At 33.9% G+C, this 72,089-nt stretch overlaps 2 protein-coding genes, 1 long non-coding RNA gene and 1 pseudogene across 3 annotated transcripts; 2 read left to right on the top strand and 2 right to left on the bottom strand.

The window, feature by feature from the left end:
• Positions 1-8,217: 8,217 nt before the first annotated feature.
• On the top strand, positions 8,218-9,024 carry LOC145821385 (uncharacterized). The gene has a single exon (XM_082917895.1). The coding sequence runs from the start codon at positions 8,218-8,220 to the stop codon at positions 9,022-9,024; it is 807 nt and encodes a 268-aa protein (XP_082774021.1).
• A 21,544-nt stretch (positions 9,025-30,568) lies between these two features.
• On the bottom strand, positions 30,569-31,954 carry LOC145822408 (uncharacterized). Its single transcript, XR_014363636.1, has 2 exons — positions 31,846-31,954; positions 30,569-30,736 (listed from the first exon to the last, which is right to left on the bottom strand). It is a non-coding gene; the product is annotated as an uncharacterized LOC145822408 (long non-coding RNA).
• Positions 31,955-36,174: 4,220 nt separating this feature from the next.
• Positions 36,175-38,998, bottom strand: LOC114287392 (uncharacterized). The gene is made up of 4 exons (XM_082919345.1): positions 37,680-38,998; positions 37,117-37,597; positions 36,741-36,946; positions 36,175-36,540 (listed from the first exon to the last, which is right to left on the bottom strand). The coding sequence occupies exons 1-4, from the start codon at positions 37,976-37,978 to the stop codon at positions 36,474-36,476; spliced, it is 1,053 nt and encodes a 350-aa protein (XP_082775471.1). The 5' UTR covers positions 37,979-38,998; the 3' UTR covers positions 36,175-36,473.
• Positions 38,999-56,164: 17,166 nt separating this feature from the next.
• LOC114274861 (small ribosomal subunit protein eS19x-like) lies at positions 56,165-60,360 on the top strand (annotated as a pseudogene).
• Positions 60,361-72,089: the final 11,729 nt, after the last annotated feature.

Below are 72,089 nucleotides of genomic sequence, written 5' to 3'. Positions count from 1 at the left end.
CCTCTTCTGGGTGGTGAAAGAGGTCTTCTCGCCCTCGGCTAGCTTTGAAATTGGCAAGGTGACCTCAGTATCAATCTGAGTTACCGTTGCCTTGGGTTGGCCTTTCTTTAGCCTCTTTGGCTTTGGCTTTGGCTGAGACTAGGATGGTGAAGATTGTACGGTAACAATGTTGGGGATGTCAGCCAAAAGGTCTTCCGCAACAACCTTCTTGCGCCCCCATCTCGTCAGAGGTTGCAGTGACTGTAACTTCCGTACCGAAATGAATTGCTGGTAGAGCTGTTAGCACTTCGGTGTCTTCGGCTTCGAGTCCTGTCTGCTGGTGCTTACAGTAGAGCTCGACGTCAGCGCTGTCGTTGAGAAGGTGAAATCAGCTGTGGAGCTGAGGTTGATGGCTATTCTGCTAGATTAGAGGTGGATTCCTAATCTGGCCGAGGTAAAAAGGTTGTTGCAGAAGTTGTAGCAGAAGGGGGGGACTTGCTCTTTTTGGGGACGTCGGGCAAAGTCGATCTGTAGGTTGGGATGAAAATCAGCAGCAGAGGAGCCTTGCGCTGGTTAACAAGCAAGTCCAGCAGCTTCTTGAAGTCCTTGCTGGGGTAGAAGTTTTTACGGAAGTCCTTCGGGGGCTGAGGAAGAGAGGCAAAGACAAAACGAATGGACGTGAGCATATACAAGAATATCAAAGTAAGAAAGACTTAAAAGTAAGAAAATGTGACACTTGGCTCTTACCATCTCCCTCTCTGAAAACTGTTCGGCTTAGGGAATAAAGGTGAAGGTCATCATCTGGTTGAAACTCCCAGTTGTTTGAGACGATGAAGTAATCGTCTCTAGCACCCTTGTTTGAGTTTGGGAGGTCAGCAACGAGTTTGTATTCCATCGACCTCAGCTTAAGGTAGTAGATATAACCGTGTTTTGACTTAAGACCACACATGGTGTAGCAGTACTAGATATCAGCAAGGGTAACCCTAGCATTCTCTCTCTTAGCTAAGGCAATTATACCATTGATAACTCGATTAGAGTTAATGGCTAGCTGCATTGGGTTCAGTTTATAATAATTAAGAACTTCTCGGAAGAGAATATTAAGAGGAAGCCTAAGACCACACTCTAAAAAGGCAACCACTGGGAAGGGCATGGAGTCGTCCTTGGGCATGATGGAGTCTTCCTGCCCTGCCAACCCAAGATGAACGTCGGTAGGGATGGTAAACTCCTACCTAAAGTATTCTAACTTAGTTAGGGTGTTTACCCTCCACCTGAACATACCCATGATATCAGCTAGAAGGACGAGGTGTCGGATTTCAGAAGGAAGTGTTCTTTTTCTAAGGTTTAAAGGACCTCGGAAAAACCTAAACGTATGTTGGGGCAAGGGTATTTGAAGATCTAAATGGAATTTTGTCACGACCCAAACCCGGCCCTATGGGTTTAGCACCGTAACCGGCCAGTAATCCGAGATTACCGAAGGCCTGCAGAACAGTAATCCAGTAAAACAGAGTACAGGGCCTGGCGGAAGCCAATACAATAAATAAACAATGCCCAATGAGCTGTGACAGTCTGTATGCCAAAAGGATTTTTCATGCATTCATATAATCACAACAGTACAGGCTATACAAGCATTTACAGACATTCAGTACAGGGATCTAATCCCTTGATAACAGTACAGTACAGTAATACAAACAGTAACAGGGACTAGCGGGGGAAAAGACACCCCAAGCCATAGCATGGCGAACTCGGAACCTCGCAGTGAGGTACGGTAGTTGGCTTGACAAAACTGGAAAACCCTGACGCCTCTAGCTTTGATCCGGTGCCTGTACACCTACATATATATATGAGCAGTGAGCTAAAGCCCAGTGAATAACATAAAGCGTAAAGGGGTTTAGAATGAATGTCCTTACAGTAATGAAAACAGTTCATTTCAATCAGTATTTCAGTTGCTCAGTACAGTAAACAGTCATATGTGGTACATCCATTAGCATATCAGTAACAGTAGGTCTTAAAAGACCGAACAGTAATGATAGCCATCAGTCAGTAAACAGTAGTGGCTCCACGAGGGAACCGACAGAGATCTCTGTAACAGTAACAGTAAACAGTAGGTGCTAAGGATGCCACAGTACAGTTCAGAAATAAAGGACATACATTCATTCAGTAATACCAGTTCAGTAAACAGTTCAATTCAGTATTCAAAGATAATCAGTTGAACATATCTTTACACAATTGTTACTCATAGAGTTCGGGCTACGGTGTGCTAGAGCGTGTCTCCCCAGTCGCCAACCCTACACAGTTCACAGGTTGAACACACACTAAGCTACACAGTTGGGAAATATCATAATTTAATCTCTAATTGCCTCGGTGTGTTCTACATCTATATCCTCAACAAGATGTCTTAAACTAGGTCTAAGAATGCCTAGAATGAGATGAGGATGCAAAGATGCACTTTTAAAAGGAGTTTCAGATTTTTCAGAAAACAGAGTCCCGCTCGAGCGTATAATTACCCGCTCGAGCGTTCTGCAAAACAGTCAAAAGTGCTGGATAGGTGAAATCTCCGCTCGACGGACGCTCGACGCCCGCTCGAGCTTGAGACACGTGATTCCGCTCGAGCGCCCAATCCTCTGCTCGAGCGGACTGTAAAACAGTGCAGAGATACTAGATGCTCGGATTCCACGCTCGAGCGTCTCTATCTCCGCTCGAGCGCGAGTGCGAAATCTGGAAATCCCAGATTGCACCTCCAAGCTCAAACTCAAGTTCAAAAGCATCAAAACCGATCCTCTTGGGCTAATTTCTGGAAAAACACTTGTAAACACATAGAATAACATGGTTCAAAGCTCGATTTGAGAAACCAAAGCCCAAGGGTGTTTAATTCAAACCCAATTTCAAACCAATTTCGAGAATACGATGAACATGCAACCATGCATGAATTCAAATCATTTCAAAGCTTCAAAACATGCTCTAGTGAGCCAATTGATCCAAAAACAAGTTGAAAACATGGACCAATACAAAGTTATGGACATGCATGCACCCTTTTACCATGAAACCAACTCTCAACTTAACAATTCAAACATGCAAGCATGAATTATGCTCTATATCAACATGCATGAACTAAAACATGACTTAGCTCTACAATTTAACATGGACCATGCAAGAATTAGTTCAAATACAAGAATAAGAAGATGAAATCCTTACCTAGGTTCCTTGAATGCAAGTCTAGAGGTTCAATTATGCACTTAAGCTTTCAATTCCTCCAATTCCAAGCAATTCTAAAGATGAATCAAGTTGGATCACTCTTTTCCTCTTACTCTCTCTCTCTAGTCGGCAATGACAAGGGAAATGGCTGAGGAGATGGTTTTTGATTCAAGTGTAATGAGTTCAAAGGTGTATGAGGTAGTGGGCACTTAAGGCTAGTTTGGTAAATAAGGCCAACTTAAGCAATTGATCAAGATTTAATCTAATTTAATCACACCTAATCAGTTTTCAGATAAATTTACCATAAAATCACATTAATTATGATGATCATAAAACATCAATCAGTTCCGGCTTCGGCCGCCAATAAGGCCTTCAATTAGCAGTTTAAACAGAACACGTGAACAGATCAAAGAAACAATCAAACAGATAGAATACCAATTAACACACATACTCAGTCAATTCAGTTCCAATTTTCAGTCAGTCAGTTCAGTACTTTAACCAGTCCAATTATCAGTCATAATTAGTTCAGTTTAACGGTAATCACTGTTTATCGGTACTCAATCAGTCATTAATCGGTAAACAATATGAGGGTTGTTACAAATTTGTTTCAATTTTTCCTAGAATTTGGAGTTCTAAAGCAAATCCCAATCCTAGAGTTACTAAAACAGGAGGGTGAAAGGCAAGAATCTAAAAAAAAAAACAGCAAGAAAACAGAAATAAGAACATGATTCAGACTCAAGAAAACGAGCAAGAACTCAAAGAACATTATGTAAAGTTTGTGCAGGTGTGCAAGGCCAAGAACAGTGACAAAGTGAAGCGAGTGTGTATGCAATTTGTACATAAAGGTCAAGAATTAAGAACTAATTGGACAAACACAAAATTGCAAGACAAAACATGCTCAAACATGCGAATGATGAAGTTTAAAATCACCGACAGACACTAAAGAACATGAATGTGTTTGTCATGGCAAGTAAGCAGAGGCAATAGAGTATGAAAAACTAAAGAGGGGGAAAATTGTAACTCACCGAAAAAAATGGCCGGTGTGAAGTACACCGATGTCAGACAGTGGCAGTGAGCAAAGAAATGCAGCAGAAGCCTCGCCGAAGGAGGAGAGTGAAAGTGGTTACAGAAAGCTTCGTAAAAGCAACAATGGAGGATTTGGGAGTAGAGAGAGAACTTGAACGAAAACGAAGATGCAAAAATGAAAAGACGGAGAGAGAGATGATTTTGATCAAACACGCAGAATGACGGCAAAATGGCAATTAGTGTGCCTAGGACGACGTGCTTGTCAGACGGCACACATAAATGTGATGCGATTTAATGGCGTGTGTCAGGCACGGCTCAGTAGGGGAAAGACGCATAGCAAAAACGGTTGAAATACTGTGTGTGACAGTTCATACGCGTATTGAAACTCTTAGAGTTCTTGATTTAATAGAGCAGGATCTCGGCTAGGGGGACGATCTCGCTTGAGAAACTTAAACAAACTTGGTTATTGATTCTAAAGCATTGATGAAAACAGACCAAGTCTTGGTCGTATTTAGCCGACGAATGATGACCTCGGTAATGAGTGATAGAGCAAGTTTAGCCGACGTGCTATAGGTTCAAATGATATAGGTTCTATCACCTCAGGATGCTGAGGTAATAGAACCTAGGGGGCAGTTGTGGGGACATATTTTTTGGATAGTAACACGTGGCCAAGGTAGCACCGAAGTGCTAGCTGAGGTGCCATGTATCCTTGACTTCACGCCGAGGTAATCCCGGCTAGACCGAGGTTATCTGCGGAGATACCGGAATCCAAGATGAGTGGATAAGTTACAAGAGTCCTAAAATGAGGGAGGACTTCAACCTGGATAAGGATAAAGCTCTTAGGAAGTTTATCTTTATCTATTTCAGAGTCCTGGAGAGGCATTGAGCCAAAGTCCATTGAAGCTAGGCTTCCACAGGGATCAACTTAGTGTTGGTTATAAAAGTAAGGCGCCCTCGTGGGTGTAAAGTACGCTTTTTGTATTCTGAATAGTGTAATAACCCCGATCCGTAATTAGCCACTAATCCGTAATTAATGATGCTAATGAGAGGATTAAAATAAATTATGTGTTTATTCTGTATTTTGCATGATATTTGGCTTTCTATTTGTTGCCTGTAGAAATACCTGTTTAGATTTTCCACTTTAATATGTAAATTGAAAGCCTTATCGGCATCCGAAACCGAAATTAATTACATCAATATGTTATTTGGAATTTTTAGAACCTTGTGGCAAATTCTATTAAAAATTGATTTAGAACAATTAATTAGGTCGTGTTTGGTTAGCCTAATGTCCCAATTAATGCATTATATCATCATAACTATATATGTATCACATTTAGCTCTTTTGAGCTCATTTCCCTTCATTTCCCTTGTGTGGAAAAATCTAAGATTTCATCTTGAGAGAGAGAATGCAATTCTAGAGAGAGGGAAAGAGAGATTAAAGAAGAAGTTAAAGATTTTACTAGAGTTCATCAATTTTGTGCAAGGGCTAGACTAATTCAAGACTATAGATATGAATTCAACTCCTAAATTTATGAATCTAAGTTATTAACATGTAGATTGTGAGTTTAAATGTGTATATTGAGCCTAGGATGAAGATTTGAGTTACCATTCATACATGCATACATGAATTCATGGAGTTTTGACATGTTAAGTTTGATTTTAGGCATCTATGTTGTTATCATGAGTTATTTGGCACATGCATGTGTAATTCATCATATTTTAAAGCTTAAATCCATGTTTTGAAAAGGATTTCCCTCATGCAAGGAGCCTTTGAGCTCAATTTACTAGTTTCATGAAGTTTGAAGAAAAGATTTTACATGCATGTTTGTTTCTTGAATTTCAAGTTGAAATTGTGAGTTTTTAACAAACCCTTGGGCCATGATTTTATGAAATGATCCTAAATTCTTCATGTTTTACAAGTTTACTATGTTATCTCAAGTTTTGGGGCCCAAGAGATGTGTTTTGGATAGTTGAATTCGAGTTTTGAGCTTGGTGATCAAATCTGGAAATTCTAGAATTTGCATCTACGCTTGAGCGTGGAAGTTTACGCTGGAGCGACCACTCTGAGTGCGTGTACTCCGCTCGAGCGACCAAAAGTCCGCTCGAGCGTGAATTGCAAGCTCCAAGAAGTTTCATGTCGTTTACAGATCGCTCGAGCGAAGGAATGTACGCTCGAGCGACCATTCTCATTTTGCATGTCCGCTCGAGCGTGGAAGTTGTAGCTCGAGCGTAGATTGAGACCAACCAGTACTTTTTCCCAAGTTTGCAGATCGCTCGAGCGAAGGAATATGCGCTTGAGCGACCCCTCTCATTTTGCATGTCCGCTCGAGCGAGGAAGTCTACACTCGAGCGGGGACCTTATTTTCAGAAATTTTGCCTAAGTGTTCCAACTCATGTTTTGGCATCCTCATTGCATCTTAGGCATTCATAAGCCTTAATTAAGCTTTGATAATGAGGTTATGGATTAGAAACACACTAAGAAAAGAATGTACCAAGTTCCGAGACTGCAAGTGTGTGTGTGTGTTTTAATCAATGTACTAAGTATGAACAAGAACCAACGTAATGAAAGTTAAGCTGTGTTGGCCATGTGAACGTGTAATAATGAGATATGTTGTGTTATGTACTTTTGTGATTGTAGGTCAACGTCTGAAGATTGATTAACCGTTTGCGAGAACCACTGTGAGTAACGTTATCGTAAAGATACATTTATATGAAATTATGTTCCAAATGACATGTGATAAGCTATGATTTCTGTTATGATATCTGTTTTACGTGAACGAACATCCCCAGTTTGAAATCTATTATGGTATCCATAGATAGTCCCAAGTCATGGGGGACGGCATGAAAATGCGGGTCTATGACATACAAGTTTATGAGATCTCGTTAGCCACTTCATTGTGGTGATATGTGTTTAATCGGTATCCGAAACCAGTTACTCTAGTCGGAAGACGTTCTGTGATGTGTTCTATGGGATGTACCATTATTATGTTCTGATATGAGAATGATTATGTTATGATTCGTTTTCTGTTTATGATATGTTCGGATTTCGTTCACTAACCCCTTTACCTTAATGTTATTCACTAGGCTTTAGCCCACTGTTTGTATATATATATGTATAGGTGAGCATTCCAGAGTTCAAGTCAGGAGACTTTTTGTCTAGATCTGTGTTCGGTTGTCAGCCAGCCATTGTGCCTCACGTGGAGGTTCCCGAAGTGTCCTGTGTTCAAGTTCTGTTGGTCATGTATATCTATTTGACTTGATGTAATTTTGTTGGCTGTACTTTAGTACTTTAATGTGTGTGGGTATAATGTATGATTGACTTTTGACTATGTATATAAAGTTTTAAATATTCTGTTTCATATAAGTCAGCACAGCTCATTGGACAACTATATTTATGTACTTACTTCCGCTAGCCCCTTTATTATATGCTTATCTGTTCAGAGGCCTTCGGTAATCTAAGGATTACTTGCCGGTTACGATACTAAACCTATAGGGACGGGTTTGGGTCGTGACAGAGTAGTATCAGAGCACGAGTTATACTGCACACACGTGTCCATATGAGCTATAGGATGTCCTAGAAATGAAATAAGGACATTGCATTACCATGTTTAAGTGTGTGAACTATTATGAACACATCCTTATTGAAAATGAATTGAAATGAAACTTTGTGCATGATCGAAGAAGTTAAGTGGAATAACATGTAATGTTAATTTCAATATCAAATGTGGAATCTTGTGAACGTGAACGTATGAAAGTAAGGATCATATGACTGTATCTGAATTGCGATGAAAGTATAAACGCGTCTGATATGAAATGAAATGTGAGAACAGTGAAAACTTTCCTTATATTAATAAGTAACTTGTTTGTGTGTAGCCAATGGAAAGGATAAGGAATATAGACGAATCTGAATCTTCTGACGCTAGAATTAGCCGGTTAGAAAGAATGGTCGAAGCCTTAACCGAAAATCTGAAACAACAGTAATAAGGGCAAATACACGTACCTGAACCAACTAATTATGATATGATAACACTGACACTGAAATACAATAAGATGAAACCACCGGAATTTCAGAGGGATATTGAACCGTTGAAAGCTGAGGCTCGGGTCTTAGAAACTGAGAAAATATTTGAGGTATTTTCGTGTACTGAGGCACAGAAAGTTTTGTTGGCAACATTCACGCTTAAAGAGGAGGCTAGGAGATGGTGGATGTTAGTACGAACTGATAATGAGGGTGTGACATGGAATAGATTTAAAGAAATTTTCTTCGAAAAATATTTTCCTCAATGCATCCAAGATAGGAAGGTATCCGAATTTGAACAACTAAAACAAGGAAAAATGACTGTGGCTGAATATGAAACAAAATTTACTGAGTTAGCCCGTTATGCACCTCACATGATAGACACTGACTACAAAAAGGCTAGGAAATTTAATGGTGGGCTTGACTTTGATGTGTTTGATCGAGTTGGCGTCTTAAAATTGCCAAAATACGTGGATGTTCTTGATAGAGCTTTAATGTCCGAGGAAAACATAGCAGCCTTGAAAATATCAAAACCAACATCACCAACTGAATCAGAAAGAATAAAACAGAAAAAACAGAAAGTCGAAATGACTAGTACTTCGACAACTTCTGCGAATGAAAAATCTAGGGTGAAAACTGTGAACAAAGAAAGTCGGGGGAGCAATGTGATCAACAATATACCTATCTCTAGAGAATGTGGGAAACAACATTGGGGCATTTGTCGCCGCTTGTCAGGAGCCTGTTTTAGATGTGGACAGAAAGGACACTTAGCTAAATCTTGCTCACGAGCTCATCCGAACAACACCTAGAAGCAAGGAAGGGTTTACATCCTAGTTCCAGAAAATGCTTGGAATACTGAAACAACTGACGCAGGTATTACCTTAACTATGTGCAATTGTCTATGTGGGAATTTGTGTGGGAAACGTTCGTTTCTTAACTTAATATAGATTGTGGGAATGTTGACTGAACCGATTGAATTATTAGAATTATGAACCCTAGTTATTGACTATCTCGAAGACTTACTAACTTTATATGAGATGCTCGAAACCCTATAATGAATCACCTAAGTTTTGGGAATTATTAGGACTTATGAACAATGAGAAATTGCTGGGTTAAAGCTTCGTACCGTATTGCAAAACTTTAATATGAACTGTTAGGTGCGACCTTTTGAATTATGCTAGAACTATTGGGCATGGGAACACATTATGATTGATTTTAACTTGGGAAAATCTGTATGACCATGACTTGAACTGAACCGTTATCTATTGATTGACATCATCGAATGATTAGACCTATGATCACGAATTGTATGTATGAATCAGTCGCGTAGGGAATTTCTGAAATTAAGAACCTATGTCAGTTTGAAAGAATGAACTTCTGCTTGTGAATCTGCGAACGAATGCCTAAATAATAACTGATTTTAGACTCGTACCTGCATGCATGTTTTCATGCTTGTAATACTATTAGAATTGATGGGGTTGAACTATGGTTAATGAATACTTTGAGACCTACTGTTTGATGTGAACTATATGTGCGACACTGTGGACCTTTGCTAACAATTACCTATGCTATGGAAATATTTGGACTTATGTATATGCATACCTATGCTTGTGGATGCTATTAGACTCCGGATATGTACATATATGACTATACCTTTGCTCAGAATGATTGATGTGATTATTTGTTGATACCTTGACCGTTGGGATTATGACTCTGGGAAATTGTTATATTGACTGTGACGCTTACTTCTTGATATGAACAATTATATACCTGTGCACCCACATGTGAACTTACTTGGAGAATTTAACATTGTATATGACCTGAACTCTTCGGTATGAACTATTGTGATACATAAACCTGATGTGATTTGAGAACCGAGGAATTTAGAACAACTGTAGAACTACTGACTATGCACCTAAGCGAATGGAGTATGAACTATAGAACAAATGTGCTTCGTTTGGAAATAATAAGGCTAGAACCTTTACCTGATCTCATCTGATAGAACTGTGGTTTGATGAGACCTTTGTTTGACTGATGGAACTTATGTTTGATGACTCGCGCTTTGAACTTTTACTCGATGTGACTGGGTAGAACTTTATCTGACATGACCGGGTAGAACTTTCATTGATTTGATCTGAGAAGACCCTTATTGAAAGTCGTTATCTGATTTGATTACCTTATAGGGGATTGTGAATTGTTTATGATTGAATAACAGAGCCATATGGCTAAGGGAACTAATCGATGAGAACTTGAATCAATCTCGAACACTTAGGAAGAATGTGAACCGTCAACAGCGGACTGTGTGATTATAAATGACTTTTACCATGCGCCTATAACTGATTAGAAACACATGAACGGGATTGTGGAATTTGGTAACTTATGCTTGGAGATTATGGGAATACTGTATATATGACATGTGATCAATTGCCCGATATTACTGTTACTACCTCGAATTTGTTTGACGAAGAGAATGATTGCTTCTGTGTTACTGTACTTCAAAACTAATGGAATCTATTGATAACAGACTAGTTTGATGGAAGCTTTGATTACCTAGAAGTATATATAATCAGTATGTTCTGTGAATTACTGCTTCTATATTGACACGTAGTACGATTGAATATGTGGGAGCCGAGGCTAATAAACGGTATACGAATGACTACATCTAAATTTTGGTTACTGCCGTGAGATCGATATATGAATTTCCTGGTATACTTGACAACTTCCGAATGACTTCGAATGACAATGGTAAATTGCCGAATTGAAAACCAAATTGAACAAGACCGGATGAATGACCCGAAAGTGAATAAATCAAATCTTTATGACTTAACGGAGGAAATTACTTATGAAAATGAGACCAGTGCGAATCTATAACCCCGATAAGTACTCGATATAAGTAATATGAGTAATAATACAGTAAAGTTGTGTGCAACTGTATTTATGTTCTGTATCACGAAATAAGTTTTGTTTTCTGAAATGCTATATGCTGTATATGAATGATTGTTCTATCTCTGATATGTATTCGTGACTCTTGGTATTGTGTGATATCTGTTGGCTGTTACCTGGTATCGAAAGTTCCTTTGTGGAATTTATATCTGCCTGCACTCTGTTACCCGTACCGGAGGCCCTGTCACGGGGGCTCAGCTTCTGTTCTGTTCTATTATCCGGATTCAGAGGTTCCTTTATGGAACTGGTTATTTATAACCATCACGTGTCTGTATCTGTTCTGTATCTGCTATATCTGTATCCGTTCTGTATCTGCTACGTCTGCATCTGTTCTGTATCTGCTCTGTTATCTGATCAATGCACCACGTATGTTTAAGTAAGAATTGTGACATCTGTGTATGATCTGGGCAAGAATATGGAAATGAACATGTGTCTGAATCTATTCTGGACTAAAACCTGAGTGTGTATAAGACTCTGTTTCAATAGGAACCCTAATCTCTGTACATGGTTATGTTCTGTTTTGTAAAGAGTTGAAATTATATTTCTGTTGAACATCGTTTTCTTTAAGATAATTTGAGTTTAGAGGACCAAACTTCTTAAGGTGGGGAGACTGTAATAACCCCGATCCGTAATTAGCCACTAATCCGTAATTAATGATGCTAATGAGAGGGTTAAAATAAATTATGTGTTTATTCTGTATTTTGCATGATATTTGGCTTTCTATCTGTTGCCTATATAAATACCTGTTTGGATTTTCTGCTTTAATATGTAAATTGAAAGCCTTATCGGCATCCGAAACCGAAATTGATTACATCAATATGTTATTTGGAATTTTTAGAACCTTGTGGCAAATTTTATTAAAAATTGATTTAGAACGATTAATTAGGTCGTGTTTGGTTAGCCTAATGTCCCAATTAATGCATTATATCATCATAACTATATATGCATCACATTTAGCTCTTTTGAGCTCATTTCCCTTGAGTGGAAAAATCTGAGATTTCATCTTGAGAGAGAGAATGCAATTCTAGAGAGAGGGAATGTGAGATTAAAGAAGAAGTTGAAGATTTTACTAGAGTTCATCAATTTTGTGCAAGAGCTAGACTAATTCAAGACTATAGGTATGAATTCAACTCCTAAATTTATGAATCTAAGTTATTAACATGTAGATTGTGAGTTTAAATGTGTATATTGAGCCTAGGATGAAGATTTGAGTTACCATTCATACATGCATGCATGAATACATGGAGTTTTGACATGTTAAGTTTGATTTAGGGCATTTATGTTGTTATCATGAGTTATTTGGCACATGCATGTGTAATTCATCATATTTTAAAGCTTAAATCCATGTTTTGAAAAGGATTTCCCTCATGCATGGAGTCTTTGAGCTCAATTTACTAGTTTCATGAAGTTTAAAGAAAAGATTTTACATGCATGTTTGTTTCTTGAATTTCAAGTTGAAATTGTGAGTTTTTAACAAACCCTTGGGCCATGATTTTATGAAATGATCCTAAATTCTTCATGTTTTACAAGTTTACTATGTTATCTCAAGTTTTAGGGCCTAAGAGATGTGTTTTGGATGGTTGAATTCGAGTTTTGAGCTTAATGATCAAATCTGGAAATTCCAGAATTTTCATCCACGCTCGAGTGTCGGAGTTTACGCTCGAGCAACCACTCTGAGTGCGTGCACTCCTCTCGAGCGACCAAAAGTCCGCTCGAGCGTGAATTGCAAGCTCCAAGAAGTTTCATGTCGTTTACAGATCGCTCGAGCGAAGGAATGTGTGCTCAAGCGACCATCCTCATTTTGCATGTCCACTCGAGCATGGAAGTTGTAGCTCGAGCGTAGATTGAGACCAACCAGTACTTTTTTCCAAGTTTATAGATCGCTCGAGCGAAGGAATGTGCGCTCGAGCGACCCCTCTCATTTGCATGTCCGCTCGAGCGAGAAAGTCTACACTCGAGCGGGGACCTTATTTTCAGAAATTTTGCCTAAGTGTTCCAACTCATGTTTTGGCATCCTCATTGGATCTTAGGCATTCATAAGCCTTAATTAAGCTTTGATAATGAGGTTATGGATTAGAAACACACTAAGAAAAGAATGTACCAAGTTCCGAGACTGCAAGTGTGTGTGTGTTTTAATCAATGTACTAAGTATGAACAAGAACCAACGTAATGAAAGTTAAGCTGTGTTGGCCATGTGAACGTGTAATAATGAGATATGTTGTGTTATGTACTTTTGTGATTGTAGGTCAACGTCTGAAGATTGATTAACCGTTTGCGAGAACCACTGTGAGTAACATTATCGTAAAGATGCATTTATATGAAATTATGTTTCAAATGACACGTGATAAGCTATGATTTCTGTTATGATATCTGTTTTATGTGAACGAACATCCCCAGTTTGAAATCTATTATGGCATCCATAGATAGTCCCAAGTCATGGGGGACGGCATGAAAATGCGGGTCTATGACATACAAGTTTATGAGATCTCGTTAGCCACTTCATTGTGGTGATATGTGTTTAATCGGTATTCGAAACCGGTTACTCTAGTCGGAAGACGTTCTGTGATGTGTTTTATGGGATGTACCATTATTATGTTCTGATATGAGAATGATTATGCTATGATCCGTTTTCTGTTTATGATATGTTCGGATTTCGTACACTAACCCCTTTACCTTAATGTTATTCACTGGGTTTTAGCTCACTGTTTGTATGTATATATATATATATGTATAGGTGAGCATTCCAGAGTTCAAGTCAGGAGAATTTTTGTTTGGATCTGTGTTCGGTTGTCAGCCAGCCATTGTGCCTCACGTGGAGGTTCCCAAAGTGTCCTGTGTTCAAGTTCTGTTGGTCCTGTATATCTATTTGACTTGATGTCATTCTGTCGGCTGTACTTTAGTACTTTAATGTGTGTGGGTATAATGTATGATTGACTTTTGACTTTGTATATAAAGTTTTAACTATTCTGTTTCATATAAGTCAGCACAGCTCATTGGACAACTTTATTTATGTACTTGCTTCTGCTAGCTCCCTTATTATATGCTTATCTGTTTAGAGGCCTTCGTTAATCCAAGGATTACTGGCCGGTTACGATGCTAAACCTATAGGGGCGGGTTTGGGTCGTGACAAATAGTGAGTTAAGCACTTTTGATATCTTTGAGAGATAACTGACTTGATCGTCGAAGTGTCCCTGGGTGAACGAACCACCGCCGGAGTCTTTTTTCTTTCTGTTACAGATCGTTCGGGCGCAATCTATTCTGCCGGTGTTCTCCAGCTGAGTACATATTTGGCAGTGTAGTCAGAAAACAGCACACACTTGATGTAAAATTTTGAATAACTTTTAAATTTTTATGTCCGGATCGAGGGCATTACTAGTAAGTATCTAAAGATGTGATCTGCATACAATGGCCCCGTTTGGTACAGCTTATAAGCAACTTAAATAAGCTTTTGGCTTAAAATAAGTCATTTTGAAGTGTTTGGTTGAGCTTATGAGAGATAGATTATAACTTAAATTAATTGATTTTGAGTTAAAAGTTACAAGCTGCCTCAGGGGTGCTTTTTTTTTTTTTTTGAGCTTATGCGCGCAGCTAGTTATAGAAAAGCAAAATGACTTAAATGCCCCCTTAAAAAATTCAGAAATTACCAAAATACCACTATATAAACTTGACATTCAAACATTGTTCACGTTTAGAGAGAGAGAGAGAGCGTGAGAGGCGATTTTCGATGACTATTTCTGGCTAAGATTTTGAGTTGTTCTCTCTCTATCTCTCTGTCTCTTTCTCTCTCCGGCGTTGGTTCGTCGGGATCGCGATCTGTCTCTCTCGCGTCATTGCGATCTGTCTTTGAACCATCACGATCTCTCTCTCTCTGTCTCCTGTTGTTGGTCTCTCTCTCTGTGTGCCTCCGTCGTCGTCCCCCATCCTCCTTCGTGATCAATCGTGCAACGCGATCTGAAACCCTAGCGCCAGTTCATCGTAGTTGTGCCTACCGGAGCTAGGGTTTCAAATTTTTTGTGTGTATGTGTGCGTGCGCGTGCGTGGAGGTTTTTAGTATTTTTTTAATCAAATAATAATAATAATAATAATAATAATAATAATAATAATAATAATAACTAAGCATTTTAGCTATGAATGAAATAAATTTTATATTAATTGAAAAAATGAAAATAAGACATTAATTGACACTAATTAATTAATTGAAAAAATGAAATAATTTTATACTAATTGATTTATAATGAAAATTTGGAAATAATAAGTTATAATGAAAAAATGAAATAATTTTATATTAATTGATTTATAATGAAAAATTGAAAATAATAATCCATATGAAAATATGAAAATATGCCATTAATTGACACTAATTAATTTATAATGAAAAAATAAAATAATTTTATACTAATTGATTTATAATGAAAAAATGGAAATAATAATTTAAAATGAAATAATGAATTAATTTTATACTAATTGATTTATAATGAAAAAATGAAAAAAATAATTTATGTAATACTAATTATATTAACTTTTATTAATGAAATAATTTTTTAAAATTAAAACTGAAAAAAAAAAAGACAAAATAATCATATTTATATTATATAAGGATAAAAATGACAATTACACATCAAAAAATTATTTTACAGATTATCAACCAAACATTACTCTACTACTTAAATTTATAATCTCACACCAAATAGGTTAAGAACTTATATTTACAACTATAAATTATAATCTATTAAATTATATTTTATAATCACTTTTCTACGTCTCTATCAAACAGACCGATACACCATTAATATACTCTCTTGAAGCTCACTTTTACTTAGGTCATTCATCTACGATCAAAATCAGGGTTTGCTCATGGATGAAGAAGTTGATCGGATTAGCGCTCTACCTCTCTTTTTTTTTTTTTTTTGGGCCAATGAAGTTCGCGATTCACACAGACATTTTGTCGAACAGTTGGCGTCACCTCTGGTAAGTCAACCCCATTCTCGATTTCTAATACTTTCCTTCTTCACCCTTTGAATTCCTAGCCAATTTTACCTGTGTAGACCCCGAACCCTTCGTCGACTATGGCTTTGTAAATCGCTGCCTTAACCTTCATAAATCCCTCACAAATCGAAAACTCACCATCATCACTAGTGTTGGTGGGTATTGCCCTAACCCCAATTTTGAAAACTGGGTTGATTTCGCCACTTCAAAGCACGTTAAATTCCTCGAGTTCTATAAATTGCCTGATTTGTTTTTTCTTGAGAATAAGAACACTGTTGGCGTTGACCGTTGTTAAAGTGGCGATTTATGTGCTTGAAAAAACTTAGCCACGTTGCATGCGACAGTTTTAGTGTAGAAATTAAAAAGTTATTTAAAAAATTAAAAAGTCTATAATTTATATTAAAAAGTTAAATATTTTTTTTCTTTTTATTTTATATATATTTTTTCATAAAAAATAAAAAAAAAATCATTTAAAACATATTAAATTTTTTTACCTTATATTTTAGTCAAAAAATTAAAATATTATTAAAATAATATGTTACGAAACGATAGTTTAGTCTTTTTAATCAGGGACGAATCCAGGATTATGACTTTGGGAGAGCCAAAGTACGTTTAACCTCTAACCAATAAAATTTGAAGTTCAATACCAATTTCTACTAACATGAAAAAAATCAATAATGTTATGATAAAATATTGAGTTATATATTCCTTGTCAACATACTTGAGTACCAAAAGATGATCATGCAATTGAGAATATTTTTTGCCTATATTCACTTACAAAAAGTAGTAACTATTTCTACATGCATTTATTTACTAAAATTAGACATTTTCAATTAAGCTCGATACTCTTTCATAATATCAAAAATATGAATGATAGAGTCTACATCAAACCCTCGAGCAATGTATTTTTCAATGTACGTAATCAAGTAACTAGCCAGAAAATCATCTTCCATCTTATTGCACAATTTAGACTTAACGAGTTTCATAGTTGAAATGCATGTTCCGATATAGCAGTTGAAACAAGTAAAGTCAACACAAGACGGATCAACCTATCAATAAGAGGATAACTTGTCGACTTTTTTGTTTTTGCCAACATTTGACACAACTCAAAAATGGTTGACAGTTTCTGAAACTCGGAAAGTATGGAAATATCAAGCTTATAGTTTTCCAACTGATACTTCAAATGCAATTTTTCTTGCTCGGAGAAATCCATAGGATAAAATTTATTTGCAAGTTTGCAAATATCCTAAATTTTAAATGATCTATAACCATCCCTTGGATCCAAAGCTGAGCTAAGAACAAGCAATTCCATTACATCTTCCTTAAACCTATTATTTAATTCTTGTAACTGAGAATCAACTGTAACCATAAAAATATTAACTTGAAAATGATGTTCCACGGTGAGCTGATCTCTTTCAGAATGAGACTGACCTCGGCCTCCTTTATAAGGACAACTCATATCAGGAATTTGTATACCATGATCATTAGAAAATAATTTATTTTTCTTAAACAATGGAACCCATCCATCTTCTCTAAATTTTTGAATAAGTATCTTCGTTGTAGACACCAAATCATAGTATTAAAAAAAAAATCACAATATTTAGTTAATGATTGTACCAATAACAATTATCAGATTTCCATCGCACCAATAACAAATTAAAAGCAAAATAATCACATTATTTGGTCTAAAATCACAATCAATCATAGATTAATAATATTCAATCTAAAAGCAGAATAATCACATCACATTGAAGCTGAAGGGATATCATATATCAGATAACTTATCAGATTCATAACTCTTCATTTGTGAATATCAAATAACTTATGCCCCTACAGATTATTTTATCTGATATCCTTCCAGATTCATAACTTATTTTTTTGTCAAACAACAGTGCAATTCCTCACTCTTCGTTTGTGAATATCAGATAATTTCGTCTGAAGGGATATCCACGGTTCCACCATCCACGCCAACAGCTTCGACGAAGCCTCCACCGGACTACCGACAACAAAGCTTCTCCGTATCCCTCGTCGCTTTGCTCCTCTCTCTTTCACAGAATCACAGCAAGTCTCTCAGATCAGATCAGTTGTTTTCTTTTCTTTTTTTTAATCTTAGTGCTTTGTTTAAAGCTTCTCCAGCAAGCCTTATAGCTTATATATATGTAAACGTTTCATATTTTACACTTTGACCCACTAAAGTTTCTAAAATTTTGGTTTCATCTTGACCTAATTTAAAAAATACATATACGTGAAATTTGAAATAGATTATTATATATGTTAACTAATTCAAAAAAAAAAATTCCAATTAGTATAAAAAACTGAAGAGGCTACTCTATATAATTTTGAAATTATCTAAAAAAAATTTGAGAGTGCGAACTGATGGTCCCCCCCCCCCTTTTAATTCTTGTGTTACTTTTTTAATTCTTGTGTTACTTGCTTCTTCAGAGTTTGCCTTTGCATTATTGCCCCAAGATCCATCCTTGTTTTTAATTCTTGTGTTACTTGCTTCTTCAGAGTTTGCCTTTGCGTTATTGCCTTGGGCTTGTCAAGCGTAAGGTTTCCGATTTAACTCTTATAAAGTTTGAACTTTATTAAGGATCCCCCCCAAAAAAAAGCGAAATCATTACAAGTGGAGGCGTCCAATTTAGTGAGAATGAATATCCTCCGCCAATTTCACCTTTTAAGTCACCTTTTAAGTCACCTTTGTGGGTCACCTTTTAAGTCCCAGTTTGTAAATTTGAGAAAAAAACGTAAATTCAAAAAATAAGTTTACGTTGGTGTTTAAACAGAAATTTAAAAAGTTTACTAAAAAAAAATTTCAATTAATTTTTTTTTAATGATTTTTTTTCCAACTAATGCTAACCAAGGGGGCAATTGGTAATCTACTGTAAACCTTAGAGAGGGGATTGTAATTTCTAAAATGTGAGGGGTGTCAATGTAATTTACCTAGTGAGGGCAAAATTGGTATTTAAAAAAATTAAATTGCTAAAGGGGGGCATCTGTAATGAAACTTTAAATCTCAAGGAAGGTGATGTAATTTCCAAAAGGTGAAAGGGAAACTGTAATAAATATAAACCCTAGGGGGTGTCAGTATAATTTACCCAAAAATTAAAATGATTAGATATTAGGGTAAATCCCAAATCAATGTTTGTTGCACCATTTGGTCCTGCAGTTAATTTTATAAACTAGTAGGTTCTATCGAAATGGTAAAGACGTTTGGGCCCATGATGTTAGCGCGTGTCTTGCAAATTGTAAGGGGTAATTGTGGGGTTTTGATGATGTTAAATTTACCAAATTGACTATAAAGCGTATTGTAGTGTTTTTTTGGCTTCCCTCTTTCTCGATCAAAACATATTAGAGGAATATAGATAGTTTTGTACTGCTCCCCATGCTAGGGGAATGATGATCATCCCAATATTTTAAAATCCCTTGTTGGCAACGTTAATCAGTCGAGAATATTACCAAAATTTCTATTCGTGGCCTCCGCCCAAATCGTAGAAACACTTGGAAATGAAATTCTGTGACTTGGTCATGAGAGAGAGAGAGAGAGAGAGAGAGAGAGAGAGAGAGAGAGAGAGAGTGACTGTGTGTTTAGGCAAAAACTCTATTTTGAAAGAGAATTAGGTAAAAGGGGTACCAATATGGAGGGAGGAGTGATTTGCGGCGTCATTCCTAATTTCCATAATTTGAATATAGGTAAAATATTTATATAAAAAATTAAGATGGTTAGATATTAATTGTTATATATTTAAATTAAATTTATATTATAAAAATAGATAATTATTTTTAAAATTATATTTGTCGTCTATTTGTTTTGAAACAAATATGCTTTAAATATATAGCTACTGAAAAGTTTGGTCGTCAAAAATTTATTTTCAGCGATTAAAAAATATTTTAGTCGCTGTATAGTTAGTTTTGGCTACTAAAACAATTTAGTCGCAGAATAAAAAATAAAAAATTACTTTTTATCTTTGGCGACCAAAAGTTTGGTCAACAAAAATTTATTTTCAGCGACTAAAAAAAATTTTAGTAGCCAAAAAACTAAAATTTTTGGAGGGAGACATTTTAAATTTTGAAGGGATTTATAAAACTAATTGGTGACCAAAATGTTTAGTCGTGAATTGTGTAAAATGACCAATAACCATATATATATATATATATATATATATATTGTTTCCAAACCAAACCCTAAACAGACCAACGCCTCTCTCTCTCTCTCTTCAGCGTCTCTCTCCCTCTTCTTATTTTCTACTCCTCTTCTCTCCCTCTCTATCGCTAGAGATGGCCATGGGGTTAATGGGATGGATATTAATTCCCCATCCCCCATTCTCCTAAAATAATTTTTCCCTATTCCCCATTCCCTATGAATACTAACCTCTCCATCTCCTAATGGGTTTGGATTTTCCCTAACCCAACATGACCTTTTTTTTTTTCCAAGGTTCAGAACCAAAGCTAAATATATTATTTTATTTTATTTGGCTCAACAAAATCAAATACACATTAATTAATTAAAAATTTTGTTTTAAATAATCAAATATATAATTTTGAGACAATCAAATAAGCTCACAAGAATATGAGATAAAATTGTTTTCATATATTTATATAACAAAATCAATCTGGGTTAAAGGCATTCTAATAAAAGTAATGTTGTAATTTGGAGATGCGTCAGCCCATCTTCTCTCTTTTTCTCTTCTCTTCTCTCTCCAGTCTCCAATAACCATGTATATGTAGGTGTGTTCCTCTTTGTGTTCGCATTGAGTTGCTTTTCTTTAATCCATTTGGTTGTATTGGGGGGATAATGGGCACCCAGATCATGTGCTAGACAATTAGACAGCTATTAGAGTATCTCTAACGCTTACTCAAAAAAAAAAATTAATATTAAATTTGAATAAAAAATTAATGAAAAGTTTCATATGATACTATGTGTTCCAATGCTAATTTTTTAATTTTTATCAAATAACTGGTTGACCAGAAGGTCATTTGACTTATGTAAATTTTCATCAAACAATCAGTTGATTGGGAGGACAATCAGCTGGTCATCCGGTGTACGGTGAAGCCTCTGCAAAAGTAACGGCTATCTGTAAAAATTTGATGAACGATGAAGCCTCCCTCAATTTGATGAATTTTTTTATTTTCCTTTCATTTGATATGGGTTTGATGCCATGGTTGGAGCAACAAAAGTGTGCGTATTTTAACAAAATTAAATTTGATGGAAAATCTAAGTAAAAGTTTGAGATGCTCTTATCGGAGTAGAAAAAAAATAAATATATGCATTTATACTTAGGTCTTGTTAAGGAAATGCTTTTTTAGTAATTTTGTTAAATGTTGATCATCCCAATATTTTGAAATCCCTTGCTGGCAACATTAATCAGTCGAGAACATTACCAAAATTTATGTTCGTGGCCTCTACGCAAATCGTAGAAACACTTGGAAATGAAATTATGTGACTTGGTCATGAGAGAGAGAGAGAGAGAGAGAGAGAGAGAGAGACTATGAGTTTAGGCAAAAACTCTGTTTTGAAAGAGAATTAGGTAAAAGGGGTACCAATATGGAGGGAGGAGTGATCCGCGGTGTCATTTCTAATTTCCATAATTTGAATATAGGTAAAATCATATTATTATTATATAATATAAGTAAAAGTGTTGTAGCCTCTTTGAAGTTGAAAGTCTCACTCTAATTTTCTCAATTTTTCTGAATTTTATAACACTTAAAATACACGTCATTCTATGATTAGCTCAAAATATAATTTATAGGATAAATTATGCAAATAGTCCCTGTAATTTACACGATATGTCAATTTGGTCCATATAGTTTTAATTTGCTCGATTTTGCCCCTTAATTTAACGGATTTTGTTATTTTAGTCCAATGAATAACGGTTGTTAAGTTAATTTAACGGAAGGTCAAACAATGTGTCAATTTGGTTCCTACACTTTACATGATGTGTCAATTTGGTCACTGTAGTTTTAATTTTCTCAATTTCGACAGGGACTAAATTGACACATTGTGAAAAATACATTGACCAAATTGACATATTATTTGACTTTCTAGCTAAATTAACTTAACAGCCATTATTTATTGGACTAAAATGACAAAATCCGTTAAATTAAGGGGCAAAATCGAGCAAATTGAAACTACATGGACCAAATTGACACATCGTGTAAACTACTGGGACTATTTACATAATTTTTCCTAATTTATACTAATTAAGGCAATTTTTAAATCCTCTAAATCATTACCAAAATTTATTAGTAATGCTTCCTTAAATTTTCTTCTTGTCGATGAAAAAAGATTTGCATCATTGTTGTTTAAAAATGATTCAGATTCTCCTACTGATCTAACAGCAACACTCTAGCTTCAAAGCCTTTATTTGATCAGTGCTCCCAGCTCAATCAATCACCCATGAAAATTTCACACAAAAACTAATCAAATTAAGTGCACCACCACAAGTCCATGACCCTATTTCCTCATTTTACCTAGAATATTCTCAAACATACCATATTGCCATTGCCACCAATCTCACTTCAAAAGTTCCAAACTTGAACTCTAAATAATCAAACTGTTGAATATTCATTATTACATTGCTGTTGAATTTCCAGAAATTTCTTTAAGACAAAAATCAACAAAAATAAATTCGAGATTGTGCCTTCATCAATAAAATTGATTACATAATTAATCAAACACAATGCCTAATGGAAACAAACCTGCTGGAAAAAGAATTAGAGTAACAAACCTACTGGAAATATACTTGCTTCAACCAAAAAAAATTAATACTCAAGAAAGAGAATTAGACACCTCAAAAAAATACTACCAAATTCAGAAGAAACTTAGAAAAATATACTTGGTTTAAAGATAGAAATACCCAAAAAAAATATACTTGCTGGAAATATAGAAGAAGATTCTTCACCTGAACAGTATACCAGATTCTTTTGGTTTACTCTCTTGTTGAAAATATACCAGATTCTTCCTTTAGATTCGTCATTTGCAGTGGCTCCATTCAGTCGTCGTTGCCACTATTGATGAAGATTGGGATGATGGAGAGAGAGAGGGAGGAAGAGAGAAGACGAAGAGAGTAATAGGGGGTTCGGGGTTGGGTCTCCGGCAAGAGTTGGGCTCCGATAGGAATTGAAGAAGAGCACAAGAATAGGCTCCAATGGAGAGAGAGAGAGAGAGAGAGACAGAGAGAGACAGGGCCTGTGCTCAAATTGTAAAATTTGGAAGAGAGACAGATTTTGAGATGAGAGGAGTAGGTGTGAGAGAAATTTTGGAACTTACATTTTGAACCATCAGATCTTGATGTTAATTGATCTCAACCATTGAAATGTTCAAATAAGACAAATGAGAGTAAGATATTTTTAGCCATTGGATTTAATCCATCTAACAGTCCATATGTTGACACATATGCATTTTGAACCATTGAATTCAAACCAAGCCTTCCATTGTTATATAGATTGTTCAGATAATTTTTAATATAACTGTTTTATAACTTAAAAAATAATAATAATAATGTTTGGATAAAAATGAAGTTAAAGAACAGAGGTTATTTTTTAGTTTACGTAATTGCCTGTACTTTTCTTTTTGAGAGAGAGAGAGATTGGGTTGGTAATACAAAATCTAATTAGAATGTCGAATGGATGATGAATTTCACTTACTCGTTCATTTGAGATACGTACAGAGATCGCATGAATTATAATTTTATTTGCATTTGCAATACATTTCATTTGAATTTGGAATAATTTAAGCTTAATTTCAAATTTAACTTTCCAATTTCTCTTCTCTTTCAACCCTCCAATGGGTTAATCAATTAGGGGTGCAACTCGGGCGGGTTCGGTCTGGTTGGGGGTCTACCCAAGCCCGACCCGAATTGTATTTGGCAGTGCCCAAGCCCGCCCAAGCCCGACCATGAATCCGAGCATTGCTGCCCAAGCCCGGCCCAAGCTTTGTATTTTGAACTCGGGTTAGCCCAAATTGCCCGAATTGCCCGAGTCCAGAAACCTGTAGGTAGATCTAAGGGTAGACATAAAAGATGCTAATCTAATGGTAGAAGACTAACCAAAAATAAATAAAAAATAAAAATTAAGACTAACTCTTTTACTAGAAGACTAACCAAAAAAAAAATAAAAAATAAGACTAACTCTTTTACTTAATTTATATATATATTATATAATTTATATAATATATTAAATTCAATTCGGGCTCGGGTTGCTCGGGTTGGCCATTGGTTTTGCCCAAGCCCGGCCCAAATTGCAATTCGGGCATCAAAAATCTGCCCAAGCCCGTCCAGATTACAAGATGTAGTTGCCCAAGCCCTAAAAAAACTCGGGCTGGGCTCGGGTTACTCGGGTTGAGCCCACCCGAGTTGCACCCCTATAATCAATAGAGCAGTTGTCAACACATTAGTAACGGAGCACATGTACTGTAATGAACATTTCAAACTAAAGTGAACATTAACGTTTAGGTCATAGGCAACATGTCTTCAGCTAAAATAAATCAATAGCTCTATCTATTTTAATTCTATCCATTAATCACCAAACCAGATGTGTTATATTGTACATGTACTTGAATTCAAGGACACTGGAAACAGGAATGCAATAAAAATGATAAACAGAAATGGGATTTCAATTCCAACCCTTCATTACTGTCGACCGCACTGTCTTCCTGGCAAATCATCATAGCATGAAAGAGAACAGACCTCTATTTTAATCTGTTAAAGGGTCTGCAACGATGAAGCGAAAGAGAAAAACCTTCTTCTTTCACCAACATTTCTTCCCTGGCAATCTCGAAGCTTGAGCTTACCTTTGGGACCTAACGAAAGAACTAAAAATATTTGACAGACGTAGAGATATTTACTAGCTACAAGTATAAATTACATGATGTGCTGCAATGGTCATCTACTACTTCTCTGAGTTGAATCTGTTCCAAGCTTCCTAAACACACACAAAACAAAAACAATAAATAGAAAAGTATTGCAACGATTATCAAGAACTGTTAGTTACTTCAAACCAAACTTGAGTAATTTGTTTGGATGTAATTTGACTTAAATGACGCTCATGGCAAAGATCAGTCCATTACATTGGGGGTTAAAGAGGGACAAAGTTACTGTAACATTAAAGGTCCATCTCATACTGTCATAACTGAAGCTTGAACTTGGCTAGTACTCTTTTCGTTCCATTTTATTTATTTATTTTTTTTGTGGGGTAATCAGATGTTAATAAGTGAATAATGATTAATTAACCAACGAATCATTTTTACTATTCAAATTTTGATGCCAAAACTGGGATAGTAGTAAGTATGGAGAAGTAGTAAGTACAATTATAGTATAATCTCAATTACCAACGTATTCATGTAGTTAAATAAACTATAATTTTAATCATAGATGTATAGTACAAAGTTTAAGACATACTATTGAGGTGTACCAAAATGCCAATACAAGAAAACTATATCAAGCTCAACAGTAACATTTTTGTAGTAGTAACTTGGGAACAAGCATCCATTTATCAAGCTTTAGAGAGAGAGAGAGAGAGAGAGAGAGATTATTATATGCTCACTTTCACCTATATGTAGCATGGAGAAAGGCTTTATTTCATAGTTTTTTAGAACATAGTCATTGATCAAATTGGTAAAAGAAAGCGAAGCCAGTAAAATACCTTCAGAAGATCAAAAACCTTTTCACATATATACTTTTGCTGAACACTTGCACCACGTTGTTGTAATTTGTCAGGGTGAACACATAGAGTGGCTTTCCTGTAAGCTTTCTTAACAGCCGCAGAAGTTATAACTTCAGCCAAGGGAATTCGCTGCCAACCACTATCAGGCCCAAGGATCTGTGGATGATGAAAATGTAATTTAGAGCACAAGTAAATGGAAAATTACAGAAAAAGGAATCAGTCAGTGTAACCAAGCAAGGATGAGGATCAATATTGTAATACTGAACTATGTCGATCTCGATCATCTATTGAACTACACATATGAACGAGGAAGAGAAATGAAAGACTCTGACTGCATCTATTAACAAATAATAATTGATATATTGATGCAGAATATGGACCTTAGTCAGGCCACATCTCCATGTATTAGTTTTCAAGGGCAGGATATTCAAAAAATATTCTGTGCCAGCAGCAAAATCCTCACTCTGGCCAATAGTTCAATGCAGATGAAGTAGCATGAGAAAGAGTAATTTCATTTCGTTCTATGCCTTCTTCATACTAACATACACTACAAGCAATTACAGCTTTGGCGACTAATTTTGCCGACTAAACTCAATTTAGTCGCCAAAGGTGTATGCATTAGCTACTAAAAATTTTTTGGTCGCCAATGGTACACACGTTACCTACCAAACATTATTTGGTCGCCAAATAAAGATGTATTAGCTACCAACAGGTCAAGTTGGGGTTGGTTTCGAACTCGAGATAGGACCCAATTTTACGCGGGCTTAATGTACAGTATTTGACTTGGGCTTGGGCTTGGGCTCGGGTTAAATAGGGTGAACATGGGCCTGATGGCCCATTCAATCTTTCCAATACAGTCCAATATTGTTAGGATTTAAAAAAAATATTTAATCTATAAAATCGGACTAAATTGAATTTTTTTGTTTATTTAGGAATGGTTTGTGATAATCTAAATAAGTGCACTTTTATAAAATATGGGTTGTGTTTGAAGTGATGTGACTTAAATAAGATGATGTGACTTAGGGGTGATTTGGGATGATCTAAATAAGTGTACTTTTTAACTTTTTACGAAAAGATGTGCAGAAAAGTAGAGAGATGATGTGATGAAAAAAAGATGAAAAGATAAAAAGTGTGTACTTATTAGTACACCCCAAATAAGGCTTTAAATAGGAAAGTGACTTTTTGACTTTTTAACTTTTTAAAATTATGACAAATAAAGCCTAATATTTAAACTAGACTTGGAGTAAGGAGTTTTAACTCAACTCGTCTTGACCAGTCATTTATAATAAAAATAAAAATATTGAATCATTTGTTAAAGGAAGAATTACATTTTGGTGTAAACAAATTTTTTTTTTACACAAACATGAAAGATTGCATGAATGATTATTCGGTAGTTTTAAAATATGGTCATGTAGTGCTCCATGGTAATATGATCGGTAGAGAAAGTGGAGTATTAATTATTTGTGTTGGGTGATTAAGGAACATGAGAGACATAATAAATGGTGATTGGTGAGGGAGCATGCCATGTGATATTCTGGAATTATTATGAGTGCTGCTATTAACACTCTATCAATTATTTTAGATCCTCTATTTTTTTGTTTTTATTTTTTTTATTACAATAATAACCTCAAATGAAATTACTCAAAAGGATATCAATAATTTTGAAACATTCCATCTCACAATTAAGTCCACACACCTACTACATCATGAGATAGAGTTTATGAAAGTGATCACCTCCATCACCACTCATCTATCTTTCTCAAATCTCACTTTCAAAACCTGCCTACCCTTAAAACCTTGAAACCCTTTGATGGCAATATTCCAGTAGCAACCATTCGATTACATACACTTCTTCGACAATGACAATGAATAGAAGTTTTTTCGACAATTACAACTCTATGAGACAAGAGGAATGCAACAATATAAGCTCATAGTGGAAGTTCATAACTTTGATGGTGTTATTAGCTAAGAGGATATTGATCTTGTAAAAGTAAGTTTCTTAAAAAACATGACAAAAATAATAACAAATGTTTGTCATTTTTTTAAATCTGAACTCCCAAACATATGACTAAAATTAAAAAACATAGGGCCAAATATTGTTTATTTGTTCAGGAACAGATAATCGAACATTATTTTCTCGCTGTAAGGTCATGAACAAATGTATTGAGATGAAGTAGTAATCATCTAATAGAAGTATATAACTTTAAATTGACAACGTTAGAAAATACTCCAAGGAAAAGAACAGTACTTACAAATACAGTGAGGTCATGGATGAGTGACAGAAAACTAATCAAAGAAGTATGAAAGTGGATTGTGTTGTGTATATGAAAAGAGGTAATAGACAAAAAAAAAAAATTCAAGTAGAATGACAAAAAGTTGTGATCAAGCAAAAAAAAAAACTTCTTAATCACTGTGACAAGTGTTCACAAGTGGAAAACAAATTTTTTTCACTGATTTTTGAAAGGTTCCACCATCGTAGGTTTTGGGAGATAGGTTTTTTTTGGGTGTGGGAGCGTGTATTTAAATGGGTGTAATGTTTTAGCGTGTATTTAAATGGGTGTAATGTTTTTAAAAAAATAATTTTGATATTATTTAAGAGGAGAAAAGAAAATTTTAGAATTTATTAGTGGGAGTCAAAAAAAAAATAAGTGGTCCAAAATAATTGATGAAATATTAATAACAACACTCATTATTATATAATTTTTCACTTAGACCCTATAACCTTTTAGTTATACCCCCTTTATAAAATCACTTGAAAAATATGTAGGCTGTGTTTGGAGAAGCTCTCTAAACACATTTCCACTCATTGATATCAGTGTGATATTTGTTTTGAGTTTTTAAATTATAATTTCACACCCACTTTTGAAAACTCCTTTCTAGGCGGGAAAATTTGGCTAACCTACTACTAGTTGTCAAAGAAAATAGACAGTATATTACTACTATCTGTCAAATAGCATATAATCACTATTTGTTTTTCCAACCAGAATATTATTTTGTAAATCCACAGAAAATAATTTTCTTAAAAGAAGAAAGAGAAAAGGAAACAAACGAAAAAATTCTGTAAACAGAATAAATTCGAATCTCTCTTAAGATTGTTGGAACAATCTTCTGTGTAAATAAAATAAATGCAACAATTCAAACAAAATAAAATAAAACTTACAGTATTTATTTTGTAGAACCGAATAAATAATTCAAAGACCAAGTCGAGTGTGTGACACTCTGTCCTTAAGACAGATTCGCCTCGCTACGGTACTTACGGTTGAGTGGCGTCTATCTCCCAGGATACAATAATCTTAACCAATTTGTAGTAGCACTCCAAAACAAATTGTTCGGCAAACCAAACCTGTGTTCTAACTCTCTGAATATTTATTCTAAAACTAAAATGAAGAATAATGCACAAAATAAAAACTGGACAGCAAAGATGGGATTTTGCAGACTGGTTTTTCGATCTTTAGATTGCTGGAATCATGGCTGTATTTATAGGAAAAATTACACAGCCCCGAACAGGTGCTGTTAGACTGAACAGGTGCAACAAGTGTCAACAGATACTTTCTGAAATTTCAAGCAGATTCATTGCAGTTATAAAACCGAATCTGACCGTTGCATCTTGGAACATTTTTTCAAATTGTTTGAAAATTGTACCGTTGGTGGAACAGTCATAAGGAACTGTTGGGGTATAAATTATTATTAAACTATTTGAATAGTTTAATCAAAAATGCTAAAGGTGGAAAAGTATCAAAAAACTGTTTGGAAATTATATATTAAACTATTTGAATAGTTTAATTAATAAATGAAGAAGTACAAACTTTAGGAAACCAGAAACCCAAAAATTGAATTTAGATATAAATTAAAATCCCATAATAATTTTTATTGAAAAAATTCAAATGAATTTTATCTAAAAAATAATGTTAGACCCGAAAACGACGTCAACATCACATTCACTCAAAAATGGTTTTGACGTTCCGTCATCACTGTGTGACTTGCCACGCGGCAAGGAACACTTCACTTCTTCGGACCCACCCCCAAACACTTCACCTCTTTGGACCCACCCCAAAAGACGTTTGGGGCCCACTCAAAATTGGACTAAAAAATATACCTATATTAAACCATTTTTCCAACACTCCCTTGTTTAGACAGAACTGTCTACCAAGGAGAAGAGGCAAAAAATTGAAGAATAGTGGAACAATCCAAAACATTCCAAAATAATTAAGAGAATGTTGAATATTTGTACATAATTACATAAATAGTTCTAGAAGCTTCTAAATACCTCCATTAAATTTTTCACTACACTTTTTTCTGATAATGCAAGATTTACAGTGCATGAAGTAGGTGTAAAAGGATATTAAAATACTACATGAACATAAAAAATTCAAAAATAAACTATTATTACCAATATAAGCCCTAAAAAATTGCACATCTTTCTCTCCATTTTCTTTCTTTTCTCATCAAATCCTTTAATCCGAATGAGCTCTGTCTGTAACCTTGAAAATTCATCAACTTCCTCAACATCACCCTCTTCTCTTTCAAGTACCCCAGACAGAGCCAAAGTGGGATTGCTTGGCTTCCATCTTGGCTTGGGTGGAAAGGAAATGGTGGGCCAAGAGGGAACTCTTCAAATCTTTTCCTTCACCTTTTTCCTTCTTTCCTACCAATGTCAACTAGTAGTGGTTAGTAGTGGTTTTACTTAGCAGATATTTACACGAAACATAAATATTTGTTTTTCATGCTATCAAAATAATCCTCAATAAAATGTACATACCTTGCAATCTGGAGAAAGAAATAATCTCTCGCTCTCTGTGAATATATTAGGAATCACCAACATCAACTTTTTTTACCAAACATCTTGATGGTAACAATCTTCATGTCCAGGAGAATGCCAATGACCAACTATAAATCAATTCCAAACACTTCCAAATGAATGCAGAGTCACTGAAAAAGCAAGTAAAATGCATTATCGCTATGCAACCATTCTCAAAAACCTCTTGATGTTGCAGTAAGTCATTGTGTACATTTTCATGGCACGAGTAATGAAGGTTGTGATGGTTGAAACTAAGAGCTTCTAATGATTCCAGCCCGTGATGGGATGTTTACTTTCCAGAAGATTAACTTGTTCACTTGTGCAAGTAGAGTGGCATCCAATTATAACCAAGACAAGACTCTTCATAGCACAAATTTAAATCTGTACAGCATAGCACTAGAATAATCATCTTAATATAATTTATATGGTATCACTGTAGTTTGTGGTATGTCCGCAGAGTTATAATCAACCTAAAAGCCATGGAAAAATTGCTACACTCTACCACCTTGAACTATAATAATTCAATTTGAAACTAATGTCATTAACGAAAATGGATATTTTACATATTTACCACTATAATAATTCAATTTGAAACTAGTGCTTATTGTTTGAAAACACACTCTCTTACTTGGATAACATAGTTTACAAAGCTCAATGAAATAAATTTACAGGCCCTATGTAAACAATAATTGGCTTTTACTGCCATTCCATAGGGCAGAAGAATCAGATGTCAATTACACTAACATGCATGTATGCACCAGAAGTAATATTCAAAACTGCACTTACTTGATTGGGAGCAAAAAAAAATCCATAGATGTGTTAAAAAGTACCTTCTAGGTGACAAATCACAAGACCAGTCAATATTTAGATTCAAAATATATATATATATATATATATATCCAAAAGAAAAATTAAAAAGTTAAATGATAATACAATACAACGTAAATCCAACACTGTACAGTGCTTAGATGACGTTGTTAAAATAAATTCATAAGATTAACAATAATACTAATATAATAGAAGTAAAATCATCGAGGCGCGAAGCCCATTCATCAAATTTTGCCTTAAGCAAGAGTGAGAGTTTCATGTATCCCATTCATCAAATTTTCATGTATCAATCAACAGAACTGATAAACCAAAAAATTAACAATTAAATAGCTCATCTTAGTAAAGCTGTAGGTAAGAAGTACCAATTGATTTCTTGCACAAACTTTTTATTTGTATAAAATGAAAATCTTACCCACACAATGATCACTTACAATCAACGAGTAAGTATTGACATGAAGTAACGCCATGTGGCCATCTGTATGCCTCTGAATAAGGAAAATTTTCTAAAGTTAACATGATGCAGCACGTTGTCTCAAAATGAAGAACAATAGTGCATCCGAAAGTTAAATTACAGATATCCCAAGAAACATAAGGGAATAAGATGACAAAAAGTTATCGAACATACAACTATGATCAAACTGAAAATGACCAAAATCCCTTACGCATTTTGTTAAGAACTTGCGACTTATTAATCCACATATTATGGAAAGCTGACATGAAATTTGGACTAACTAACATTATCAGAGCATCTTTCTGGTCAAGGATTGTTAATTGGCCCAAGCTAGACAAATGCCCACACAAAATACCCAAGTATCAGGCTATGAGCTTAATTGGAGTTTAGGCTAATCTGCGTTTGCTCAAAACTCAATTCCAACATCTAATTTGTGTTAATATCAGGCTTGCTTAGCTTAACATGATAGCCAGATACATGGAATTTGGTACACATATCAGGTGCAGCTATAGAAGAAAGTTTAAAACTATGCTTTTCAAAAGAAGCAATCATGTAAATAAATATTACTGGGGCACAAATGACTCTCAATCTCTGACCACCAATGCAAATCCCTTCTCCTCCTGAAACTGGGCTATGGCCAAGAGACCAATGATCTGTACAACATGTATTAATCATAAGAGCATACATCGTTAATTTGGAAGGAAAAAGACCACACCCTATTAAGAACACCAAGAAGTAAAACACACCCAGTCTTATTTTGGTGCAAATTGATAAATTATGCTCCAATCAAAAATAGTACTTAATTTAATCGCAAGATTTGAGTTGTTATTTTAACAACAGAAAGCATACAATATACCATGTCCATTTAGAACAGACCAGATAATGTTTAATGTTCATGATTTTATAAAGAATACTTCAGTTAAAAATGTTTTAGCAGTTTACTAAACGATATTGTGTCAGTCTAGGCTTGTATTTCCTTTAGTATGCTGTGAAAAGATTTTAGATGTTCACATGGAAACAAAATGCACAATCAATCATAGGTACTAAAAAAGTGTGTTTATCATAACAAGAGGAATGGTCATACTGACTTTAACAGGTACCAGAGGGCACAAAAATTTACCACAATAGCCACAAGAATTGACAGCTGAACAAACCAAATCTGGCTGCCCCAGACTACCACTAAGATTAAAACCACATAAGGAACAAAGAGCCAGAGATCAAGTTCTGAGCGTTGATCAAAAAAAAAAAAAAGAGATCAAGTTCTGAGCACTTGGTTCTTCACTCAAAACACGTATCTTTTAATTTTGTTTTCACATAAATTTTGCTTCCTTTCTATAAACTCCATCAGAATAATAAATGGGGCATCACCTCCGCGAATGTGCATTCTTTCCTCAGCCATACATTCATCGACTGTGTGCTCACAATATTGCCATAATCCATGAATGACATAACAGAGTGTCAGTGCTGGATTAGGCTACACAGAATACCATGGCGGAAGGAGAAATGATAAGGAAGACAGTATATGTTGATTCACTGTTCACAGTTTCCCTTAGCACATCTACATTTCTATGGAAAAGTTCACTTCCTGCTGATCCGGTGACAGGCCATCAGTACTTTATCCCAAGCAGCTATCACCATGAAACATGCTTCCTTACATAAAGTCTCGGGTACAAAGATGCCATAAAAAAGGAAGGCTAACAAGACCACCTCCAGTCACGCAGCAATTTATATCTTGAACCCCAGGACAGAAAGTCATAAACATCTCAATATGCTTAGAAATTAGAATCCTTTGGGTAGAGATGTTTCAAACAAAAAAAAAAGAAAAGACTGGAATTATTTCAACAGAAGAATGCTAACACATTATACTGAAGATCAGTACTGCCACCCACTAAATTATGAGGCATATTAGTCAGATACCATTTATCCCAAAAATCTGCAGTAAGGGTGTTAATTAAACTACATGGCAGATTTCCAACCCTTAAATCCCACAATTCATTGTTAATCAGGATGACAATTTTGCATCAGCTTATCATTATCTACTGATACAAGGAGCCAAGAATGCTAACACTACTTTTGGATTTCTGAAAGGATTAAAGCACTTGTTAACAATGTGATGCAAGATTAGAACCGCATCTGCAAAAGACACTATTTTTGGATCACCCTCACAGAAATCTATTTCTTGTTTTTAATTAAATCGTCAATTTTGTTTCATGTGACAAAGTATTGTGCATATTTTAATGAATACCCCCAACTTCAAAATATATTAGCTATTGTTCTTAAACAGTTTAGTCAAATATCTTAATCGCAACATGACCAAGCAATCTCCAAACACTAGTGTTATAGTCTTCCACATTCACAAACTAACTTCCTAAACCTTACAAAAGTCTTCAGTCTAAGCACCACCCCAAAAACAATAAATAAATAAACAAAATCTGAAATATATATGTAGACAACAAGGAAAATTAAGATGCCAAGGGAGTTAACTTCTAAAATAAAGAACTAGCTATGCATACATGGCCTTGATAAAAATTCTTTCCCAAGACAAAAAATCAAGCAAAGGCCTCAAAGGAATAGGGAGGTTAAACAAAGGAAAATTGTAGGTTGTGTTTAGTTGTGTTCTCAAAATATATTTCCACCCTTTGGTTTGCACATGGTATTTGTTTACAGTTTTCAAAAATTAATTCCACACTCACTTTTGAAAACTCTGGCCAAGGCGGGAAAATTTGGGCTAATCAGACGTTCGACCGGTTGTCCGACTGGACATCCGGCCAGTTGACCGAAACAGTGTAATTTTTTTTATTTTTTTATTTTTTTATTTTTTACAATTGCCACCTGTTATTTTTTATATTTTAAATAAAAAAAATTGAAAATTTTTAAAATTTTTTATGAATTTTGAATAGAATTTTGAGTTGTGTGTTTAGTTATGAGTTATAAGTTTTTATATTAAACATCATATGTCACATCAAAAATTCCCCACTCAATTCAAATCTCATTCACCAAACAAATTTTTCACATTTAAATCATAATTCCAAAACTCACAAACTCAAAATACAACTCTATTCTCAAATCATATTTAGAAAACTCTATCAAACGCTACCGTAACCTTTTCGAATGCGACCCATGGTGTTCTCATGAGCCAGAATTTTAAAAAATTATTTAAGTTACTCATAAGCTATAAGCAGAATTATTATCAAACAATCTTGACATGGATTCACAACATAAAAATAAAAATAAACCAATGAAACAAGCTATAAGCAACACTAAACACTATAATAACTTAACAGATTGTATAGATCATAACTTTCAATAATATTCAAGAAAAATAAAAGAATTTTTTCAAATAAAAACAACTTCCTACGAGAGCTGAAAGTTGAGAAGCATGCCCTAAACAACTTTTTAATATGAACTTATGTGACATCAAATAAACTGAAATAAACTCAAGTTATTTCATCATAAATTACAAGCAACATATTATTTCTAATTAAACTAAAACTAGAAGTTAAAAGTTACAACTAATAAACTGAAAGAAACAGCTCCTAAATGTGTTCATACAACTGAAGTTAGGGAGGGGGACAAGTGTATTGTAGTGAGAAACAGGCAATGTGCATTACATAGATACAATATTTAATGGTTATGGATGGCCCACACATATGAAAAGTATACCCAGAATGAAATCTCAGGGCATCCAAGGATTGCCAGTTTACTGTCCTTTCCCCACTTTGCTTTTGGTAGATATAAAATGATTATCATTTCATTTCATGTCACAATTGTATGGTTCAAAGTCCATTGATCTTTTCATCCCAACCACTGATCTCTTTGACTCAGGTCCCATCTTGTTATCATAATCCCCATGATCAATAATCTTCTCTTCTTCCTTCTGGGCTTCACTTTCTTCATTTGTAAAATAAAGATGGTTTTTACAAAAATGGATTACAGAATAGAGACAAAAAGTGAGTCCGACTTGTGAAATTCACTATATATGTAGGACCTGCCATTTATCTCACATCTTTGTATCCCAGTGAAAAATTATCTGTCCACTTACCTCTACTCTTTTAAGTGCAAAGAGTGGCAGCAATGTTAAACAACGAAATCTAAAATTGTGCCCATTTCATACGAACTTTTTTTCTGATTTTTTTTTGTTGTTGTTTTTGTTGTCGTCGTTTTGTTTTTGTTTTTGATTCCTTTTTTGTTTTGTTTTGTTTGCTTTAGTATTTTTAAAAATTTTCAAGTCCCAAAAAAACAAAAGAAAAGTAAAAATCCAAAAAAATTGAGGCCAAACAGGGATCATCATGAAAAAACGAAAGAATCTTTAACTCGATTTAACAAAAATTAATCCAAACTAGTCATGCAGCTGTACAGAGAAAAAATTTAAGCACGAAGAAATTTAAAAAAATAAATAAATTAAAGTTGCTAGTGAAAATTCAGTAAGGCGCTTAACGCAGTCCTTCAATGCTTGGAGTTCAGCTTCTTTCTCATGGAGTTTAGATTGGGCCCAATGCAGTTCAGACTCTAGCCCTACAATCTGGCTCTCTTGCTGTTCGATGAGCAAATGGACAGTTTCTGATCCAGTTCAGATGGCAACACCTCACTCAATTGACAAGAATCAGAAGTCTGGCCATCTGGTTTGTAAAATCCTTCGAACGAAGCATCTTCATTCTGCACAACACAAATTATGTCTGTATTAAACTGAGAAGCACAGTTGTTTAGAAGCAAATTCATTTGCTAGAAGTACTTTCCTAGTGCGGTAAATAATCAAAGAGACATAGAAACAAAAGAATCTTGTATCTCAAGGATGAGTATAAAGATATAAATGATGAGTCAATGCTAGTAAAAACAAAAATAAGGACAAAGCACACCTCACAAATGTCTGATATTTTTCCGTCTTATCCAGAAGCTCTGTGGAGCACCGAGGAAGCTTTTGCAGTTCAGACTCGAGCTCTGCTTCCAGACGGTCCATCTCCAGCACCTCTTGCTGTGGCTCTTCTGTAAGAACACTACTTGCACATTCACCTTCTTCAGTTACAAAGACACCAGAATCTTGAACATGTATGTCTGTATTAAACTGAGAAGCACAGTTGTTTAGAAGCAAATTCATTTGCTAGAAGTACTTTCCTAGTGCAGTAAATAATCAAAGAGCCATAGAAACAAAAGAATCTTGTATCTCAAGGATGAGTATAAAGATATAAATGATGAGTCAATGCTAGTAAAAAGAAAAATAAGGACAAAGCACACCTCACAAATGTCTGGTATTTTTCCTTCAAATCCAGAAGCTTCTGTGGAGCACCCAAGAAGCTTTTGCAGTTCAGACTCGAGCTCTGCTTCCAGACGGTCCATCTCCAGCACCTCTTGCTGTGGCTCTTCTGTAAGAAGACTACTTGCACATTCACCTTTTTCAGTTACAAAGACACCAGAATCTTGAACATTGTCTCTGTTCTCAGTGCTTGACTGAGGTATTGGTTCAGTATGTTTGCCTCTAGTTTTGTATGGACTTGTACTAATTTCAGTTTTAGAACTTGAAACTTGCAGATTCCGTGATGATTTTCTTCCAGAAAATTCAGTTTTTAATTCTTGAACAACTTTTGTAGTCTCATCCACTGCCGTGTTCAGCCTACTGAGTTTAGTTGCTCTGTCTACTGCAGTGCGCTCTGTCCTGAGCCTGGCCTCTATACATGTCTCCATAGATGTCTTCGGTTCCAATAGATCCTCTTTTTTCCTGTAGAAATTCAATGAGACAAATTAGAGAGAGAGAAGAAGAAGAAGGAGGGAGAGAGAAATATAGAGAAAATTGAATTTACTTTTTCAACTGCCCTTCCTCCAACAGCCTCAACGCCAAATACGGGGACATTGGCTGCTGATCCTTTTCTTTCTTGCTCTTCCTCCACTGAGGGAAACATTTCTTCTTCCCGTCTTTCTTTTCTAGGTCTTTCTCTCTGTTCTGTTTACTGTTCTGTTTCGCTTTCGTCCCTGCTTTCTTGGCGGATTGAGGCCGTGAGAGGCTCTCATGGTTTTCGAAGGTGGTGGTGGTGGTGGTGGTGGTGCAGGAGAGGAGGGGGAGAATGCCGGAGTACCAAAAGGCCGCAAAAACCTTATTCATCTTTGAGAGAGAGAGAGACTGTGTAATCGTGTGTTCTGAAAGAGAATTAGGTAAAAGGTAGTAGTGGTGTCACCAAAAGGCAACGAACCTATATATGAATGAATGAAGTGGTGCAATATGGAGGGAGAGTGATCAGCGGAGTATCCTAATTTGTTGCTCGAAATTATTGGAGTATCCTAATTTGTTGCTCCAAATTGAATCCGGATCCTCTGCGGCGGTCCCTGCGGTCCCCCAGTTTTGGGGCAAATTTTCAAAAAAAAAAAAATGTCAAGAACCAGAACTAAGATATATGTATATATATACATATTAACACTTTGAACATCCAAATGTAAATCAAAATTAATTAAAAATTATATCAATGCAAACAAAAGTAAAGAATTTGTTCCTCTCCTCTTTGATTTTGGATCTCAAATCTTTCATAGAGATTTTGAAACTTTGCTTTTCTTCATAAACCCATCTTCCTCCATTTCAGATCCAGGTTGAAACCAGGGGGAAAATCGACGAACGGCAACAAGGATGACCGACGAACTCCCTCCGGTACATCGACGGCAAAGAAAAGAAGAGAAAAGATCGAAATGGTTGCTGGCCATGGAGATCGAGAAAGAGAGGGGGGGGGGCTGGCCTGGGATTAAATATGGCTTCAATTTTTGACTTGCTCTCATGTAACCCGATCTCATTGAATCTTTGAAATCTGGGTTGCGTCATTTGATTGTTTTCCTTGTTTCATGTTGATTTTGCCATTCTTCTCCTTTTTCCGTCTGTTTTGTTGTTCTGTTGTGTGCACTGTGTCCACTGTTGGAATCTGTCCAAAGTGGCTGAGTTGGGTTGCTTTCTTTTCTTGTATGGTTGGTTGAACTTGGATGTATTTTTCCATTATTTTATCATAGGAGATATGTATTTACATAAATATTAAAATATAATGATTAATTCTTGTATTTTTCAATTATAAACTACCCTAATCATCAAGAAAATACACAAAACTGTGGATTTAATCATCAAGAAATCATTTTAAGTCTATTCTTTTCTATCATTTTATCTTCATCTAGACAATTATCGAATAGATTCACACAACTAAGATAATTAATATCACGAAATATGGCTAATTTGGATATACTCTTTATCAATTGCTTAATCTTGAGACTACCCTCAAAATATCAATGAACATTTTATAGGATTTTATATATACTGAATATACAGTAATTTTTATTTTTTCTTAGAAAAATCACAATTGAAACAGACAGAGAGCAATAAATATTAAATTATGTACAATTAATAGTGATGGGTTTAATTGATACTGAGAAATCTATATGTGAACAAAAGGAATAGCTATGAGGAGAAATCTGTTTAATGATTTTTGAAAGGATTTTTCAAAATGGTGTAATTTTGAATCTTGGATTTGTTTATTATTTGAGTGTACCTTGAAAGATAATTTGAGAGAAAAATAAGGTGTATTAAAAGTAAATTATAACTCTAAATAATTTAATAAAGTGTATTAAAATTATTGATTGGTCCTGAGAGGCAATGTGACTATATCTTAAATCAATCACAATTTATCATATTTTTTCATATTCTTCAATCACCCAATACAAATTTATAAATCTCACTTGTTTTATCAATCACAATATCATTAAAGCACCACCTAAGGATATCGAATTTATAAATCTCACTTCTTTTATTAATTACAATATCATTAAAGCATCACCTAAAAATACCCAATTTATAAATCTCGCTTCTCTTATCAATCACAATATTATTAAAATAACACCTAAAGATACCTAAGACCAACTAATACCTTCTCCATGTCCATGCACATTCATCATGACTCTCCATTGTGTCCCAATCAAATAAAAAATAATAATAAAATAAAGAAAAATGCCTAAGACCCCCAGTGGGGGTCACTGGGGTCGTCCTTGATTGGCTGAATTTTTTTTTTTTTTTTGGACTTCAACCACTGGCAGTGTGCCATGTGGCACTGGGGGGTGCCCAGTCATTGGGAGTTTCTAGCATTGTTGTAAAATAAAAAGTCTGCACGGTGACCACATACATTTATCTTTAGTACTCTCTTTTATTTGGTACTAATAATATCGGTGTCAATTTGGTTATAGGCTCCTTTGGCGATTAAGTTGAGATTTTTTAAAAAAACTAAAATATTATATTGACTTTGTTTGGTTTGAGATTATTTAACTAAAATAATTAATAAATAAAAAATAGATAAAATGTTACAGGTAATTTATAATTATTTATTTTTTCTCTTACAATCATCAAATCAATTAACAAAAAAAAAATTATATCTTACAACTATCAAATCAATTACAAACACAACTTATTTTTTTTAACTAGACTGAAATAGTCAATTAAAATAGCCTATTTTCAAATAGGGTCGTTAATTAAGTATTTTTTCTCTTAATTATTTATTTCATTAAAAAAACATTTAAAATATTTTATTATTTTGTTTTTTTAAAAAAAAATCACAAAAAAATGTAAATTACCAATCGGGTACAATATCTATTTGTTATGCGTTTGCATGGTTAAAGAGGTAAATGAACGTGGGGTTACTATGGATACACATTGTTGTCTTTTTTTATAATTTTTTTTTATTTTTTTTATTTTGACAAAAATGCAACAAGTTTTACGATTGTAATATAATTATATTAATATTTGTTTTTTTAAATATCTTGTCAAATAAAACTTTCATTATATGCTTAACTTGGAGAATATCCAATTAAAAAAGAACTTTAAAAAATACTTGTTACATAAAATTTATCTTAGTCATATATTATTATGGGTCTAGTTATGGTGCACCAACAACATTTTTTATGTATCATGTGAAAAAAGAGATTAATTTAATAAAAGGAATTACATATTACAAGTAGACTCTAATTTTAGTGGTAACTAGATTATATTTTTATCTTATTATGTGTGATAAGCAAGCTAAATTTGAGTAATAAGCAAAATTATATTATGTAAAATTTAATTTGAGTGATAAATAAGATCATGAAAATACTTTATTTTTAAAATTTTATTTCACATATTATCAATTAAAAGATATAAAATTTATTGTATTTAAGGATCACTCGAATTGGGCCATTTTGCTGACTAAAATCTTATGCTTAAGTCCTACGACTTAGCTTAGACAGGCTTACGGATTAGTTTGCCAGCTTAGCCCATCAAATCTAGATTCATATCTTCTTTTGTTTTTTTGTTGAACTAATGAGGGGTGTTTTGGAAAGACAATAAAAAGTTAACATTCTAGTTTTTTAATAATTTTTTTGATTTTTTTTGTGTAAAAAAGTAGAGAATTGATATGACAAAAAAAAGTCAAATAGTCAAAAAATTGACTTTTTGCTGCGTTGTCGAAACGCCCCGAGTTGAGCTACTAAAAGACCAGTCAACAGGTCAAGTTGGGGTTGGTTTCGAACTCGAGATAGGACCCAATTTTACGCGGGCATAATGTACAGTATTTGACTTGGGCTTGGGCCCAGGTTAAATAGGGTGAACATGGGCCTGATGGCCCATTCAATCTTTCCAATACAGTCCAATATTGTTAGGATTTAAAAAAAATATTTAATCTATAAAATCGGACTAAATTGAATTTTTTTGTTTATTTAGGAATGGTTTGTGATGATCTAAATAACTGCACTTTTATAAAATATGGGTTGTGTTTGAAGTGATGTGACTTAAATAAGATGATGTGACTTAGGGGTGATTTGGGATGATCTAAATAAGTATACTTTTTAACTTTTTACGAAACGATGTGCAGAAAAGTAGAGAGATGATGTGATGAAAAAAAAGATAAAAAGATAAAAAATGTGTACTTATTAGTACACCCCAAACAAGGCTTTAAATAGAAAAGTGACTTTTTGACTTTTTAACTTTTTAAAATTATGACAAATAAAGCCTAATATTTAAACTAGACTTGGAGTAAGGAGTTTTAACTCAACCCGTCTTGACCAGTCATTTATAATAAAAATAAAAATATTGAATCATTTGTTAAAGGAAGAATTACATTACGGTGTAAACAAATTTTTTTTTACACAAACATGAAAGATTGCATGAATGATTATTCGATAGTTTTAAAATATGGTCATGTAGTGTTCCATGGTAATATGATCGGTGGAGAAAGTGGAGTATTAATTATTTGTGTTGGATGATTGAGGAACATGAGAGACATAATAAATGGTGATTGGTGAGGGAGCATGCCATGTGATATTCTGGAATTATTATGAGTGCTGCTATTAACACTCTATCAATTATTTTAGATCCTCTATTTTTTTGTTTTTGTTTTTTTTATTACAATAATAACCTCAAATGAAATTACTCAAAAGAATATCAATAATTTTGAAACATTCCATCTCACAATTAAGTCCACACACCTACTACATCATGAGATAGAGTTTATGAAAGTGATCACCTCCATCACCACTCATCTATCTTTCTCAAATCTCACTTTCAAAACCTACCTACCCTTAAAACCTTGAAACCCTGTGATGGCAATATTCCAATAGCAACCATTCGATTACATACACTTCTTCGACAATGACAATGAATAAAAGTTTTTTCGACAATTACAACTCTATGAGACGAGAGGAATGCAACAATATAAGCTCATAGTGGAAGTTCATAACTTTGATGGTGTTATTAGCTAAGAAGATATTGATCTTGTAAAAGTAAGTTTCTTAAAAAACATGACAAAAATAATAACAATTGTTTGTCATTTTTTTTTTAAATCTGAACTCCCAAACATATGACTAAAATTAAAAAACATAGGGCCAAATATTGTTTATTTGTTCAGGAACAGATAACCGAACATTATTTTCTCGCTGTAAGGTCATGAACAAATATATTGAGATGAAGTAGTAATCATCTAATAGAAGTATATAACTTTAAATTGACAACGTTAGAAAATACTCCAAGGAAAAAACAGTACTTACAAATACAGTGAGGTCATGGATGAGTGACAAAAAACTAATCAAAGAAGTATGAAAGTGGATTGTGTTGTGTATGCGAAAAGAGGTAATAGACAAAAAGAAAATTCAAGTAGAATGACAAAAAGTTGTGATCAAGCAAAAAAAAATCTTCTTAATCACCGTGACAAGTGTTCACAAGTGGTAAACATATTTTTTTTCACCGATTTTTGAAAGGTTCCACCATCGTAGGTTTTGGGAGATAGGTTTTTTTTTTGGGTGTGGGAGCGTGTATTGAAATGGGTGTAATGTTTTTTAAAAAATAATTTTGATATTATTTAAGAGGAGAAAAGAAAATTTTAGAATTTATTAGTGGGAGTCAAAAAAAATAAGTGGTCCAAAATAATTGATGAAATATTAATAACAACACTCATTATTATATAATTTTTCACTTAGACCCTATAACCTTTCAGTTATACCCCCTTTATAAAATCACTTGAAAAATATGTAGGCTGTGTTTGGAGAAGCTCTCTAAACACATTTCCACTCATTGATATCAGTGTGATATTTGTTTTGAGTTTTTAAATTATAATTCCACACCCACTTTTGAAAACTCCTTTCTAGGCGGGAAAATTTGGCTAACCTAGATGTCTGGCCGATTGATCGGAACAGTGTTCGGGTTTTTTTTTTATACCTGTTATTTTTATATTTTAAATAAAAAATATTTCCATAATTTTTAAATTTTTTTATGAGCTTTGAGTAGGATTTTGGGTAATGTGTTTGGTTATGAGTTGTAAATTTTTGAATTAAATATCATATGTCACATCATTCATTTCAAACTCAATTCAAAACAAATTTTTCACACTCAAATTATAATTCCAAAACTCACAAACTCAAAATACAACTCTATTATCAAATCATATTTAAAAAATTCTACCAAACGCTACCTTTGTTTCTTTATTAATTTGATATAAGTTTGGTAAAATGATTAATTCATTTTCACTAAATATTTTATTAAATTTCAATTTAATTAAAGATTTGAAGAAAAATTGAAAATACTTATAGGTAGGAGGAGGTGTGTGTATACGTGAAGAAGGAAATTATTCTTTCACCCGAAGGTGAATTAGAGGTTGTTTGGAAAGTTGGATATTAGCACATTTTTTTATTTTTTTAGTTATATTATCTTTTTATTTTTTTATATATTTTTTCGTAAAAAATTTAATAATGTATTATCCAAAACAATCTTTTATTTTAAGTCCTCAACTAATGAAATATTATTAGTTGGGTAAACTACCAATAGGTCTAATAATTAGACTTAATTCTCACCAAGTCTTATTGAAAATAAGTCTTGGTAAAATTATCGCTAAAAATAATTTTTTTGTGACAATTTTTTACATGTCGCTAAAAATTAACAATTAGTGACTTTTTTTGTTATAATTTTTATAAATTGTCGCTATAACTTATAATTAGTGACGTTTTTCTATGACGAATTTTTTAAATTGTCGCTAAAAGTTGTGAATTAGTGACACTTTTTTGTGACGATTTTTTTAAACTATCACTAAAACTTATAATTAATTACATTTTTTGTAACAAAATTTTTATTTTGTCGCTGAAAATTAACAATTAGTGATTTTTTTTATAGTGTTTAGTGACAAATGTCATTAATTATTATAGGACCTATTGGACAATAAGTCCACATATTAGGACTTACACGTAAGTCCCCTTATTAGTTTTGTTGGACTTATTTATTTTGATGATTATTTTGATTCCTTGTTTGACTTATTTGGGGAAAAAAATATATTGAAACTTATATTTTATTCCATTATTTTTTACCAAAATTCTTATTCTAAATATACTTTTGGAGTAAATATATATGCTTAATCAGGTGATTATTATAGCCCAAAAACAAAGTCCAAATTAGCCCAACACAGTAGTTCAAACAGTCCAGCACAACATTGATCGGACATCCGGGTGGACATCTGGCCGGTCATCCGACCAGACGACCAGCCAACGACTTTTTGCCCGGTTTTGCTTCAGTTCAAATTTGCTTCTCATCGGCTGTTAACCTAGCAGTATCCTCGACATCCGCAGAAGTCATCCTTTGTCACGACCCAACCCCAAGGGCTTAGGGTTAGAATCGCAACTTACTAACTTATTTAATTAAATAGGAAATTACTTCATTCTACTATTTATATATATATATATATATATATATATATATATATATATATAAATACATCCATAGGCTTTTATTATTTTATTATGCAGCGACCGACCATCAGAAAAAATGACAGAAAGAAAAGAAAATAAAAATAATTTAACGGATCTGAATCAATTTATTGCACAGGTTCCACTACACGAGGTTATGTGTCTTCCTTACATCTCATCACCTGAAAGGATAACAGCTATAAGCACACAGTAGAGTGAGAAATATTATGCCAACAGTATAAGGAATACAAAATAACCATTGATAGTTAGTTAAACCAAAACATTTACATAACTTAATTTGGTAAATAAATCATTTAAGTGGCAGAAACTCAAATATAGAAATTATATAAATAAATAACCATAACCGCGGTACATAACAGAACAGAGGTCATAGAAGTGACAGTCAAATAGAGGTCAATGGATCCATGACAAACAGAAGACCACAAAGTGGCCAAACAGAGGCCAATGGTTATTTAAGTCCCCCAAGGACTCCCGTGGTGGTACTTACAAAACATAATTGTTTATAAGGTCATAGTCAAATATTCTTTAAAATTTAAACAAACATATCCATGGGTTTCATTTTAAACAAATAGAGTTCAGAGATTAATCCACATAACTGAAATATTAATATAATTTATAAAATATAACTTGTATTAATATGACTCATAAAATATAACTTGTATAAAATAAATTATGGAAAGTCAGAATATGCGTAAAATATATTATGGTGACTCAAGATATAATATAACTCGCCTCTATATTAATTCTTACTATTTCCCTCATATTTTTGCCTGTTTTTGAGGCTATTCTTTTGCTCTTTTCTTATTTTCTTCTTTTCATTCCTTTCTTGATTCGTACAGGTCGCCCCCCTTATATACACAAGGCTCTGGTGATGACTCATCTAATAATGATGCCTTAGTTTGATGACTCAGCCTTCCTATGCTACTAGATAGCACAGGTGGCCCAATTATCTTTCCCTCAAATCGTTTTAATTAATTACTGTGATCTTGCTCAAGTAAATCCATTCATTCGATTTTTTTGATAAAACTAATGCTAAATTAATTTACATCCTTATAATTAGATGTATTATTTCATATATTAATAACTACAATGGCAAATTAATTTACATAGCACATATAGTTTATTTATTTTATTCTTTTCATTTTTATTATTCTTATTATTATTATTGTGATTGGTTGTGGTATTAATTAAATATTTAGGGTGTCACATTTCTCCCCTCCTAAATAGAAGTTTGTCCCCAAATTTTACGTACCTTAATTTTTGAAGAAGTGTGGGTATTAGGTTTGCATTTGACTTTCCGTTTCCCATGTAGCTTTTTCGATACGATGATTTCGCCATAAGACTTTTACCAATAGTATGGTCTTGTTTCGGAGAACTGGATTACGATGATCGAGAATCTACACTGGTTGCTCTTCATAAGAAAGATCCTCTTGAACTTCCATGTTCTCATAACCAACAATATGTTCTGGATCTCGAAGATACCGTCGAAGCATTGAAACGTGAAACGCATTGTGGACATTGGACAATTCGGGTGGTAGTGTAAGGCGATATGTTACAGGACCAATCATTTCCAATATCTCAAATGGCCCGATGTAACGTAGGTTTAACTTTTCTCACTTTCCAAATCGGATAACTCCTCTTGTTGGTGAGATCTTAAGGAACACATGATCCTTTATTTGAAATTCCAAGTCCCGTCTCTATGTATCTGCATAACTTTTCTGATGGCTTTGAGCAGTGCAAATTCGTTGTTGAATGAGTTGGATTTTCTCACTTGTGACTTGCACGATCTCAGGGCCTAACAGTTTCCTGTCCCTGACTTCCATCCAACACAGAGGTGATCGACATCTCTTTCCATATAGAGCTTCGTACAGTGCCATTCTAATGCTTGCATGGTAGCTGTTGTTATAGGTGAATTCCACTAAAGGTAGGTGTTCATCCTAGTTACCTTCCAATATGCATACATGTAACATGTCTTCCAACGTCTGGATTGTTCTTTCGGATTGCCCATCAGTTTATGGGTGATAAGCAGTGCTAAACTTCAGTGTGGTTCCCAAAGCTTCTTGCAATTTGTTCCAGAAGTGAGACACGAAATGGAGGTCTCGGTCAGAAACGATTAAAACTGGGATACCATGCAGACAAATAATTTCCTTGATGTATAAAGTGGCAAACTTATCAAGGGAGTACATGATTTTGATTGACAGAAAATGCGCCGACTTCATCAATCAATCTACTATAACCTATATTGCATCATTCTTCGAAAATGACTGTGGTAGCCCGACCACGAAGTCCATAGTGATGTGTTCCCATTTCCATTCAGGAATAGGGAGTGGTTGTAGCAGTTCTGCAGGTCTCTGATGTTCTACTTTAACACGCTGACAATGCAGACATTTGGAGGCATGGCTTGCTATGTCTCTTTTCATTCATGTCCACCAGTAGTGTTCCTTTAGATCATGGTACATCTTTGTGTTGTCAGGGTGGACTGCAAATCTCGAGCTATGAGCTTCCACCAATATCTTCTTCTTGAGTTCTGAAATATCGGGTACGCAAATTTGATTCTGAAATTTTAGTATCCTAATGTTTATAGTGAAATCAGGATTAGGCGTACTCCTTTGCTCCTCATACTTTTTCTTCAAAAGGTTATCTTTACATTGGCGTGCTCTAATTTCTTCAATCAAGGTAGGTTCCACGGTTATGTTGGCGAGCAGTCCATTGATCTTGCGAGAAACGAGAGTACATGCCAAACCTCTGGTCATCTTTTGACTCAGTGCGTTTGCCACAACGTTAGTGTAATAACCCCGACCGTAATTAGCCATTAGTCAGTAATCAAGGATGTTAATTAAGCGGATAAAATAAATTATGGGATTATTATGGAATTTTACATGATTTTGGCCTTCTATCTGTTACATGTAGAAATATTTGTTTGGATTCCGCTTTAAGATGTAAATTGAAAGCCTTATCGGCATCTGAAATCGAAATTGATTACATCAATGTGTTATTTGGAAATTTTAGAACACCATGGAAAATTTTATTAAGAATTGATTTGGTTCGGTAAAAATCGCATGTGATTAAATTGAACCTTGATGGGAACTAATTTGGATTAATTGAATTTCGCGCTAACCTGAATAAATTAAGGTTACTTATGTTTGATTTAAATAATGCATGATTGGTACCTAATCTAATCCTATTAATGATCCAAGATGTGATTGAGTATCTCATGTGTTGAGGCATTTTGTGGTGTTGAGTGTAAGGGATTAAAACCTATGTGTGTGTGTTGGAAGTGTGCATGTGTGTGCACGTGTATGGTGCTCAAAGTGAGGTGTGTGTTGTGTATATTCAGCTGAGTGAGGAGGTGTGGTAGGTTGCCTCTTTGGTCTCTTGTGTGAAGGAGAGAGTGTAACTAGAGAGTGAGAGAGTGAGCTCTTGAGGTTGAAGAATAAGAAGGAAATTAGGAGGACCATCTCTCATTGTTCGAAATAAAGAAGCTAGGTAAGAGTCTAGAGCCTATTCTTTTGTAGACAACCTTCCATGCATCTTGTGCTAAGAAATTGGTGAATCAATTACTGGAATTTGAAGTGAAGTTGGGTTTTTGAGAAATAAAATGGCTTGTGTGCATGCTTATGGAGGATTATACCTTGTTCATTCATGTCTTGGGTTTTGCTCTTGAAATCTTTGCATGCATGTAAGTTTTAATCATCATCTTCAAGAAATTATCATGTTTCATGTTTCAAAATTTCATGAGCTTATGGTTTTCATTGCATGTTTTGTAGAACAAAAGAAAGGAGTTTGAAAATCTTCCATGCATGAGCTTTGGAGTTCAAATTTGCTAAATCCATGAGTTTTGAGCTAAATGTTTGAGAGTGATCATGTAATTGTGTTTTAGAAAGGCCTTTCAAGTGTTTTGATCAAGCTTTGCATGAGTATAGCCATTAAAATCACATTTTGAAGCTCAAACCCTGTTTTGAAAAACCCAAAATTTTACAGTCCGCTCGAGTGAGGAAACCTGCGCTCGAGCGGAGAATGCGAGCTCTTAGTATTTTTTTTTCAGACATGAGCTCTCCGCTCGAGCGACCACTTGGACGCTCGAGCGAACCCTTTGCATGTTGTCGATACGCTCGAGCATAGGAGTTGTAGCTCGAGCATGGATTTCGACCAACCAGTACTTTTTCCAAGTTTGCAGGTCACTCAAGTGGAGGAAGTCATGCTCGAGCGGCCCCTCTCATTTTGCATGTCCGCTCGAGCGAGGAAATCTACGCTCGAGCGGGGACCTTATTTTCAGAAAATTTTACCAAGTGTTCTAAGGCATGTTTTGGCATCCTCATTGCATCTTAGGCATTCCTAAGCCTTAATTAAGCCATATTAAGGAGGTTATGGATTAGAAACACACTAAGGAATGAATGTACTAAGTTATGAGACTGCAAGTATGTGTGTTTTAGGCAATGTGGTAAGAAAGAATAAGAACCAATGTAATCAAAGCTAAGCCTTAATGGCTACGTGAATGTGTAATGATAAGACATGCTTGTGTTATGTATTTTGTGATTGTAGGTCAAGACTCGAGGATTGATTGACCGCTTACTGGAACCACTGTGAGTAACGTTATCGTAAAGATACGTTCATATGAATTATGTTCCAAATGAAATATGATAAGCTATGATTTCTGAAATGTTATCTGTTTACGTGAACGAACATTCCAAGTTTGAAATCTATTATGACATCCATAGATAGTCCCAAGTCATGGGGGACGGCATGAAAATGCGGGTCCATGACATACAAGTAATTACGAGATCTCGTTAGCCACTTCATTGTGGTGATATGTGTTTAATCGGTATCCGGAATCGATTACTCTAGTCGGAAGACGTTCTGTGATGTGTTCTATGGGATGTACCATTATTATGTTCTGATATGAGAATGATTATGCTATGATCTGTTTCGCTTATGACATGTTCAGATTTCGTTCACTAACCCCTTTACCTTAATTTTATTCACTAGGCTTTAACTCACTGTTTGTATATATATGTATATAGGTGAGCATTCTGGAGTTCAAGCCCGAAAGCTTTTGTCTGGAATTGTGTTTCTATTGTCAGCCAACCATCGCGCCTCACGTAGAGGTTCCCGAAGTGTCCTGTGTTCAGTCCTTTTGGTTCTGTATATGTATGAGACTGGATGTGATTAAGTTGGTTGTACTTAAGATACTGTAATATGTGTGGGTATAATGTAGGGTTGACTATCGGATATGCATATAAACTTTTAAATATTTTGTTTCATATAAGTCAACACAGCTCATTGGACAATTATATTTATGTATTTGTTTCCGCTAGCCCCTTTGTTTTTGTTAATCTGTTCAGAGGCCTTCAGTAATTCAAGGAATACTGGCCGGTTACGATGCTAAACCTATAGGGGCGGGTTTGGGTCGTGACAGTTAGCTTTGCTTGGATGGTGATGGATCTCTACATCATAGTCTTTCATAAATTCTAGCCACCGTCGTTGTCTCATATTTAGTTCCCTCTATGTGAATAGATATTTAAGACTCTTGTGATCAGTCTAAATCTCGCAGGTTGCACCGTAGAGATAATGACGCCGGATTTTGAGAGCAAAGATCACCGTAACCAATTCCAAATCATGAGTCGGGTAGTTTTTCTCATGAGTCTTTAATTGTCGCGAAGCATAAGCAATGACTTTTCCGTTTTGCATGAGAACGTAACCCAAACCATTGTATAAGGCATCACTATAAATTATGAACCTATCTGCTCCTGTAAGGAGTGCTAGTATAGGAGCTGACACAAATCGACATTTTAATTCTTGGAAGCAACGCTCTTGTTTGTCAGTCCATTCAATGGGTGTGTTCTTCTGAGTTAGATGGGTCAATGGTGATGCTATCTTTGAGAAATCTTGCACGAAGCGTCGATAATAGCTAGCTGACCCAAGAAACTTCGAATTTCAAACACATTGGTAGGTCGTGGCCAGTCCATGATTGCTGCAACTTTTTGGAGGTCAACCGAGATGCCATCTTTGTTAATGACGTGACTGAGAAAGTGTACACTAGTGATCCAGAATTCACATTTCTTCAACTTGGCATAAAGTTTGTGATCATGTAGTGTTTGTAGAACCGTTCGCAAGTGCTGCTCTTAGGCCTCTGGTGACTTGGGCCTTGTCTGGGATGATCTAAATAAGTGCACTTTTTGACTTTTTATGAAATATGGGTTCGGTTTGGATTGGGTTTGAAGTGATGTGACTTAAATAAGATGATGTGACTTAAATAGGATAGTGACTTTTTGACTTTTTGTCTTTTTCAAGACATGCCAAACTTGGCCTTGGAGTATATGAGGATGTCATCAATGAAGACAATGACAAACTCATCAAGATAAGGTTTGAACACTCGGTTCATGAGTTCCATGAAGGCTGCTGGAGCATTTGTGATGCCAAAAGACATGATAAGAAACTCGTAATGCCCATAACGGGTTCTGAAGGCAGTCTTTTCGATACTTTCCGTTTTGACTTTTAGTTGATGGTAGCCAGAACGTAAGTCAATTTTTGAAAATACTTGAGCGCCTTGAAGTTGATTGAACAAGTCATCGATTCGTGGCAGAGGGTACCGATTCTTGATGGTGACCTTGTTCAGCTCCTGGTAATCAATGTATAATCTCATCGTGCCATCATTTTTCTTCACGAACAGTACTGGAGCTCCCCAGGGTAAGGTACTAGGTCGAATGAAACCTTTATCCAGGAGTTCCAGGAGTTAAGTCTTCAGCTCTTTCAATTCTATCATTGACATGCAATAAGGAGCTTTTGATATTGGTTGTCCAGGAGTTCCGGGAGTTAAGTCTTCAGCTCTTTCAATTCTGTCATTGACATGCGATAAGGAGCTTTTAATATTGGTTGTGTGCCAGGTTGGGTTTCAATGGTGAATTCGATTTCCCGATCAACCGGAATACCAGGTAAATCTTCAAGAAAAACATCCGAGAATTCTCGTACTACGGGGATCGCATCAACAGTGGAGGCCTTTTTTTGTGTATCAATAACATAACAGATAGAACTACAACAACCCTTTCTTAGAAGTCATTAGGCTGTCATGGAAGATATAATACAGGGAGGGTTGGAAACTCCAATCCCATTAAAGACAAGCTCGGGTTGGTTTGGTAACCTGAGGGAAAACTTTTTGGCTTTACAATCAACAGAGGCGTGGTTAGCAGCTAGCTAATCCATACCTAAGATCACATCAAAGTTTCCAATGCGGAGAGGAATCAAGTCTACATATAAGGTTTTGCCTTTTAAAGATATAGTATATGATTTGTACACATCAGTACTACAGGTAGACTTACCAAAAGGAAAAGACATAGACAATATACATCCTAATGGTTCGAGTGTTGATGCCAACTTGACAGCAAAGTGTGGTGCAACAAAAGAACGAGTTGGCCCAAAGTCAATGAGGACGTGAGCTAAATAACCATAGACAGAAAGTATACCTGACACAACATTTTCGGTAACTTCTGGTTTTCCAAGTACCAAGGAAAAAACCCTTCCTTGGCATTTTTGGTCCCTCCTCTCTCCTCTAGGTCCTACGGGTTTCCTGACTGGACCAGAGGGGCTAGCTGCAGAATTGGTCAGCTTTGGACAATCCCTCAGCAAGTGGCTAACTTGACCGTATTTAAAGCATGCTCCCTTGTCTCGATGGCATTGTCCCCAATGAGCATTCCCACAAGTAGGACAAATTGGAATAGTGCCACTTCAGGGGTTGGTAAGACCTTAATGGCCTGAACTGGTTGTGCCCGTATTCATTTTCTTAGGAGGCGTAACACGGGTGTTCTGTTGTCTCTTTTCCAGAATCACTTCTTTTGGCTTGGTTCCCCGGAACGCGAGGCTTTAATCCTTTTTTCTGCAATGTACGCCCGGTCTACCACTTTTGCATAAGTTGGTAGTTTCAAGACCTCGAGCTTATCTTTAATTTCAGCAACCAATCCTACTTCAAATTTTCTTGTTTTTCGAGTTTCGTGGGGATGACGTATGTCGCAAACCGAGCGAGTTTTGTGAACTTGCTCTCGTATTCGGCCACCATCATGGTTCCTTGCATTAGATGTATGAATTCTGACGCCTTCTGTTCCTGCAATGAATCTGGGAAGTATTTTTCATAAAATACTTTCAAGAATCTTGCCCAAGTCGCAATTTCTTCTTTCTCTACAGTGAGAAGCCACCATTCTTGTGCATTGTCTTTGAAAATGAAAGTGACGAAAGTTACCTTCTGTTTTTCAGTGCAGGGTAGGGCACGAAAAATATTTTCCATGTCTTTAATCCAGACGTCTCCTACCATTGGGTCTGGGCCGCCGATAAATGTGATGGGTTTCAGATCCTGGAACTGTTTTATGGTAACCGGCTCTTCTCGCTGTTCCAGCATCCCATTGTTGATGTTAGTCTGCAAGGCTTGCAAAAAGCTAGTAACTGCTCTTTCCATGATTCTTTCCATCGATTCAGTGTCACTGACTGATGACTCACTTCCGTTACCATTATTGGCTATTCTACAAAGTAATAAACGAGGCATTACATTCATAATGCAACATATATATAAGCATGTGCAGCGCAATCTATATTTATATAAAATACCAACTTTATTATTTTTACAATTAATATTACATCTTTGTTTCAAAAGTCAGAATATGTTAGTGTCTCATTCCTGTAGTACAACAAAACAAAAACAAAAAAGACAACAAAAAGGGATTAGAACACATCATGGTTAGCGTACAAAAAGGTTTTCTTCTACCAATCTAGAATGGTGGGTCAAACGGGCCAAAGAAACCATGGAAATAGTGTTGCATAAAAAGCTCAAATTCCCATCCTAACTGGACTACACTAAAACACATCCACGCTGCCTGGACTGTGAAAATGGGGATGGACTGTATATATCCCAAAAATGCTCGATCGACAATCCAGCCGGGTGTCTCAATATATGACAAGTCATTATTAAAGTTAACATTTTGAATATTAATTATCTCTAGCAGGTTAGGGACAGTGGTGAAAATATAGTCCTCGGGGTACACGTTCCCCCTTCTGGCCACAAAATCTGGGGGTAGAGGGTCTATGATGTAGTGCAGGCGGTCATATCCCGGGGCAACGCCGAGGACACGAGTGGGTCCAAGAAAACGTCTGCGCGTATAGGCACGGCTTTGCCTCCATAGTAAATGTGAGACATCGGTAGGATCAGCCTGTATATAGATTGGCCGACCCATCAATTGAGCAAGGCCTGGGTGTAGTCCTCTGATTATATTCTCTAAATCTCCCCGTCTCTCAGGTGAGGCGAGAGTGGGGTACTTTGCTAAAATCTCATCTAAATTAATGGCCCCGAGCTCCTCCCAAAATGCCTCGTTAAGGTTAATCTCGGACATTCCCACATCACCAGAAGAAACGTGAGATTTTACACAAAAGGACTAACGTTGCAGGTAAATATTTATTTATTTATTTTATTATGTTTATCTAGCTATATAGTTTTATTTATAAATTTGTTTATAACTTTTTGAACTTTCTATCAAATTAGAATAGCTTTTTTCTTCTTTTTTTTTTGAACGAACCATTGTTCTGATACCACCTTTGTCATGACCCAACCCCAGAGGGTTAGGGTTAGAATCGCAAGTTACTAACTTATTCTAATCGTAACAAATTAAACTGTGCAAGCGGAAATAAAAATAATTAAACAGGAAATTACTTCATTCTACTATTTTTTTTAAAAAAAAAATACATCTATAGGCTTTTATTATTTTATTATGCAGCGACCGACCATCAGAAAAAACGATAGGAAGAAAAAAAAAGAAAAATAATTTAACGGATCTGCATCAGTTTCTTGCACAGGTTCCACTATAAGAGGTTATGGGTCTTCCTTACATCTCATCACCTGAAAGGGTAATAGCTATAAGCACATACCAAAGTGAGAAATATTATACCAACAGTATAAGGAATACAAAATAACCATGGATAGTTAGTTAAGCCAAAACATTTACATAACGTAATTTCGTAAATAAATCATTTAAGTGGAAGAAACTCAAATACAAAAATTATATAAATAAATAACCATAACCACGGTACAAAATAAAACAGAACAGAGGTCACAGAAGTGACAGTCAGAACAGAGGTCAATGGATCCATGACAAACATAAGACCACAAAGTGGCCAAACAGAGGTCAATGGTTATTTAAGTCCCCCAATGCATGAGACTCCCATGGTGGTACTTACAAAACATAATTGTTTATAAAGTTATAGTCAAATATTCTTTAAAATTTAAACAAACATATCCATGGGTTTCATTTTAAACAAATAGAGTTCAGAAATTAATCCACATAACTGAAATATTAATATAATTTATAAAATATAACTTGTATTAATATAACTCATAAAATATAACTTGTATAAAATAAATTATGATAAGTCAAAACATATGTAAATATATTATGGTGACTCAAGATATAATATAACTCGCCTCTATATTAATTCCTACTATTTCCCTCATATTTTTGCCTATTTTTTAGGCTATTCTTTTGCTCTTCTTTTCTTTTCTTCTTTTCATTCCCTTCTAGATTTGTACAGGTCGTCCCCCTTATATACACAAGGCTCTGGTGATGACTCATCTAATAATGATGCCTTAGTTTGATGACTCAGCCTTCCTAAGCTACTAGATAGCACAGGTGGTCCAATTGTCTTTCCCTCAAATCGTCTTAATTAATTACTGTGATCTTGCTCAAGTAAATCCATTCATTCGATTTTTTTGATAAAACTAATGCTAAATTAATTTACATCCTTATAATTAGATGTATTATTTCATATATTAATAACCATAATGGCAAATTAATTTACATAGCACGTTTAGCTTATTTATTTCATTATTTTCATTATTATTATTATTATTATTATTATTATTATTATTATTATTATTGGTTGTGGTATTAATTAAATATTTAGGGTGTCACATCCTTAACGACCGGACTCCACCAGACATCCAGGTGGACATCCGGGTGGACGTCCCTCCAGTCGTCTCTGTCGTCTGCGACATCTTCTTCTTCTTCGCATCAATCTAGCCATGGCGACTGTGAAATCGGTCAAGGATGTCTCACCTAACAAGTTTGTGAAGGCTTACTCCGCCCATCTCAAGCGATCAGGCAAGGTATAATGTCAAATTCTACACCGATAGTTTCTCTGTTTGGATGCCGTGAAAGTTTAAGGAAATAGACAATTAGATTTTGGCTTAATAAATATAAATTGCAAATAAGTTAGTTGAAGCCAACCTGTCAATCTCCAATGTCAGTCAAACGTAAATTATTATTTAAAAAAAAAAACCTTATGCATGTCTCAATTTACCCATCTTGCTGCTATCTTCTTCTGCTTGGTTTTTGCAACTGATCATACACATGTAATATTATTTGGATTGCTATGATGGATTTAGTATTGGACTTTGAACAATCCCTTTTGCTATTACTGCTTGTTTCCTTGCTTAAAACCTTGCATTTATTTTGAGATATGGCTATGCATTCCAATTATATGAAAAATGTGCAAATGCGGAGTCTAATTGTGGGAAAATTGGAATGATACACTAAACGTTAATCTAAATGTTTATATATATATATATATATATATATGTTTCTATGTATTGTTTGTGTTGTTGATGAATGCTTTTTATAATCAGCAGATGTTTAAAGTAAAACGTTTCTCTTGGTGGACACATCATGTACCATATAAATGAAAATTATGCTTTTCCATTGTAATTTTGCTGCTTAAAGGAACATTATGATATGAAATTGGTATTTTTTGAAGTGATACTGTTTGGGTTTTAGTAGTGCTATAGATATCACAATTTTGCTTCCTCTTTTCTTTCATTGATTTTGAGCAAATGGAACGACCTCACTGGACTGACATTGTGAAGACTGGAAGGTTCAAGGAGCTTGCCCCTTATGATCCAGATTGGTATTATATCCGAGCTGGTAAGCTCTCTCTGTGGGTGAGTTAGTGTGTCAATGAGCACATGCTTGTTCACAATTATGTTGGTGTTGTTTGAATGATTTGAAATTTGTTGGTCATTTATTGTGACTGATGGTTCCTGGTTGTTTATTATCCAAATTCTATGGCAGCTTCCATGTGAATGAAGATATACCTAAGACAAGGTCTTGGTGTTGGTGCCTTCCTGTAACAACCCTCACCACTGTTTACCGTTAAACTACCGATTACTGCTAAACTGAGACTGATTATGATTGGTAACTGAATTGATTGAAGTACTGAACTGACTGACTAAAATCTGGAACTGAATTGATTAAGTATATCTGTTCAATTGTATGTTTATCTGTTGATTGTTGATTATCTGTTCAGTTTTTGTGTTTAAATTGCGAATTGAAGGCCTTATCGGCGGCCGAATCTGAAATTGATTGATGTTCTATGGTCGTTAGAATTAATGTGAATTTATGGCATATTTATCTGAAAACTGATTTGGTATGATTAAATTAGATTAAATATTGACATTGCATAGTTGGCCTTATTTCCATTTTGCCATCCTTAGTGGCTACTACCTCAACATGGTGAGTCTTATTACACTTAGACACACATTGTTCAGCCACATTTAAGAAGCCAACCGACCAAGAGAGAGGGTGAGAGAGAGTTGAGTTGTTCTTGAGAGTTTTGGCTTGAATCTTGAAGAATTGAAAGCTTAAGTGCACAATTGAGCCTCTAGACTTGTAATTGAGGAACCTAGGTATGAATTTCATCCTCCTTATTGTGTATTTAAGTTCCTTCTAGCATGGATCATAGTAGAATAAAGAGTTAAGTCATGAATTGGTTCAAAAGTCTTGAATTGAAGCTTAATCATTGCTTGCATGGCATACTCTTGCATTTTAGGGCTTGTTCTTCATGAATTTGCCACATGCATGTCCATGTTTTGGTCATAAACCATGTTTTCATCTTGTTTTTGTAAGAGTTAACTCATTTGAGCTTGTATTTAAAGCTTTGAAATGATTTAAATTCATGCATGTTTGCATGTTCTCCATATTCATGAAAATTGGTTTGAATTGAGTTGTTTGAAACACCCTTGGGCATTGATTTTACAAATTGAGCTTTGAATCATGTTAAAGTAGGGGTTTTGATGTGTTTTCTGAAAAATTAGCCCAAGAGAATCGAATTTATGGTTTAAAAACTTGGTTTTGAGCTTGAGGTTCAAATCTGGAATTTCCAGAATTTGGACTCACGCTCGAGCGGGGTGACTGGCGCTCGAGCGTGGAAATCGTGCTCCCAGCATTTTGTTCTATTTTGAATTCCGCTCGAGCGGAAGAATTGACGCTCGAGCGGGACATTGTATCTCATGCTTGAGCGGGTGTCGAGCGCCCAATCGAGCGTGATTTTCCCCTATCCAGCACTTTTGACTGTTTTACAGAACGCTCGAGTGGGTAAGTATACGCTCGAGCGAAAACCTTTGTCTGTATGTCCGCTCGAGCGGAGTAACCTACGCTCGAGCGTGACCCCTATTTTCTGAAAATTCTGAAAATGCTTTTAAAGTACATCATTGTATCCTCATCTCATTCTAGGCATTCTTAGGCCTAGTTTAAGACATCTTATTGAGGATATAGATGTAGAACACACCGATACAAATTAGGGATTAAGTTATTATCTTTCCTAACTGTGTAGCTTAGTGTGTGTTCATCCTGTAAACTGTGTAGGGTTGGCTTTCCGAGGAGACGCTCTAGCTTTACCGTAGCCCAGAACTCTGTGAGTAACAACTGTGGCAAGATATGTTCAAAATGATTATCTTCTGAACAATTGAACTGTACTGCTTTCTGAACTGATACTGTTAATTGAATGAATGCATGTCCTATATTCTGAACTGTATTGTGGCATCCTTAGCAACTACTGTTTACTGCTACTGTTACAGAGATCTCTGTCGATTCCCTTGTTGGAACCACTACTGTTACTGATTGATGGCCATCATTTATTGTTCGGTCTTTTAAGACCTACTGTTTACTGTACTATTATGTTAATGGATGTATCACATATGACTGAATGACTGATATACTGAATTAACAAACTGTTTTCATTACTGTAAGGACATTCATTCTCAACCCCTTTACGCTTTGTGTTATTCACTGGGCTTTAGCTCACTGCTCATATATATATGTAGGTGTACAGGCACCAGACCGCAGCTAGAAGCGTCGGGGTAAACTCCAGTTTTGTCGAGCCAACCTATGTGCCTCAATGCGAGGTTCCGAGCCTGTCAAGCTACGGCTTAGGGGTGTTTTTTAATTTCCCCGTCTGTCTCTGTATTTGTTTTGTACGACTGTATAGACTGTTACGGTACTGTTTAATAGGGATTAGGTCCCTGAACTGAATGATTGTATATATGTACATACTATTTTGTCTGACTGTATATATTTGAATGAAAAGTCTTTTTGCATACAGACTGTCACAGCTCATTGAACATTGTTTATTTACTGTATTGGCTTCTGTCAGCCCCTATACTCTGTATTACTGTATTACTGTTAAGCAGGCCTTCGGTAATCTCGGATTACTGGCCGGTTACGGTGCTAAACCCATAGGGGTGGGTTTGGGTCATGACACTTCCAGAGGATTTATGGTGGAAGTAAGAGGAATAGAAGTCATCCACTTCATTTCTACAAAAGCAGTGGGGCCGTTGCTTGTCATATTCTTCAGCAATTGCAAACGATGAACATTATTGATATTGATGTGAAGGGGTAAGCTAATGATTTACTTTTCGAATTATTTTATTTATTGACTCATTTATTTCATGATTATGTGCTAAATTTAATATCCAGTTTGGTGATTATTAAGACGATATTTATCTTCGTTGGACGTACATGTGAATCAGTTACAAGCAATATCTAATGCATGATTTTCTTTAAGCATATATCTTATTGCTAGGTTGTCAAATTGTTCGCTAATTTTTTATTTTTTATTTTTTATTATTTTTTTGTGGTTTGGTTGTATCAGTGGGAGAAGAATCACATCCAGTGGCCAACAAGATCTTGACCAAGTTACTAGTCGGATTGTGGTTGCCCTTTGATCAAATGAATCAATGAGCTCTGCTACTGATCATTTTGATAGTCTCTAGGTTTTAATTTTAGTTGGTTGAAGAGAAGTTACTGTGTTTTTTTTTTAGAACAATTTTTTGGTCCCAACTGCTAAGTGTTTATGAACGTGTTTCCATTTTTGTGTTCTTTGGCCATTGATTTTTTTTTTGAGTTCCAAGTGTATTGCTATGCCATGGTGCGTGATGTCGGTTTCTTGAGGCCTAAAATCCCTACACAAGCAATGTGTATTGGGAAAATTTTTATTTATGTCACCTTTTAAGTTCCATTTGAGGCTTGGAATCTTGGTTGAAATTGGCTGAGAACTGGAGAAAAACAAGCAATGTGTACTGGGTTCATTGAATATCCTCCGCTTAACAATTCTTGTCACCTTCGGATTATTTGATTTGAGTTGGGATTTGGAGAAAAACATTTTTAGCTATTTTTATCTATGTTTACGCGAACTGAAAGAATATGATAAGGTTGTGTTCTTTGCGTTATTGGAAGGTTGCCCTATTCTCCAGAAAATTAAAATTGACATAAGTTTTTTACTCACAATTATTATAGTTTTTTTTTTTCCTACTTACAATCCTTACAATGTTGTTTGTTCTATGTAAAACGCAATTAAGAAATTGCCTTCAATGATGGATTTAAAATTTCTTCCGTGTAATCGGATAGAGATCAAGCAGAGGAAGAAGATAGAACAGTTAGCATTACCACAAGTCGTGCTTCTACATGGGCTTAAATCTGTTGAGTTGTTCTACTTTGATGGATATGAGTTTCAGATGGAGCTGGTGAAAGACAACGAGTCTAGAGACAATGTCTCTGGTTTTTTATGATGATCCTGAACAATATCCATGTTCCTGGATGGTTGAGTGGAAAGTTCCTCACAATCAGAGAGAGCTTCTTCGAGCTCAAATCCTGTTTATTTAAAAATTCAGCGCATTATTCAAAGGCGGCTCATGCTTATTTGAGAATCAAGTATATGTAATCTGTAGAATAGTGACTACGAAAGGGGTCAAGTATTGATAAAAGTACAAATATATATACTCTGTTGAATAGATTAGATGATCAATAGCCTAGTTGATCATGATCCAAGCCTAGCTCAAATGTTGCTTAGATATTGAATTTGAAGGAAAAAGAAAATGAAATGTAAGACATGTGGCAAGAATCACAAGATTCAACAATTTAAAGAATGATCAAGACTGGACCGTCCAGTCCGGCCTGTGGGCCTATTTTTTGGTTCATTTTCGATAATTCGAACCGTTGAATATGTAGAACTTATTGAGTACTATATTCCTGTAAAAAATCACTTTGATCGGATATCAAAAGCTATTTGATTAGATCAGATTTCTGTCAACCGTTTATTTTTTTACCTTTCATTTTTTTTTTATACAAAACTGATCTGATCAAATAGTTATCAATATCTGATTAACGTGATTTTTGTAAAGAGATATAGTACTTGACGAGTTCTACACATTAGACGGTTCAGATTATCAAAATAAGGCCCAAAAATGAACCTACGGACCGAACTAAATGATCTAGTCTTGATCTCTAACTGGAGACAAGCTGAACCGTTTTTATTTTATACAATTGTTATGATGGTGCCATATTGTTATCGATTGAACAATGATGGTTCAAGCCTAACAAGCTTTTAGGGCCCATAGTGGTTCCCCTCATCCTTGACTACTCTACTCTTTGCCTCTTTTTTTGAGATCATTAATGTTTTGAACATTTTGACGCCAACCCTTCTCGGTTTTCTTTCAATGTAATAAAGAAAATTTCTACTACTATATGCATCTCATAAAAGATTAGTGACATTATATCTACCACTAACTTTAGAGGGAAAAAAATAAATTTTATCATAATTATATTAGATGATACTCAAAATTACTTTAAGGAATAACCAAATAGAACATTATCATTACCAAATCTACCATAACGTAATCATAACAAATATTATTTTGAGATATAGCCAAATGTTACAATGAGCTGTATCTAATTTTGATTTGATAATTTGTTAATAATATTACCAACACATTAATCTATAATCAAATATGACAATAATTTATAGTCAACATTAATTTTGACCATATCTTAAGCCTCGTTTGAGAATAGACTATTTTAGTAACTTTTTAATTTTTTACAAAAAGATATGCAGAAAAATAAAAAGAGTGACGTGATAACTTATAGTGACTTTTGACTTTTTGGTTAAGAGTAAAAGTTCTCAAACCAAAAAATTGACAATTAAGTATACTAAAGTGATCCGAATACAACGTATCAGTTATTCGATCAACGTGATTTTTTACAAAAATAATGTACTCAACAAATCCTAAAATGTGAACAATTCTGATTATTGAAAAATGGCCCAAAAGTGAGCCCAATGTGCCAAACTAGACCGAACTGTCCCAGATCTAGATTGGAGACAGTCCGAACCCAAAAAGGCAGGGGCTTGCCTCCAGTCCACCATCCGAACTTGAGGGTCCAGTCCGGCCCATTAGGCCCACTTTTGGGCCCCTTTTTTGATAATTTGAATCGTTCATAGTTTAGAATTTTTTGAGCACATTATCCATGTAAAAAATCACGTCGATCGGATAACGAATACTATGTATTCGGATCACTTTTTTTATAAATCGTTAATTTTGTAACCGTCCATTTTTTTTCCAAACAAAAGTGATCTAAATACAGAGTATCCATTATCCGATCGGAATGATTTTTAATAAAAATGATGTACTCAACAAATTCTAAAATGTGAACGGTTCTGATTATTGAAAAAGTGCCCAAAAGTGGGCCCAATTGGCCAAACTAGACCGGACTGTCCCAAATCTGGACTGGAAACTATCCGGACCCTAAAAAAATCATAGTAATAATCAAACATATGTATAAATCACAGTAATGATAGAGACCCCCACAAAACACAACCCCCACAACCCCCAAAATGATCTAGACCGTTTATGTCACTGTCAAAAATAGAAAAAAAAAATCAAACACATCAATGGTCAATACATCAATGGAGGTTGTGGGGGTCCTTATTTGCGAGGTCCCAAACATTTTCTGTGTAAATCATTTATGAGTTCGGACGGAGCTTTCACGTGGTGTCGAGCTGTTTTAAATTATATATCTGATACGAAAAAATAAAAACTTAAAATTAATGGTCCCATTTGGGGGGGATTTTGATTTGGGCTAAAATAGTTAATAAAGATAAAAAAATATTAAAATAGTTAATAAGATAAAATGTCACATCCCACATATTAATCAATCATTTTTTTCTCTCACAATCATCTATTGATTGGTTTGGAAATTGACTATTTTAATTTACATTCACTTTGTACGAAAAAATAGAGTGATGTGATAACTTTAGTGACTTTTTAATTTTTTTAAGCCTTGTTTGAGAACAGACTATTTTAATAATTTTGTGAATTTTTATAAAAAGATGTGTAAAAAAATAAAGAGAGTGATGTGATAATTTATAGTAAATTTTTTATTTTTTAACTAAAATGTATAATTAACAAATGTGACCTTAGTTGGTTGCCAAACCAACCCTCAATTATAAATTTTTTTTTACAAATAATTTAAAACGTAACTTTTTTTTCATCACATAAAATAATAAAAAAATAACTAAAATAGCATATTTTCAAACTGGCGTATTATTTTTTAAAGAATTTTTACCAATTAAAATATCTTTTTAAATTCTTTAACTTGTGAAACTTAAAAAAAATAAAATAAAATAAAATAAAAAATAAAAATCATGCAAGACAATTTGAAACCGAATGGTCCACACTCCACACACCATGGACCAATATGAAGGTACTATTCATCAAGCACTCTTCTTATCTTTAAGCCCAGAGAGAGAGAGAGAGAGAGAGACGTCGAGACAGAGATTCGGAAAAGTGTGAGTCGGTGGTTGGAGGAGCATTCACAGGAGCAAAACAACAGAGTCACAGTCCACAGTCACAGTGGTCTCGCGTGGAATGGTCCAATCACATATATGTCATTCCCACACCCACATCAATTATCGGACGCGTGGAAGAGTCTTGTCACTATCCAAAACTGCCTTTACATTTTGTTGTCTTGTAGCTGTCAGCTTTACGTGTGCCAGTTGGATTTCCTCACGAGTTCGGATTCTCTGTCGTGGTCTTCTGTGGCTATTTTTTGCGGCTGCAATACTCTAAAACGACATCGTTTTGAGATAAGTTTTCAAAAAAAAAAAAAAAAAAAAAGGCAAAGGCAAGAATCAGAGAAGGGAAGAAGAAAGAAGAGAAGGCAAAGGAAGAAAGAATGCAAGAAGGCATCCCACAGGTGACAACCTCTAGCCTCCTTTTACCCAAGGCGCCATCATCTTCCCGCCACCGCCGTTGCAACCCACCATTGCCACTCCCATAGCCACGAGCCCCCTTCTCTCTCTTTCGATCTCCATGGCCAGCAACCATCTCGATCTTTTCTCCTCTTTTCTTCGCTGTCGGTGTACCAGAGGGAGTTTGTCGATCATCCTCATTGTCGTTCGGCGATTTTTCCCCTGGTTTCAACCTAGATCTGAAATGGAGAAAGATGGGTTTATGAAGAAAAGCAAAGTTACAAAATCTCTATAAAAGATTTGAGACCCAAAATCAAAAAGGAGAGAAAAAAATTCTTTGCTTTTGTTTGTATTGATATAATTTTTAGTAATTTTGATTTATCATTTGGATGTTCAAAGTGTTAATATGTGTGTATATATATATCTTAGATTTGGTTGTTAATATGTATCCCAGAAGAACACCCAGTGTTAATATTTATCATTTAGTTGTTAATTTTGATGGTTGTTTGAATGTTTGAATGGGTGATCTTCCTCTGCCTTCTCTTCTTTCTTCTTTTCTTCTCTGGTTCTGGTTCTTGCCTTCTCTCTTCTTTTTTTTCTTTTCTTTTTTTTTTTTGAAAACTTACCCCAAAACAACGTCGTTTTGAGACACTGCAGGGGACCGCCGCAGGAGACCACTGCAGAGGATCCGGACTCCTTTCTCACACCCACTTGCCCCACCACTTTCTGCCATGGGTAAAATGCTACAGATTTTAGAAGTTATGTTGCTCTCTCCCACTCAAAATAATAATTCTTTTTAGACAATTTAAATTTTTTTAATAATATAATTATTATATTTTTAAAAAGTTAATTTTTTAAGCTTATGTTTAGGGGGTGAGTTTTGTGATTTTTTTTATTTTATTAAAATAGTCATAAAAAACAAAATAGTCTTTTTAGTCAAATAAAATAAAATATCGCATCCAATCCATAATCATTACATTCTTTCTCATACAAAAAATTTAAAAAAATAAAAAAAACCAGTCCTTCTCAAAGCAGACTCTTTAGCCCTAGGTTAAAATAGCTAAAAAAGTCAAAAAGTCAACCCACTTCCCAAACGAAGCCTAAAAATTACTTTTTGATAATATATTTTTTAGAAAATATCAATATCATAATTATATTTTTTATATTATTAATGAATTTAAAAGAAAGGCAAAATAAAAAATTTATATTATTTTTGTATTCGATATTTAAAAAGGGACTAATATTTTAAGATAATTAAAAATAGAATAAGGGACTAATATTTTGAGACAGAAAGAATAAAATTTTTACTAAATGTCTGATATGATTTTATATCTTATGAAATATTTGATAAAAATTTTAATACAACTTTTAAAACCTCTAATATTTTTCTTCTGATATTTACCTTAATTGGGGGTGTTTGGTGGGGCTTTTTTGAGCCAACTTATGGTTTCTGGCTTTTAAAAAGTTATTTTGGACTGTTTGGTTAAACTTATTTCAAACAGCTTCTGATTCTTACAACTTATTTTAAGTCAAAAAAGCTGATTCTGAGAAGCTGTTCACCCCTTGCTTCTGATTATCAGTTTTTGCTGTAAACATGTTAGTTTACGGTTATACTCTTAGATTTTTTTATTTTTTATTTTTTTAAAAATAGAAAAAGACTCAAATGAATTATAAAATATTATTATTATTATTTATGAGAAATGTAGACAAATAGTGAATAATAAAAAATAAAAGTTAATTGAAAAAGCTACTTCACAACTTATTTAACAAATATTACTCAGCAACTTAAATCTAAATCCAACAGCTATACTAGACAGATTAACAACTTCTGATTAAATTCATAATCTATAATCTGTTAAACTATAATCTATAATCTATTTTAACAGCTACACCAAACAGCACCATTAAAAATGACTTCTCAACCGTCTAATCTACTTAAATCTATTATAATAAATATATATATATATATATATATATATATATATATATATATATATATATATGTATGTATGTATGTATATTAGCCAAAATTAGGCTCATTTTGGCAACTTAAAAAACAATAATCTCTTTTTTCAATTTTTTTTGTCTTTAACAATTTTTTTAAAAATTATGTCAATTTTATTTTATTTTGTTGGTCTATCTTGTAAAGACGAATCTAAAAAATATTTTTTTTGATATTTTTAAAAAAAAAATACTAAAGTCAAAAATAAGCTAAGCCATCATTTGGGAAGAATGAGTTGGGTTACCAGAAAAACTAATCCAATCCATAAAGATGTACCGGAAAATACAACATTTTTGTTACTTGACCAACCAGCAGGAGAAGCAAATACAACGAGTACACTAATCAATAAGATTGATGGGGTTTGGGGCTATTTTAGTTACAAAAAGACAAAATAGATTTTTTAGCCTAATAAAACAAAATATCATATCCAATCTATAATCATTACATTAGTTCTCTTAGAAAAAGTCAAAAAAATCAAAAGGTCCTTCCCAAATGAGGCTTTTTAACCCCAGGCTAAAATAACTAAAAAGTCAAAAGGCTAAAAAGTCAACCGACATCTTAAACGAACCCTAAAAAAGATTGCTTATTTTGGTTTATTTGTCTTTTCTTATTTTTTTAGATTTTTTTAAAAATAATTATAATTTTTCAATTCATCTGGTCAAACTGAATCTCGAAACCTAAGGTAGTGTTTGGAATAATTTTCAAATTATGATTTCTTAAAGGGAGATTTATTAGAAAATTATTTTTTAAGTGCTTGTATCTCAATTAGTCCATAAGATATTCTTATATTCTAGGAAATCCTATTATTTAAACATTTGATCTATCAAATCTTAGCTCTCATATTTAAAGTACTAGTGTATGCCCGTGCCTGAAGGCACGATGTAAATAATATTAGGTTTAGAGTATAATTATAATTCCAACACTATTTAAATTTATTTTTTAATTTGATAAAATCACAAATTTATTATAAAATTTTGGAGTTCTCACAAAACTTTTCACGAAAACTCGTTTTTACTTACTTAATAAATAGCTAGATAGATAGATGTGCCCAGCATATATACAATTTCCATGGGCATACATACAATACTGCTTTTTGCTTATGTAATTATATGGAAATTGTATGTATAACCGTAATGTCCTAGTGTATTACGGTCATACATATATTGTATGGAAATATGTGTAAAATATATTGAACGAAAAGGAGAAAATAAAAAAAATAAACAAATAGAGAGAAAAATAAAAACGGGAAAAAATTAAAAAAATAAAAAGAAAAAGGAAAGAAAGACGGGATCATGGGATCATGGAAGGAGGGGTGTGAGAAAAGTAAAAAGTAAGAGAGAGAGAAGCAGGAATGTAGAAAATGTATATGTAGAATATTTTTTCAAAAATATATCTCACCCATTGTTTTATAATTTGAACATATCTGAGCCATCCAAATGTCCTAATAGGACAAAAAACATGTTGAAGATTCAAAAACCGTCTTGCTTTAGTAAAATACTAACGTATGCCCGTGCCTGAAGGCATAGTGTAAATAATATTAGGATTAGAATATAATTGTAATCTCAATACTATTTGAATTTATTTTTTAATTTGATAAAATCACAAATTTATTATAAAATTTTGGAGTTCTCACAAAACTTTTCACGAAAACTCGTTTTTAATTATTTAATAAATAACTAGATAGATAGATGTGCCTAGTATACACACAATTTCCACAGGCATACATACAATACTGCTTTTGCTTATGTAATTATATGGCAATTGTATGTATGCCCGTAATGTCCTGGTGTATTACGGTCATACATACATTGTATGTGTAAAATATATTAAACAAAAGGGAGAAAAATAAAAAAATAAAAACAAATAGAGAGAAAAATAAAAACAGGAAAAAATAAAAAAAATAAAAAGAAAAGAGAGAGGAAGGCGGGATCATGGGATCATGGAAGAGGGGTGTGAGAAAAGTAAAAAGTAAGGGAGAAAGAAGCAGGAAAGTAGAAAATGTATATGTAGAATATTTTTTGAAAAATATATCTTAGCCATTTTTTATAATTTGAACAGATCTGAGCCATCCAAATGTCGTAATAGGACAAAAATATGTTGAAGATTCAAAAACCGTCCTGCTTTATTAAAATATGTTGAAGATTCATATGAGGTCTAAATTTATGAAGTGTATCAAGTATTCAATATATTTAAAAATAATAATTAATTGTTCAAATTCATTTAATTTGGGGACTACAAAATTCATTAATATAATCTCCACTACACACAGTAAAATCTGACTCCTAATACTGGGATCGCAGACATTTCCATATAATATGAATAAAAATATGTGAACAAAAAAAAAGAAAATAAACAAATAGAGAGAAAAATAAAAATGGAAGAAAATAAAAAAAATTAAATCAAAAAAAAGAAAGAGGAATGTGGGATCATGGGAAGGATGGGTGAGAAAAGGAAAAAATAAGAGAGAGAAGTCGGAAAATAAAAATGTACATGTAAGATATTTTTTGAAAAATATATCTCAGCCATTGTTTTATAATTTGAATAGATCTGAATCGTCCAAATGTCCTAATAAGATAAATGTGTGTATGACAAATTAAAAAACTATCATACTTTATTATATAGATTTTATGGACATTTCTACCCTTATAAATATTTTTTACACACTTAGCAATTTGGTGATATGAACATTTATATTTTACAATGTGAACATTCACACCATGTGAATATTTACATTGACGTGTGAACGTTTACATTGACATGTTAACATTCATACTGATGGTGTGAACATTCACATTGACGATATGAACATTCATATTACCGGTGTAGATATTCACATTACGGAACATTTATATTGTAAATGTGAATGTTATTAGGAGTATTTTGGTAATTGTGTCATCCATAAGACTTATTGAAATATAAGAAAATAATATGGACTAAATGGAACATAAACAGTTGAAAATGGATTTATGAAAAGTGCCCATTTTTAAAATTGTAATTTGGATAAAACATGTTAACCAAACATATTTTTTAAAATACAATTCAAAATTACTTTCAAAACTCATTTCTTCTCTTTATTTATTTATTAATCAATCAATCACTTTTTCTTTTCTTTTTTTTCTATCATCTCTCATCTCTTTCTTCTCTCACATTCTATACATCAATTAATCAAAAAAAAAAAAAAAATTACAAATCATCCAAAAACTATTATCAAAACTCATAATCAAATAAATTTTATCTTTTCAAATTATGATTCAAAAACTCAAAATTCATAATCAAATAAATTTTATCTTTTCAAATTATGATTCAAAAACTCAAAACTCAAAATATAACTTTACACTCAAATTATTATTCTAAAACTAAAGCAAACAGACCCTAAAGCTTTTTGAAATTTTTTTAAAAAAAGTTCATTAAAAACAAAAAAAAAAAGCTAAAAAAAAAGGTCAAAAAAACCCATCTTGCGAAGAGATAGAAGTATGTAGCGTTTGGTTTGCTTTTAACAGTCAACTCTTTTTTTAAATTATGATTTGGATACATGTTAACCAAACATATTTTTAAAATACAATTTAAAATTATTTTTAAAACTCTTATCTTCTTTTTTATTATTATTAATCAATCAGTCAAACTTTTTCTCTCTCATCTCTCCTCTCTCCTCTCACATCCTATAACACCAATCAATAAAAAAAAAAAATACAAATCATCTCAAAAATTATTTTCAAAACTCATAATAAAATAAATTTTCTCTTTTTAAATCATGATTCAAAACTCAAAACACAACTCCACACTCAAATCATAATTCTAAAACTAAATCAAACGAACATTTTCGTAGTTGAAAATTTTCTTGTTTTCACTATTTTAATCATGCAATTTTCATTTAGGTAATGTAAAATTTTTTATTGATGATACCATAAAGGAAAGAAAAAAAAAAGGGGAATTGTAAAAATATAATAAAAAGTCAAAATAATTACAAAGAGATAGAAGTATGAGATCTAATTGTATAATTTAATACATAAATTGTTTTATACTTTCATTACATTATAATTATTTTGTTTCGATACTATCTTTTTACAATTCTCAAAAAAAATCCATCTAATTTTAATTAAATTTGGCCGGATGTTCGAATTAATAACATTGGGTTAAAATTTGATATATTCGACTACATTTTATGAAGATTAATAATTTAAAATTTCAATGTTCAAATAAATATAAATGTGTTAGAGAAGGGGAAAAAAATTGTGATGTCACGTTTAAATTGATTTAAAATTTCAATTTCTAAGACCTTAAAATTTATTTTTAAAAAAATTATGAATGAAAGAATGTATTTGCAACTCTATATTAACCTATGTTTGCGTGGTGGGAAAGATCAAGTTAAAATTACTTATAAATAGACCCCTCGATGTTTGTTTCAAAAAAAAATTATTTTTTGTGATTTTAGAAATTATATTATGCCCTTTGAAATTTCTAATTTCATAACAAATGGTTTTTTTATTAATAAATTATCAAGTTAATTAATAATTTTTGATGATATTAGAAATTGATTTCAATTAATAATTCAAGTAATTTTATTATTGTATAGAAGAATAATTAAGATTTTTTTTTCCAGTTAATTTTGTTAAATTTTTTTTTATGATAATAGGATATTTGAAAATTTTCAAATCACTTGAGATAATTCATATTTTAAGCAAATCTCAAGAAATGTATTTATAATTTATCTTAAATATTATTAATTTATAACAAATAGTGAAACAATCTAGTGGCAAAGTATCCGTAAACTAGTTAAATTAGGGAAAAAAAAACATTTAGGTGTGGATCCTAATAAGTAGATTTATTATTTAATAGGTTTTATGATAATTAATAGTATTTTTAATTAAACAGTATTAAAAAAACGTCACTAATTATTAATTTTCAGCAACAGTTTTAAAATTTTGTCACAAAAAAAATCACTAATTATAAGTTTAACTGACAGCTTAAGAAAATCGTCACAAAAAAAAGTCACTAATTTACAAATTTCAATGACAGTTTGAAAAATTCATCGTATAAAAATTTCACTAATTGTAAGTTTTAGTGACAATTTATATAAATCCTGACAAAAAAAAGTCACTAATTGTAAATTTTTAACGACATATGTAAAAAATCGTCACAAAAAAAATTATTTTTAGCAACAATTTTATTAAGACTTATTTTTAATAGGACTTGATGAGAAATAAATCTAACTATTAGGATTTATTTATAGTTTACCAAAAAAATTGGGAGACTTACGTGTAGGTATTATTAAGTGAACTTATTATTCAATAAATCCTATAATAATTAATGATATTTTTATCATATACTATTAAAAACGTCACTAATTGCCAATTGTTAGCGACGGTTTAAAATTTTGTCCCAAAAAAATGTCAATAATTATAAGTTTTTGCAACAGTCTAAAAAATTTGTCACAGAAAAACGTCATTAATTTTCAACTTTCAACGACAATTTAAAAAATTCCGTGAAAAAAGTCACAAATTATAAGTTTTAAAGATAATTTATAAAAACGGTAACAAAAAAAAATAATAATTGTTCATTTTTAGTGACATATGTAAGAAATTATCATAAAAAATTATTTTTAATGACAATTATATTAAAATTTATTTTCAATAAAACTTACTAAGACTTA

This window comes from Camellia sinensis, chromosome 3, assembly GCF_055761805.1.
Source record: "Camellia sinensis isolate YWXY chromosome 3, ASM5576180v1, whole genome shotgun sequence".
Taxonomy (NCBI): Eukaryota; Viridiplantae; Streptophyta; class Magnoliopsida; order Ericales; family Theaceae; genus Camellia; species Camellia sinensis.
The sequence above is the reverse complement of the archived record's forward strand: the minus strand, read 5'-3'. Positions and strand labels throughout refer to the sequence as shown.

What these genes read in the sequence shown, in the direction of transcription:
- LOC145821385 (XM_082917895.1), top strand. Translation starts at nt 8,218, where the DNA reads ATGATAACACTGACACTGAAATACAATAAGATGAAACCACCGGAATTT.
- LOC114287392 (XM_082919345.1), bottom strand. Translation starts at nt 37,978, where the DNA reads ATGAATAAGGTTTTTGCGGCCTTTTGGTACTCCGGCATTCTCCCCCTC. An exon ending in GAGGAAGGGCAGTTGAAAAA is followed by an intron (nt 37,598 to 37,679) that starts GTAAATTCAATT and finishes GAATTTCTACAG; the next exon opens with GAAAAAAGAGGATCTATTGG. An exon ending in AAATATCAGACATTTGTGAG is followed by an intron (nt 36,541 to 36,740) that starts GTGTGCTTTGTC and finishes TGTGTTGTGCAG; the next exon opens with AATGAAGATGCTTCGTTCGA.